This window comes from Thrips palmi, unplaced genomic scaffold (assembly GCF_012932325.1).
Source record: "Thrips palmi isolate BJ-2018 unplaced genomic scaffold, TpBJ-2018v1 HiC_scaffold_11, whole genome shotgun sequence".
Classification (NCBI taxonomy): Eukaryota; Metazoa; Arthropoda; class Insecta; order Thysanoptera; family Thripidae; genus Thrips; species Thrips palmi.
In genome coordinates, this window is record NW_023144622.1 from 9,491,793 (window position 1) to 9,548,690 (window position 56,898).

At 46.3% G+C, this 56,898-nt stretch overlaps 4 protein-coding genes and 1 pseudogene across 6 annotated transcripts; 3 read left to right on the forward strand and 2 right to left on the reverse strand.

Moving 5' to 3' along the window:
- Positions 1 to 601: 601 nt before the first annotated feature.
- LOC117639623 (juvenile hormone esterase-like) lies at positions 602 to 11,319 on the forward strand. Its single transcript, XM_034375475.1, has 11 exons — positions 602 to 757; positions 2,303 to 2,601; positions 3,266 to 3,400; positions 4,232 to 4,379; positions 5,037 to 5,222; positions 6,237 to 6,445; positions 8,036 to 8,213; positions 8,819 to 9,027; positions 9,241 to 9,388; positions 9,696 to 9,819; positions 10,097 to 11,319. Exons 1-11 carry the CDS (start codon positions 739 to 741, stop codon positions 10,320 to 10,322), a joined length of 1,881 nt encoding a protein of 626 aa, XP_034231366.1. The 5' UTR covers positions 602 to 738; the 3' UTR covers positions 10,323 to 11,319.
- Positions 11,320 to 11,952: 633 nt separating this feature from the next.
- On the forward strand, positions 11,953 to 21,139 carry LOC117639640 (farnesol dehydrogenase-like). 2 transcript variants are annotated; one of them, XR_004587378.1, is made up of 7 exons: positions 11,953 to 12,125; positions 14,376 to 14,550; positions 15,413 to 15,542; positions 16,546 to 16,681; positions 19,551 to 19,691; positions 19,774 to 19,869; positions 21,030 to 21,135. XR_004587378.1 is itself a non-coding variant. In XM_034375507.1 (7 exons), exons 1-6 carry the CDS (start codon positions 11,994 to 11,996, stop codon positions 19,813 to 19,815), a joined length of 756 nt encoding a protein of 251 aa, XP_034231398.1. In that variant the 5' UTR covers positions 11,953 to 11,993; the 3' UTR covers positions 19,816 to 19,864; positions 21,030 to 21,139. The 2 variants fall into 2 exon arrangements, 1 of the variants encoding a protein (XP_034231398.1); XM_034375507.1 differs by having other exon boundaries at positions 19,774 to 19,864; positions 21,030 to 21,139.
- A 393-nt stretch (positions 21,140 to 21,532) lies between these two features.
- On the reverse strand, positions 21,533 to 31,449 carry LOC117639633. Of its 2 annotated transcripts, XM_034375487.1 has the most exons (8): positions 31,325 to 31,439; positions 31,036 to 31,241; positions 27,878 to 27,953; positions 26,436 to 26,593; positions 23,675 to 23,976; positions 22,693 to 22,862; positions 21,932 to 22,150; positions 21,533 to 21,851 (listed from the first exon to the last, which is right to left on the reverse strand). In XM_034375487.1, exons 2-8 carry the CDS (start codon positions 31,122 to 31,124, stop codon positions 21,552 to 21,554), a joined length of 1,314 nt encoding a protein of 437 aa, XP_034231378.1. In that variant the 5' UTR covers positions 31,125 to 31,241; positions 31,325 to 31,439; the 3' UTR covers positions 21,533 to 21,551. The 2 variants fall into 2 exon arrangements, with proteins under 2 accessions (XP_034231378.1, XP_034231379.1); XM_034375488.1 differs by lacking the exons at positions 21,533 to 21,851; positions 21,932 to 22,150 and adding an exon at positions 22,187 to 22,587 and having other exon boundaries at positions 31,325 to 31,449.
- A 2,099-nt stretch (positions 31,450 to 33,548) lies between these two features.
- Positions 33,549 to 40,196, reverse strand: LOC117639625 (serine/threonine-protein phosphatase 6 regulatory ankyrin repeat subunit B-like). Its single transcript, XM_034375477.1, has 2 exons — positions 40,074 to 40,196; positions 33,549 to 36,775 (listed from the first exon to the last, which is right to left on the reverse strand). The coding sequence occupies exons 1-2, from the start codon at positions 40,117 to 40,119 to the stop codon at positions 33,573 to 33,575; spliced, it is 3,249 nt and encodes a 1,082-aa protein (XP_034231368.1). The 5' UTR covers positions 40,120 to 40,196; the 3' UTR covers positions 33,549 to 33,572.
- Positions 40,197 to 41,247: 1,051 nt separating this feature from the next.
- LOC117639626 lies at positions 41,248 to 46,758 on the forward strand (annotated as a pseudogene).
- The last annotated feature ends 10,140 nt before the right edge of the window (positions 46,759 to 56,898 follow it).

Below are 56,898 nucleotides of genomic sequence, written 5' to 3' on the forward strand. Positions count from 1 at the left end.
ACACGGAACATGTCTGGTCAATTTTTTTACGTGGACCGTCCGTACCTTTCCAACCACGGAGGTTCTGTACATGATTTCTGTACCCGTTTACGTGAGATCCTCATGGGGACCAGAGAGAACCAGTACAGAAGGTCCGTACCTTTTCCGTACCCGTCTGTACCCTATTTTTCCGTACATTTTCCGTGCCAAACCACGGAATTTTTTGCAGGTACCTGTGTAGGACTTTGTCCCGCGGCAAACTACAACCAGTTTCCTGCTGTGGCACCACACTTCGAGCCGTCGGGCATGCTGTGGTCGACACTTTCAGGCGTCGTACATTGCGCGGTTGACGTCAAAGCGTTCGACACAACAGGTCGACACTCGAAAGGGTGGGCCAAAGTGGTCTACGCCAACAAGCGTCGAATTGTCCTACACTTGGCTTTGCAGTGTGAGGCGCGCCTTGAGCCCTTCAGCGTCGGGTTTCAGGATCCTTCCCACCCGCCCACAGATCTTTACCCACTTTCTCAGTTTGTTCGGAACAGTCCTGGTAAGGCTTTGTGTACCAGTGCATCTCTGTGGCCTTGATGTTCAGGCTGAACCAAAAAAAAATTGCAAGTAAGGTCGACCAGGCAGAAAATCGATTGGGACATCTCTTATCGCTTCGAGTGTCCCAGGCCGGGCAATGTTTGCTTCTTATAAGTGCGTGCCACAGTGACGAGAGAAGGTTGGCGCTGCTCAGTCGAACACCACGCCTCCGCCATGAGCGCACGAAGCAAAGGTGAGGAAGTCTTTTCTCAGGAAGTCGAATTGCCTGGAGGGTAGGCAATTTGAGATACGCGCCCCTGCAAGTTAGGCAATAGCCCCCCCCCCCGTAAAACGTTCTGCACACGCCCCTGATCGACGCCCAGAAAAAAAACTAACTTGATAATTTTGTTTCCCAAAACACAACTTTGTGCATTTTCGCGCATCTGTGAAGGAAGTGTATGCATTGAGACCCCCAAGATATTTGAAGACACTGTTAAAAGAAATTCTGAAATTTCGGACAAAATTAGGCATAAGTTAATCTGTAATTTCAGACCGTTTCGGTGGTATGAAACTTAAGAATCGGGTGGGTTGAAAATTTAGAACGGGGTGGTCTGAATTATCAGTGTGGAACACCGTGCTTAGCGAGGTGGCTATCACGCTTTATATTTCGGTATGCAAGATACCTCAAAGGACGATATTTCGTCGGATTCTACCGAATTCTATGGCCGAGTTTTGCACGTGTTTTGCTTTTTGGGGGGGAAGATTTCCGACTTCAATGGATGTAAGACGCTCCAGTGGACCCAGGATTTTGCGAGTGACTGTCCCCTCGGTGTTTGGCCAAGTGTACATTGTCCTCAGCGTATTGAGCACTCTGTGACTCAGCATAGCGATAAACTTTTTGACCAGGATCACTCTTTTTTGCAGTGTGCCCAGGTAAAACTTGGGCGTAGTATTCCCCTATGTTTTAAAGAGTACTCGCGTACACCTGAAAGCCTCTTCCACCAAGATTCTCGCTATCTAAATGCGATGGGTTTGAATTTCTACACTCTCGTTCCTGGAACGTGACATCACGTTGAAACGAATGTGACAAAATGTTACATTCGTTTGATCATTGTGTCACATTCGTTTCGATGCACTCTAAGTCTCGTATTGACTTTTTATCTCTTGCCAAAAAGATTTTCGTGCAAACCCAATATACACTATTTTCTCTTTGGCTTTGCACTATTTTGTTCACTGTATCACGTATTTAGTCCATTGAACCTGACTTTTTGTCATTTGCAATGTACTTTTCAATTTCTACATGCACTGTTAAAAATCCACTGTAATATTACAACACAATATCCTTCACGGATGTTGTTATATTACTTTGTCTTTTTGATGTCTGAACAGGATATCCATACAAAAGACAATTATTTTGTTTTATTACAACTATCTTGTCTGAAAACAATAATATAATCGTGGTTAAAATCAGTTTGTTGTCAATTAACAGATTTTCTGTTTATAAACACGACCCAATCCAAAAACAAACATTGATATCATATAACATGGATCTTGTTAAATTACAAAACGATTAGGCAAACACAAATGTGGCCAAGTCAAAATGTAAGACTCGATGGATGTGTTGTTTTACAACAATCGATTCATCAGAAAACAGCACAGTGCTACAACATGTTTGTAATATAACTAGACGTGTTAGAAAAAATTGGCAGAAAAAATGTTGTTAATTTACAACATTTTTTCCAACAGTGTGATCAATTGACAATTTTATCTTGATATTTTCCTCACCCTTCGTTCACAGTTTTTGGAGGCCTGGGAGTGGTTGTCGCGTTGGTAGCCGTGGGACTTATTGTCTACTACACGACGAGGGGAACGAACTGCCCGAGCAATGGCCCCGGCCCTGCAACTGCTTCCCCCCCTCCCGTGCCGGTACCAACGAGCCCCGCCCCTACACCCGAAGGGCCCGTGGTGCGCGTGCAGCAGGGGCTTCTCGAAGGGGTCAACAAGTGGACTCGAGGAAAAGGCGCCAATCGTGTGGAATACGCCGCTTTCTGGGGCGTGCCCTTCGCCCAGCCCCCCGTGGGTCCGCTCAGGTTCAAGGTTAGTAGACGCACCTTTCGACTATTATCTCCAGGGTCAGTTTGGGTGGTTTTAGAGTAACAAATGTAATTTTTTTAAATGAGGAAAGTCGCTTTACGACAAATGTAGCGAAGATTAATTCGTTGTTTTACGAGAAACTTGAATAGCTTGAAAGCTGTTTGGCTGTTTTTAACCATTTTCAAAGAATGTCAGGAACACGCTACAAACCTAACTGTCTACTAAGTACACATGCATGCTCGCAAGTATACACTTACAAATGCATGCTTGTTAGTGCACACTTACAAACGTATGCTTGACGCATGCAGTTATACGGCGTCAAGCATGCGTTTGTAAGTGTGTACTTTAGTTAGGTTTGCAGTGCAATTAGCATTTAGTGTTTTACGAGAAGTTCGTATTTTGACTCTTCAGAGGTATTACAAAGATTGAAGAAGTATTCTTTGCGAACTTTGTCGTAAAGTTCTGAAGACTTTTTTCAGTGTGTGGCTGTAAATGCGAGTAAATGTGATGGTCACTTTCAAAAATCACATTTTGCACGGCACGAGTTTTGAAATGTAAAACCTTGTTCAGAGACAGGGACCATTTTAACCCCGTGTCTCAAAATTGCCCCAAATGACGCTTCATTAACTTGCTGAAGGACATCCACTTGATAATGACTCTTGTGCAGGCTCCGAGGCCGCACCCGGGCTGGACAGGCGTGCGATCGGCCAAGGAGGCAGGATCCTGGTGCGCACAGGGCCAGGACGGCGACCTGCGGGGAAGCGAGGACTGTCTCTTCTTGAACGTGTTCACCACTAACCTGGTAAGCACTCAAGGCGTGACCGCACAGTGACTCAAAGGCGGGGGGTCGCGGCTCGGATAATCCGGATGACAGCAAATTGGTAATCCGTAAACCGGATGACCAAAAATTTCGAGGCGGAATCCGGCGGTAAACCAGGTTGATCCAAGTGTAATCTTGAAAAAAAAAAATCGGACGTAATCCGAGGGTAACCGAGTAGTCCTCATATTAGGACAACCGTATTCATAACCCAGCTGACAACAAAGTTTTGCGATGTTTCATTTTCCTCGTAGTTACGACACTGTGGCAAAAAGGTACGAAAATTCTGTAAACAGCTTGTGGTAATTCTCCGAAGCCCCCTTGCCAATATCCTCCGTAGAATCTTACAGTATTCCCCGTTGGACCTCACAGTGTTCTTCGTAAGACGATACAGTCTTCCAGGTCCTACGGAGAGTAATGTAAGATCCTACGGAGGATATTGACAAGAGGGCTACGGAGAATCCTGGCAAAAAATTCACAGAATTTTCCGTACCTTTTTGCCAGTGAATACGAAGCCCAGACGTTTTTGAGTATATAGTTGGAACACACACTGAGATTCCAAACGCTATGAGTATAGCACGTATGGTGCAATGCAGTTGACATATCGCACCATACGTGCAATGCCACAGCCATATTGCACCTTACGTGCAATGCATCCCGAAACCGCCCTATGCTAATGCATGGGAATGGGGAGGCATTGCACTTCATGTGCAATGCTTTTGCATTGCACCAATTGACGCTATATTCATAGCGTTTGGATTCTCAGTGCACACTATGCGATCGGGTTGTCGTACTAATAGTTTATGGCTCTGTCAGGACAAGTCGGAGAAGCAGCCCGTGTACGTGTTCGTCCACGGAGGCGGCTTCCAGTTCGGGGCTCCGTCCGTCACGCGCTACGGGCCGGACTATCTGCTGCCACACGGCGTCGTCGTGGTGACCGTCCAGTACAGGCTCGGCGCTCTCGGTACGACACTGCACAGTGGACGGAAGTTGAGCTCCAGAGTCGCTACATGGGACTAGAACCGAACCTGTGACCCCACCAGTGGATTGATATCCGAACGAGGAATCCACTAGTGGGGTCAACTTTATCGGTTCAAGTCCTGCACCCAACAAAGGGACTTCTTGAATTTAAAAAAAACTAACACCATTGCCTTGCAATTAGAAGAATATTCTGCAAACAAAGTGAGCTATTTTCTCTTCGTAATATGACTATTCTCGATAAAAGGTCAAAAACAATTCAAAACATAAAATAATTGTTTGTATTATGTTTGCACAAATTTCTTCGCACGCTACTGCCAAGCTCACAAAAATTTGAGTGTACACTGGTAAAACTAAAGCGTAACTCTATGCTTGAGTCAAGCATAATGTTACGCTTGAAGACGTTACGCTTGAAATGAAGCATAGACTAGAAATTTCCCCATGCATTTAGATAGGGAGAATATTGGTGGATGAGCCTGTTACGCTTGATTTCAAGCGTAAACTGACTATGCTTGAAAACAGAGGGTAACACTACGCTTTAGTTTTACCAGTGTAGACTTGGACGCCCTGTGTGAAGCGCACTTAGCATTTCCAACAGAATTGGTTGGAAGCAGACCCGCTAAAACCGCCTCCTTTCTCTCAGGTTTCCTCAGTCTTGACACGGAAGAAATCCCTGGCAACTGCGCGCTCAAGGACAACGTGGCGGCCCTACAGTGGATCCACAACAACATTGCCGCCTTCGGCGGCGATCCCAACAGGGTGACGATAGGCGGGCAGTCTGCCGGCGGCGCGATGGCGGGCTGGCTTACCAGACTGCCGGAGATGAAAGGTGCGTGAGTGCATACGCGGAGTACAGAAACAATTCAGTAGAGAAACAACAGACAATGATTTGAGCCGACATAACCTCAATTCCGGAACAGGTTTTGTTTCTGTTGAAATAATTGTTTTAGCCGGCGTTCGAGCTTTGCAATTGTGAAAATACCAAGGGAAAAGTGCGATCTTACGATTGCAAGTGACCTTTTCCTTCTAGCTGCTGTAGTTTGTTTACATTAACATTGCAAATATGAGACGAGCTGATACGGGCGAGCCGACGCCGCAATTTGAACATAATCCGTGATTATTTCCACAATTCTCAGTCTTGTTGCAAATGTAAGGACAGAATCGTAATCTACGTGAAATTTTACGATGCCCTGATGTACTCGTTAAGTGGCAATCAAATAGCTTCTATTAGCTTAATTCATTTAGAAGTTAGAAAACGGAGCCGCTCCACTTCCGAGCCTGGTTTCGCAGCCCGGAAAGGGGAGTTGCCAGCGGCTGCTGCAACATTTGGAGTGGAGGCACAAAACTGATAGTCACGCCCATGAGACAGTTTTGAATCTCAGCGAAGACCAACTGAGCGTTTCTTCTGATAGCAAGGCTATCGAGGACCCTAAACACGGCAGGAGGCACACACGCACTTGCGTCGCTCATGTACAGGAGAAAAGAAACCAGGCTACTTGACGGTCTATCATTCATCAAGAAGACAAGCGTGACACAATTCATAAACTATCCATGACCGTGGCATTTTATCACATTATTTTGAACGAGATCACCGGTAAAACTGAAGCGTAGTTGTATGCTTGATTCAAGCATACAACTACGCTTGAAGACTTTACGCTTGGCGTCAAGCGTAGAGAAGAAATTCTCCCATGCATTTAGATAGACGGGAGAGGGGCAAAATGGAGGACTATGCTTGAAGCCGAGCGTTGTTCTACTACGCTTGAAGGCGTAAAACTACGCTTGAGTTCTACCAGTGATGCAACGTTCCTATGGAATGTGCCATAACATCGCGCGAACCTCGCAGGTCGCATCCACGGGGCCACCCTCATGAGCGGCACCCCGTACCACAACTGGGCCTACACCGAGACGCACATACCCACGGCCCTCCAGGTGGCGTCCAACATCGCCCACAAGACGGTCACGGACTTCAACGAGGCGGAGCAGTACCTGATGAACGCCACCATCGAGGAGCTGCACGTCAACGCCATGCTGGCCATCAACAGCGCCATGCAGGTGAGACAAATGCTATTACAAACTGAAATCTTAATGTTTTTGTACAAATTTTGTACGAGACGTCACAGTTTGTTGTGCAGATGAACTTTACATAATTTGTACGCGATTGTTTACAACTCTGAGGAGATATGTGCAGTTTTTTGTGTGGAAGACTTGTCCGAAAAGTTCACCAGAACAAAAAAACTGCAATCACTGAAACTGGAAGGGTGAGACATCTGACCGATTTTCGGTGATACAAAAAGTATGACCGAAAAACGGTCATACTTTAATGTAAGACCAATAAAAGGTCAGACATCAGCGAGACTGGCTATTGTTTAGCTTGGGGATATATCAGCCTTTAACCGTAATACACTATAAAGTATGACCTATTTTCGGTCTTACATTTCAGTATGACCCTTTTTCGGTCGTACATTTCAGTAAGACCGCTAAAGGGGCAAAAGTCAGACCTTTCTATTTTCAGTGATGTCTTATACAAAATTGTACATAACATTTAGTGTGGAGCCCGCCTGTGCCCTCTTCAATGAGCTTGGATGCGCTGTCATTCCAAGTGTAATCATAAACTCACTTCAGAATCTTTAACATTTTTATTGCAGTGTTAGTGCTATCAAAACGCTATCGCATTCAAATTGCACTCTGCTATCACACAATCACACCTAAAATGTGAGAATTGGGTCAAAAGCGGCCCAAACGTAGAAATTTTATTGCATTTGTTCTTCATTGCTGCCACAGGTGCGGTAATTTGAAGGAGTAATATCCATCTTTTTATCACTGCATGAAAATTATCACTTCAGAAATACCAATGTACATGCGCACTGTTCCTAAGCGAAGCGTGTGCCTGAATGCACACTATTACTCCTGCGAGGTACCAGTGGGCTGACTTGAAACCATCCATCTTAAGTGGCACTGTGTGAGCTCGATACAATTTTAGTTGGAATCATGACAAAACGACGACACATCTAGGAACCTATTAGTGCGACGAAGCTCGTGAGATAGTGCTGTGATTCCGCAGTTTGCGCCAATCTTTCTCAAGTGCTATCTTTCCCAATACCGCCCTGCCTTCCACGACCTTGAAGTCTAGTGCCTATGGATGCGAGTTATACGCTGAAAGGTGTTTTTAGGGTGAAACTTATTTCATCCTCTAGTATTAACAAACATTGCATTGCCAATCCAAGTGTGAGACAGTCTCACACTTGTAAGTGTGGGACAGTTTGTCTCACGGTTACCAGTGTGAGCCACGTCTCACACTTGCAAGTGTGAGACACGGTTTGTCCCACACTTGCTGCCTATGCTAGCTCTGTGGTTAAATGCCACGGGTCCCACGTTGTCTCACACTTGCAAGCGTGAGACAAGCGTGGCTCACATGTAAGCGTGAGACAAATTGTCCCACACCTACCTACAAGTGTGAGATTGTCTCACACTTGGATTGGCAGTGTGCCTAAAATAAAAGTTCTAGGCCTTTAAAAGGTGTTATTTAATGACCGTATTAAAAAGAATTTTAATAGCATCCAGGCTAGTTCGACCCTAAATAGGGCTACACGCTTAGAATTAGACTCAAAAGAACGCAGTTTTCAATACGCTTGCCTGTTACAGTCACAGCCAGAAGTCCCGGTCGTCCCCACCCCCGAGAGGCGCAAGCCAGTGCCCGGAGGCGAGCCACTGCTCGTTACCAAGGACAAAGAGAGCTACTTCTTGGATCCAGAGATGCCTGCCATTCCGATGCTGATTGGCAACACCAACGCGGAGTGGCTCCCCTACTACTACCAAAACAGTGAGTAAAGTGCATCCGCAGTACTCAGCCAATTTGCTTGTAGTTTGGACCTGTAAAACAAAATCATTAGCCCCTGTAGCTCAGGTGTCACTAGCAACAATATGCTGGGTAAAGTATATACCTTAACCTGACCCCTTTATGGTCCAAATTTCACAGTAAAATGGATATATCCGAAGTCCACATGACTTCGTTGAAAAAATATGATATAGCTCAACCTGCATTTTTATTTATCATATGTAAAAGAGTCAACTGAACACCTCCGTTTTAAACTCTAGTTGGAAAAAAGAGGTAACTCCCAAAAAAATCTACTAGATCAATATAAATGCAGACCTCAGCTCCTCTTGAATTGTCCTCTCCTTAGAGAACTAAGTGAACATGCTTCCGCAGTCTAATCTTACGTAAAGATTTAAATCATAGAAACCATATGAGTGACCTCCAACCTTCCACTTTTGAAAATGTAGACGTTATTTCTTTGAAATTGAAGTCCAATTTCCATCTGCATCATTCATTTGTTCCGAATATGGACTTCATTGATTATGTTCTGTGTTTCTGGAGTCTGTCACTGGGAAGATCCGCAGTGTTAACAAAGATTTTTTCTTCTTTAGACCCGCGGTCAGAAGCAACCATAGACGAGGAGTTGGTCGAGAACATAGCCCGTCACGTCCCTAAAGACCTCCTGCCTAACCAAGACACACGGAAAATTCTGGGCCTGCCGGAGTCAACAGTTGACTACAATACGATTCTGGAGGAAGTGAAGAAGGGTGTACGCGACCACGTGACCGCAAGCTGTGATCTGGGATGCACTCTGAAGACGGTAAGTGCTCAAAATGAAACACTGGTAACACAGAGAATGGAAGAGTCATAATAAGAACTAAAATTTTGGATGAGGAATTCCTTATTGCTCAAATTAGGGTGAGGATCATTTCATCACCCAAATTTGGGTGAGGATTTCTTCCATTCTCCTATTCGTTATGAACTTTGATCGAGTCCTATTTTATTGACCTTTAAATTGGTCTTCAATTCACAGTACTTTGACAACATCTGGCAAACTACGGATACGCATCGTCTGGCGATGTTCAGGGCCAAAGAAAACAAAGCGGATACTTACCTCTTCAAATTCAGTGTCAGAACGGACGTGAACCAGCCCCTGGCCGGCCCGAGTGACACTAAGGATGGTAAGAACGTCAGAGGCCAGCTTTATTTACACTGTTGCGTCGCGAATGTTACGTTATTTTCGTTAAAATGTTATTATTTTTTCATGTTCGAGTAAGATGTCTCATTCGTTTGAACGTGGCACGACCGATTAATCGGGATGTCACGTTCATTGGTACTTGGATCAACAATCATTGATTGATGTGAGACATCATATTCAAAACGAAAGTCACAAAAATCTTATTTTAACGAATATGACACGTCTCATTCGTAGAATTACAGGGTGTGCCGTTATGTCGAACCACGCAAACACTGACACATTTTTTACAGTGGCGACACACACTGACGACCTCGGATACTACCTAACACGACTTATCGACTTGGATCCCAAACCGGATGCTGACCTTGCATTGCAGAGAGTGGCCGCGCTGTGGACCAACTTCATCAAGTATGGGTGAGTACCAAGCGTCTGCATGGACAGCTTTACATTCTTTTGAACGTAGGTCAACATCTTTTGAACGTAGGCCAACATCTCTTGAACGTAGGTCAACATCTTTTGAACGTAGGTCAACATCTCTTGAACGTTGGTCAACATCTTTTGAACGTAGGTCAACATTGAAAGGAATGGGACATCATGTTCAAACGTCTCAGACTTTCGTCCCTGGAAAAAGCAGACATTTGTGCACCGCAAAGTGAGCCCATCTTAACAGTGTGTGTTTGTATGCCCGCAGCAAGCCCGTCCCGCAAACCGACCCGGTCGTCCTGACTACGGACTGGCCTCCCAACACCTCCTTCGAGAACGAGGTCACGTTCCTCGAAATGAAGACGGATGCGTTCTTCCTTCGCAAGGAGAGCTTCAGCGGTCCGATGATTCAGTTCTGGCGGGATCTGTACCACAAATACAGAATGACAACTCCAGCGCCCGTGCGAGCCCCGGGCCGAGTTCGCGGCCTGTGAGCCACCACAGCCGTTTCCAGGACATTACTACATAATGATATCACTCCAAAAACCTTGCAAAGTATTCTCCAGCATTGTATTGCAAACTCTCTTACGAACTATCCATAGGGGCTGGCCCTTCCATGGGGACCGTCCCTATACCAAGGGGCCGCGAAATATCCCTTTAGTTAGGGACGTTAGGGATTTTTTCCCTTGGGATCTTCTTTGCATTGCGAAGTATTTCTTTGCAACTTGCAAAGAAAATGCTTTGCAACGTTAAAAAACCAATGCTTCGCAACGTTGCAAACTTTTTTCTTCGCAACTTGCGAACTATTTCTTTGCAATGCAAAGAAAAAAGTTCGCAATGGAGTTTGTAATACAATGGCGGCGAATACTTTGTACTGCAAAGTACTTTTCTTTGCAAGCTTTTCTGAGTGATTACCTCGTTCTGGAAAGTCAAGATTTTCGGCATACAAAGTTACCATGGCTCGCCTACTTACAGTGCACGCTTAAAACCCGTACGAAGCACTTTGAAACTATTTATGAAGTGATACGAAAATTGTTCGTTTGTCAACCTACACGGTTAAATGGTATACCGGAAAACCAGGTACCTGGTTTTCCCGGGAAGCCTGTGGTAGAGACATAGGCGACTTCCAGGGAGTTCCTGGCAAAACCAGGTTCCGTTTTTATCGTGTACAGAGAGTAATGTTGTTAAAGTGAATGGCCAGGACGAAGGTGCAGGTGCATTGTTAAACAATGCGCTAAAATTGTTGCAATACGAACAATTAACCTTGCACTTGTGAAGAATTTCACTGCACTCTAAATGTCGCAATGAAATTTGACCTATAAGTATGTTGCAGTGAATTCGGCGCAAGCATAATACGAAGCAATATTTCTTCGAAACGCGAATCTTTTTAGCTTTTTCATTGTAAGATGCAAAGAAAGATGAAAGACCTTCGTAATACGGAGAAGAGCCACCTACGTTATGCTTGCGCCGTTTCCTTCGTAAAATGCAAAATTCCTTCCTAAGACAATGAGAACGAAGTTCATCATCATTCACATTTTAAATGTATGTGGTAATTTCTTTTTAAGTTCTGTAGTATGTGAATGTGTATGTGTGTATTTTATCAGTATTCTTTATTTAATTTAAATTTTGATTCATAAATCTTGACGTGTATATTTAATGTGTACATGTTAAGCATATGCATCTATTAAAATTTTTCACAACTGTGACCAGTTACGCTGCACATGCCTAAACACTTATCCTTTCTGCATCAACGAAGAAATAGAAAGCTGAATATTGGTGTCAGGCGAGCCAAGGACATACCTAATGACCCTGCAAAATCTCAGCCAGAAGCCAGATCAGCCGAGCCGTTCAGGAGGGATAGTGTACACACACGGACAGACGGACACAGACAGAAAAAGTTTTTCAACCCCACTGCGCTACCGCTCAGTCAACAAAGCAATTCCACAGCGCCTGCATTTTTTTCTGTCGTTACCAGACGTTTTTAAAGTTAGCGGGACAATCTTGCCCCCACGGCCACGGCCGTCCCCAGTGCGAAGAGACCTTGAAACGAGTCTCGGCCGTGAAGATAGCGGCACCGCCGTGACGTAAGTCCGCCCCCCTCAGACGTGACACGACTCGAGCGTTGGCAGTCGTGGTACAGGCACGCAGTCAGTCTCCCGATCGCCATGGACCGGTTCGTGGGTCGCGTCGCCGTCGTTACCGGCGCCAGCTCCGGCATCGGCGCCAACGTTGCCAAGGACCTGGTCAACGCGGGCATGGTCGTCGTGGGCGTCGCAAGGAGGAAGGACCGACTCGAGGTGAGCAGGACGTCGCAGTCCCTGCGAGCGTCGATGCCAATCTAGACGGCAAAACAGTACCCCCAAACACTAAATGTCTTATTGTCTTGCGGTGAAAGGCTTCACCACCATATTATGGAGAAGATTTTCTCCATAATACAATCGACATGCTTCCAAATATCCATAAGGTAGTGCTCAAAGCTATGATTTTCACCGTATCATACAGAATTTTCACCGTCATACAGAATTTTCACCGTAGTATTGAGAATTTTTATCACAATATACAGAATTTTCACCAGAATATAGAGAATTTTTACTTTACGAGATTTTTTGAGTACTGGGATAGTTTTGCATCTGTAAGTGTGTACACAGCTGAGTATGCATAAGTACACTTCTACAGATGCATGTCGACACAGCTGCATGTATGCTTGAATTGGCACGCAGACGCGTGCACCGCAAAGCCGGTGGCAAGTGCTTGCCACAAACCTAGCAAGCCGTTTTAAAAAAATGTCGAAAATTGGCAAGCCTGGCCCTGAAATGATCCAGGAAGGGACTTACCACACATTGTGTTGGGGGTCGGGACTATCTCACCATTATGTCTTCTGGTGTACAACAATACCGTTTTCTTAAGGGGTCAGAATTCGCCACAGAAGAGTTTAAGTGTGCAACCCATTTAGGACCACAGTCTTGCCAGCCTGACAAAATTTAGCATTGCAGGTGGCCGAAGCGCCATAAAGTGACAGCTAATGAAGATTTCAGGCGAAGGCTTGGTAGTATTCAGCATTCAAAGCGGATTGACGCATGTATGCACTGAAGGCTGCCTTTGCACGTCCCATTCGTTAAAAAAACAAAACAAGGTAGCGTTTAAGTTTTCCGCAGTGGGTGCAAGGTCTAGGTTTCAACAGCGCACCGCGGCGTACGGAAGTAAACACAACTCGACCTACTGAGGTGAGGGGTCTCAGGAGATACTGATCTGAGATAAGGCATCCGCCATTGTCTGCCGACGCCACTGGTGCTGTAACCGAGGACTACTCACCGTCAAATCGGCCAGGCCATCTTAGTATCTTTCAGCCAGCACCCGAAGAAGCTGCGATACACTGCCACACTGTTATCCAAGTTGCGATACTTTCAACACAAAAACGTGCGATGATATCCAACATGCGATTCCCACGAATCATTGCTCCTGAGATGCAATGACTTCTGTATCGCACAAAATTCTGCAATGAACATCGCAACTTTCTGCAATGAAAGTCGAAATTATAGGAAAAAACTGCGATGATGACAACACAAAATCTGCAATCATTACAGTTTTTTGCAATGATCATGGCGAAATTCTGCGATACTATAGCTCATCACACTTTTTAGCAATGATCATCACAGAAAAGTGCGATAAAATTTGTACTACGCAGAAAGTGCGGTCTGTATCGCAAGTGGAATAACAGTGCACCTGCGCTCCCAAGATCCTATTTGAGCTTGAACATGCCTGACTTGAGCCATACGGCTCCGAGACCCATACCCAACAAGAAGTATCTCTCTCTCTCTCTCTCTCTCTCTCTCTCTCTCTCTCTCTCTCTCTCTCTCTCTCTCTCTCTCTCTCTCTCTGAGCTTTTCTTCGTAATACAACAAAAACCTTAGTATTATAACAGCGAAGGGTTCTCAGTAACTCAGGATCAGTATCATCATATTACGATCTCAGTAATCGCTCCGATAGCTGAGGTGGCACTCCGACTACTGTACAGTGATAGCCCTTGCCATCTCCCCTTCACTGCCCGGTGCTTATGCACTTTCAACGTCCTACAGAAATCTCTGGCTTTCAAACAACGGATAATCACGGCAAATCCTGCGTCTCAAATTATGGAAAGTTCCGGCAATAATAATTTAGCGGTAAAAATGTCCCTTTTTTCTACAGTGAACGTGAAACACATTTTGTGACCTCGCACGGGCGCAGTTTTTGTGCCTTTGCTTTACTTGTGTGTTAAAGCTTTCTGAAGCGTTACCATCACTTTCTTATAGAAATATCTAGGCTAATTTTGATATTTTTGGCAAAGAAAATGTTCGTCAACACACCCTTAAAACCTACGAAGTATTTTGAGCATACATACGTAAAAACTAACTTACTTTGTTATACGAAGAAATAGTTCGTAAATTACGAAGTATTTTCTTTGTGAGCTTATGTATGCTCAAAATACTTTGTTCTAACAAACTTCTTTGCTCTGTAACGCCTGAAATAGTTAGTAAGGTTTTCTCAGTGTATCTTTTTAAAATCGTCAGGGCTTGGCGGCGTCGCTGCGCGCGTCTGGGGCCAAGGGCCGCCTGGAGGTGGTGCAGGCCGACCTGTCCAGCGTGGAGGAGGTCGGGCGGGTCTTCCAGTGGGTGGAGGACAACCTGGGTGGCGTGTCTGTCGTTGTCAACAACGCCGCCATCCTCGCGCACCACCCGATTCAAGGTAAAGTTTTCCTCTGCACTCTAAATTGGCATGCCCTGAAACTGGGCGCCTTTGTCGCCCACCCCACTTCTTAGGGTGCCAAGCCAAATGTCGCTCAGTTCCTGAGCACTTTGTCGACCAGTCTCGGGGTGTACCAATCATACAGCAACTGGCCCTCTCCCTTGGTAGAGCATGCATAGGTGCCTAGTTCCTGGGCGACCATAAGGCGCCCAGATTCTAGGCACCTTAGGCGCTAGCTGCTGCTGCAGAGCTATAGGTTCCTCAATGTTTTGTCCACCCCGAGACTAGGCGACATTGGTGCCCAGAAACTGGGCGACATTTGGCTCCGTAAATAGTGGAGTGGGCAACAAAGGCGCCCAGTTTCAGGGCATATCAACTTTAGAGTGTATGTTACTTTTGGTGATGATTGCAAGATTTCTTCACACAAAGGCTTGTCCTACGAGCGACTTTTGAAGACTTTCTTTTGTGTCACAAGGAAGCAGGTTAAAGTTATAGTTGAAAGCAGTTGTATAAGAAAACTATTCTCAAGTAAATGGAATTTCTGTGTTCATAAAAAATAAACTTTTATTCGCATTACAAAAGAGATTGCTTTTTAGTAATTTCTTGTGTCTTTTGCACATCTTAAGCACACTGTACAGTGTCTTTACACGTTTCATATTAGAAATTAAGAAATTTTGCGAATTACTTCAAAATACTTTTGTAAGAGAACTTCACCGTGTTTTCTGATAACTCAAGGAGAGTTTCGTAAAACAAGACTTGTATTGTAAAAAAAAGAACTTATAATGCAAAGAAACATGACACAATGAAAAATTTCTCAGTACATACTTTTGAGTGTTGGGATTGAAAGTACATTTCTTCGTAGATTTGGATTTGCTTCAGATCCAGGCCATCATCGCCACCAACGTGACTGCGGTCATGGCTGGCTGCAAGCTGGCGATCAGCAGCATGAAGAAGCATAACATCAGGGACGGGCACGTCATCAACGTCAACAGGTTGGTGGGCAGACGGTCGGCCTCGTAAAGGACTGCTCTCGTCACTGCTATGAGCAGTTGTCAAAATTAAGATATCTTTTGTGTCTGTGCTCTAAAAACGATATTGTTCAACATTTTGTGATGCGGTTTGGTGCGATGTGTTGGGCTCGACGTCGCCGACTCTTACCTATCTCAAGTTACCACTTTTTCTATTCAATGGATGTTGATAAAGTGCTCTAAAGGGTTATTTTATAACGTTCCAGCATGTCCCCCGCCCCAAAATTAAGATGCTTATATTTCAGCTAATATGTAATGTAGAACGATTCTGAGGAGATATTGGGAAACTTCATTGTTTTGTCTATCATATTCTTGTTCCTGAACTCGGTTTTACGAGCTCGATTCAGGTGCAATCTGTAAACGTCCTCCGTGGTCGAATTTTGCGGAACGTTACATATCGCGGTTTCTCGCGTTGCACTTTACTGACGATTCTCGGCCTTGTCGTCAGATTCATCTGAGACATAGCCGCAGTCGAACGACGCACACGGGCACGGGGACTCTGAAAAATTTAGTAGAGAGCTCAGAATTTTGTTTTGTAGGTTGTCTGACCATGGTTTTTAAATGCTATTCTTTTCCCCGGGCAAGTTGTAGACCAAAAATGATCAAGAATCTTAAAACACGTGCTCACACCGGAAGGCGCGATTCAATTCACAGCATGAGAATACTAGTGCTGTTTGAACGGAAAATGTAACGCTCCGTGTCTTTCCTCTTTACTTTTGATAGGGGCCTTTCAGGAATATTGCACCGGTAGCGACCACGTTCAGACATAAGTCGTGGGACATCACTAAATATGATGGCAAAATAAAAAACGATTTTCCACCACTTTTTCCTGCAGTTTTATGGCCTTCAAAAGTGTTCCGAATTTTGGCAACTACTCCTATTTGACGAATGTGACGTCAGATTCGTTGAGTGCTCTGCCCTGCCTCTGTTTGCCAAACAATATCCCTGCAATCAAGTTTGTTTACAGTGTGACCGGGCACATGGTGCTGGGCCACCCAACGCCGGTCTCCGCCTACACGTCGACGAAGCATGCCATCACAGCCATGAGCAAGGCGCTTCGGTTTGACGTACAACTGATCCCTGGTTTCAAAATTCGCGTGACGGTAAAGCGTCATATTTGTTATGTTTTTGTATTTATTTTTGAGTATATCGAGGGGTCCTTTTCAAAAGATCTTATCTGGGCGTTCTCCCCAAGAGAATCTTATCTTAAACACACGCAAATTTCACTCAGTTTGATCATTTGATACAGCTACAAAACCATATCATTTGTGATTGAATTCACTGAAACTTGAACATGATAGATCAAAGAAACTAATACTGCCTATAGAAATATATTCCACTCACTCTCGTAACCGTCCCAAATGATCAAACTGAGTGGAATTCGCCTGCGTTTAAGATAAGATTGTCTTGGGAGAACGCCCAGATAAGATCATTTGAATAGGACCCCTCGATATTAGAGCGTGTTAACAACGAGTGACACTGGAACCATGTCCCATTCCCTATCCTATCCGTAAAAAGGTTATTTTCCAACCGATTAGGCCTCTGCATTCCTACGTCATTGCGCTGTCAGGATGGGTACTGACGATCTGTTCCAAGGCATTGCTGTAAAGCTGTATAATGCTTTCAAATTTTTTGAAAATTTCTTTGCGGATTGAGGATATTAAAAATGAAAGAGCTATTTGAACCGCACTGCAGATTGCGTTCGCAGCTCAAAAATTCCCGAGTGCATTCCGGGGACCCCTTTCCCAGATTAGTGCCATTCTTACTATTGCACCGGTCCGCCTGGGCCAAATCGAGCCGACTTTTGCTTTGCAATGACAACAAAAGTTTCCCTCAATGAATGGTATACAAAGTTATTCCAATGAACGGGAGGCATTGAACGCAAAAACCTTCACAAATTTACAATGCAGATGACTTTAAACTTGAAGTAAATAGAAAAAGCAGCCAGACGTCTTTTAAAGAAAAAAAATAAAGCGTAGTACGTCTCCCTGATGAACCCTGCACTGGTAAAAGAAACCTACGGGAAGAGTACGGAACACGTCTGGTCAATAAGTTGCCTGCGCTCTAAATGTCTTACGAAGAAATTTCCCATATTACGAAGGAAATGGCGCAAGCATAATGCGAAGGTGGTTTTTCTTCGTATTACGAAGGTTTTTTTTGTATCTTACAACGAAAAAGCTAAAAAGATTCGTATTACGAAGGAATGTTGCTTCGTATTATGCTTGCGCCGAATTCACTGTAACATACGAATTATATAGGTCAAATTTCATTGTAAGACATTTAGAGTGTACGGTGGTCGGTTTCGTGCATGATTTCTGTGCTCATTTACATAAGATACTTGGGTATGCATGCTTAGATGCATCGGAGAAGCAGTACGGAAGGTCCGTAATATGTCCGTACCCCATTTTTCGTACCGGCAGTCTTATTGCAACGCACACAACGGCAAAAAGAACAAGCTAGGGCCCGCCCTTCCGTCGAACCGAGTTGCCAGCTCCGCTTCGCTGCGCCGGCAACTCGGTTCGACAGGGGGCCGGCCCAGCTTGGCCTGCCGGCGGCCTTTTCTCGGGCCTTCGGCCCTCGCATCAGACCCAACTTGGCCAGTCGAAGGCCCGGGCCTTCGGCCCGCTCGCATCACACACACCGTGAGCGGGTAAAGCAAAGTTATCGATGTACCATCGTGACTTAGGCCCGCCCTTCTATTCACAATATGCAATAGTCCTTACACTTTTTACTCCAACTGTCCTTAGAATATGCCCATTTCATTTGTCTCTTCACCCTCATTTCGAAAATACCCATATTTGCCATGCTACTGCAACTCCTTGCAATAGAGGCTCAGCAGGAGCGCAAAACGAGTCCGTCGCACTTTTTCCCATAACTCTTGAAGGCGGGCTCCTGGACCCCCCTTCCGACCCCTCGTTGAAGAGGTCTTGCTGAGACCAATCGAAATCTGCAATAAATTTTTTTAGTCGGTCGACCCCCTTTTTTGAAGATCCTGATGTGACTAATAGACGAAGTCGGGCTCCTGCACCCCCTTTCCGACCCCTCGTTGAAAAGGTCTTGCTGAGACCAATCGAAATCTGCAATAAATTTTTTTAGTCGGTCGACCCCCTTTTTTGAAGATCCTGATGTGACTAATAGACGAAGTCGGGCTCCTGGACCCCCTTTCCGACCCCTCGTTGAAAAGGTCTTGCTGAGACCAATCGAAATCTGCAATAAATTTTTTTAGTCGGTCGACCCCCTTTTTTTGAAGATCCTGATGTGACTAATGGACGAAGTCGGGCTCCTGGACCCCCTTTCCGACCCCTCGTTGAAAAGGTCTTGCTGAGACCAATCGAAATCTGCAATAAATTTTTTTAGTCGGTCGACCCCCTTTTTGAAGATCCTGATGTGACTAATGGACGAAGTCGGGCTCCTGGACCCCCTTTCCGACCCCTCGTTGAAAAGGTCTTGCTGAGACCAATCGAAATCTGCAATAAATTTTTTTAGTCGGTCGACCCCCTTTTTTGAAGATCCTGATCTGGCCAACTTGTAAAAGCGGCCGATGGGGTCGGGACCAGGTCCATTCATCTTGCCTCGTCGCCCCGATTCCAAAAATACCCCTATGTGCCCTGCTAGCACCAATAATGGCGGAAATCCCCCTCCCGCTCATGTAAACCATGATGCACCTGCAGCAGCCCTTGTGCGACCCGGACGGGATTTGCACCACCGGATTATTTGTTTGGACGGTACTCCTGAAGTACCCTCCAAATCTGGTTACTCTAGCTCAACTCCTTCCTTGTACACAGACGCCAACAACAACAACAACAACAACAACACACAGACACAAAGGCAAATGCATAGGCCCTCCCCCTATTTTTTGAATAGAAGGGCGGGCCAAAAAAGGGGCATTTAATTGGGATTGGAATTACTGATTACAGTGACAAAATTTAATAATGTGGAACGTACCAATGGACATTGTCTTTTCTTTTTCAGAGTCTCAGCCCTGGAACCGTCCTGACTGACATGGTGCCGGAGCAACACGCAAAGAGCATGATGGCAGCGGACTGCATACTCGACACGAAAGACGTGTCTAACGCCGTCATGTACGCTCTGTCCTGCCCCCCTTCAGTTGAGGTGACGTATCTTCTTCTTCGTTACAATAAGTTGTTATTGTCTTTGATTTCGTTCAGTGAATTAAATTCCTATTGTGTTGCAGATCACCGAGCTCACAATCCAGCCAACTGGAGAAAAACTCTGAACGCAGACGTCTTTCTTAGGGAACAAGGAGACCGTGAACGTCCAGTAAGGTGAGGTGAGAAAAAAATGCAGCTTTCATAGTATCAACACGCTAAATGCTAATGCGCAAACCTGAAAAAGTCAATTAGTTAAACAAATTTAAAATATAACCTTACAAAATAACCTTAATTTAAGATCCAATTTAAGGTTACTGTAAGGTGAAAAAACTATCTTCCAAAGTATAGGTGGCAGTGCTTTGGTTTTTGGTGATTTAGTTGCTTACTATAAAAAACTTTTACAGCCACAGACTGGACTCCCAACTCCCATTAGTTCCAAAGTTATGAGGGTTTTAGTGTTATTTTAGTCGTTTACTAAAAATTCTCCTTGCGATGAACCAAAAAGTTTACGGAGGTGTGACTTTTTATTTTAAGGCTTAATGGACATGCAAACAGACTAGCAAAGCCGGATTTGACAATATATGCATAGATAAGCTGTAATTACTGTTTGGAAAATGCGTTTTGAATTTTTTACTTAAATTTGGTAAAATTTTGGTATTTTTTTGAGTTTTTTGATAAAAATTCCTGTTTCATGTTGGAATTTTGGAAATCCGGCTTTGCTACGAGATAGGCAAATCAATAAAGAACTTGTAAAACAAAAATCAAGTCTCGACAACTTTTGGTTCATCGCAAGGAGAATTTTTAGTAAACGACTAAATTTGTTACGTAAACTGCAATAACTCAGAAAATAATGGGAGTTGAGTGCCTCAACTTTGGGTTTAAGTTCATCTTATAGTAAGCAGCCTGAAACCTAAATACAAACATGATGCCACAATTATTTTGGAAAATGATATTTCACATTTTTTCACTTTACAGTAACCTTAAAACGTACAGGCACTGTTGATTTTACGCTAAATCCAGATGCACTTTTTAGAGCGTAAGGCATGCATTATTTTGCACATGCGTTGTTATGAATCATGCGTCATGCAGAAACTCACGTAGGTGCAAACCAGTGCATGACTTACGTTAAAGAAGCTTTGGCGTGAAATCAACGGTGCCAGACTATTTTAAATTGTTTAGAACTAGTTTTAGTTTTAGTTAGTTATCTAAAACGAAGTGACTTTCAGAGGCTTGCGCATTTGCATGTCTAAAAATATATCCCAAATTAGTGATCTTTGTAAATACAAAATAAATTTCTACTGGCTACGCCTTCTAAATCAGTGATTCGTGTCTATTTCAGGTCCACCGGATGCTCAAATTGACAAGGCGCTATTACCTCGGACCCAAGCTGCAAAAAACCTCGTTTTTATCAATAAATATTTAGTTTTTTACAGTTTTTATTTGATTGAATGTTGTTCTTTTCTTTTCTGATACAAGAAGGTACCTCCTAAATAGCCGTAAGCCCAGCACAGCGTCACGTTGATGGCCATCCAAGCGGACAAAAAAAAATCCCTACTTTAAGATCCAACACTGTGACATATGCCTTTCGTTTTAGTTTTGAGACGATTCAAAGCCACACTTCCGGACAAGTGAAAAGCTTCCAAAAAACGGTATCTAACCGCCCCGTTCTCTCACACAATGCCGTCTTTCTTAAGCCCTGTGGCAACCATGGCTCATCCATGATTTCTTCACCAGTGGTAGGAACTTCGGATGTAAGGACCATTTTTAGGAACGAAAAAATTACAGGTCCAGGTACAGGTGGCATATGACCTGCGTATTTCGTGCGTGTTGAGAAAACAGAAATCATCCTGAGCCGGAAAATTTATTGCTTTTGCGATTGCCTTTTTCGAAACTGGGCACAGCGGTTCGCTGCCGCCTCCACATCAGCCACGGACGGCATCAAGCCATAGGACACCAGGTCCTCGATGAGGTCGCCCAGGCGCTGCAGCCCGGCTGCCGAGAGAGAGATGGAGACCTCTGGCACCTCCTTGTCCGTCTTGTTCATGTCTTCGATCGCCTCTTTAACTCGGTCCAGATGCTCGTCCCGCTTGTCACCGTAGAATATGCTGAGCGAGATCGTGGCGCAGACCAGGGAGTAGGGGGCTGCGCTGCGGAGATTGGCCTGAAAATGGAAATGAGTCATGTCATCTCGTTACAACACTAGAAGATCTGGTGTGTACTTGACAAGTACGTGCACAGTACCTGGAAAAGTTGCCACGAATAAACATCGTCCGGTTCCTTCACACCCGCCGCCCTGAGCGTGTCCTGGAGCTGCTGGTGGTACCCCTGCATAAGGTCGGTCCAGTGCTTCTCGCGCGTGGCCCTCTCGGTGGTGGCTACGATCATGGTGCTGAGGTCCAGTGCCGGGCAGCCGTAGCGCGCCGTCTGGAAGTCTATCAGGCGGCAACCCGTCACGGAGTCCTGCACAGCCACAAAACGCGCTGCGAGTTCACTGTTAAACTTTGCCTTTACTTCACACTGCAAGTCCAGGAGTGAGACAGGCTAACACTTTGTGGCGTGAATCAAAATGTCTGACGTACAAGTGCAAGTGCGAACTGGGTTAGACCGGGTTAGACACTGGCAAGTGTCAGTACAAACCGCGTATCCCATTTGCAAGCGTGGGACGATCGAGGCTTACACTTGTTAGCGTGAGACATTTTGGCTAAGCCAAATAGTGTGAGACATTTGTGCTCACGAAAAATAGTATGAGATATTCCGCCTCACGGCAGTGTGAGACTCTGACACTTGGATTCGTAGCGAGTTATTTGAAAATGATGATTAGGTCATCTCACGTTATGATATTTTCATCAGAGCCCTTATGCTCATAGCACGCCCATGGCAACATGTCAGCGACTGGTCTGAACACACACCGAGTATTTCCATAAGAAAACAAGCTTCGCAGTCGTTTAAGTTTCAGACAAAACTTCCAGTGTATCACGAGGACGTTTTGCAAAGGGTCTCACCCCACTATATTGAAACAGGACGTTCATGGTGTGGCAGTCACTGTGGATGATGGTGCTTCCTTCCTCTGCACCGGGGCACATCACAGATAACAGATCCTCCGCGTACATGGAGAAGATCTTGTCGAGAGCCGCCAGGGTGTCTCCACTAGGAAATCGCTCGGCAAGTTGTTCTGTTAAAAACAAAAGTTTTACCGATTTAAGATCTATTTTCAGATGACGAAAACCCGTGGTATAAACTTAAATTGTGAACGGGCAGAATCAAGGTAGAATCCTGAGCGCAGTGACACATGTTCGCGGCAAAAATGGTTCCTGGTTTTGCCACGAACTCCCTGGAAATTGCCTATGTCTTTTCCATAGGCTACCGGGGAGAACCAGGAAACGGCATGCTAAAAATGTCATGCCAAAAATCAGCGTGGCTCAGAAATTCGCGCAGTTTTGGCGCGAGTTTCCCGTCCTGCCGGTTTTTGGCATGACTCTTCTCAGAAAACTTAATCCACATGGTACATTCACGCCAGATGCCGGCGTGACGCACACACGTCATGCCGTTTTTCGGCGTGAATTTCCTGTCACCCCAACTTTTTGGCATGACTTTTTATCACGCCATAATTTAACCATGTGTCCGACCATTCAATTTTCAGTGGATCCCCGTACAAATTCGCACGAAGAATTCCGCAGGTTTCAAATTGTGTCAGAGCAAGTACCAAATTGAGGAAATACATTTCGATTGTGCTCTCACGCCTGAGATGAAGTGAGAAAAGCACTGAGAATGAAAAAGTCTTGATCGATGCCCAATTTTGTTGAGCGAGGAAACTTTCCTCGCCCAAATTTGGGTGAGGAAGGGTGTACCACCTACCTATATGGCCCCAAAGTATTATGACCCAAATTGGGTCAGGACCATGGTGATAAAGAATAATTCCTCACCCAATACTTTAGTCATGATTATGACTCTTTCATTCTCAGTGAAGGGGATCCAGACGGTCACCTGAGATCTTGCACTTGGCAATTGCGGCCTGAAAGGGGGCCATCAGGGTCCTCATCTCGGGCGTGTCGTAGGTGTTGCCCGCGATGTGGCGCCACTGCCGCATGCTCTGGAACGCCTCGGGGCGCAGGTGCTTGAGGGCGAGGCCGGCGCCGTGGAAGCGGCCAATCTGCCTCAGCACCTGCTTGCACTGTGCCGCGTCCAGCGCGTCGCGCCGCGGGCACGTGGCGAATCCGTCGGGACGCAGGTCGCCCAGGACCATGCAGTAGGGCGGCTTGTCTCCGTCAGAGAAGGCGTGGTAGCACCTGCAAGACAGCGTTTCAAGTTCCAAGTTAGGGGTTCCAACTAGCAGCCTTGGGGTGGCTTCACATCCATAACTTGGACGGGTTACAGCGCGCACACTCTAAATGTATTGAGAGTTCGTAGTGCGAACTGGCACTCGTTCAAATCTTGTCAGAACGTCAGACACCTGCCTGAAAACCTGATCAAAAGTCGCGCACCTCTGAAAGCTGAAAACTTTTTCTGACCTTCCGCACAACTCAGGCCATCAGTTTGAGCATAACGTTTCAGAATTTCACTTTTCAGAGGTGCGAGAATTTTGAATAGGGTTTCAAACATGTTTCAGACATTCTGACAAAATTTACACGAGGGGCGACCACGTGCGAAATTGAGTTCAGTTTATCCGGCACTGGCTAGGATCTCTTGAAAATGACCCCTCGCAACCCTGTGTCTCTTCAAGCGCCTGAAATTCATGAAATTCCAAATCTTTTCCCATACAGACCAAAACCAGGCAAATGTGAGCGTTAAAAAAGGCTACGAAAAGCGACGAAATTGGTTTCTCTTCAGAAATCTTGTGTATCATAACACCAAAAAGAAAGTTGCCCCTCGATTAAAATCCAAGGTGATACTAAATTTACCGCTTGCGGGTTCTCTCTCTAACTCCGTTTTCATCTTTTAATTAATTTTCGCAATTAAAGTACGCGGGTAGGCTAATTTAGACAAACATAAAATTATTGGTCCTTTCGCTACTATGAACTTTTCAGTCTGTGAAATCCAGTAATACAAGGTAGGTTTACGCCAGACCGTGTCTTGTCGTAACAGGCTTCGCGATGTCTCGCTGCCTGTTCCTCCAATCCACGCCTGGCGTACCTACCTTGGCCTGCGGCGCTAGCCTGCCTGCGGCAGGCAATGGCTTGTCCGTTGTCGGTTATTTTTTAACTGTTGAATGCTGGGGGCTCCGCCCCCCAGACCCCCCTACATTGTAAATAGAGTTGTTTTATCTACAGATACACGATCTTGACCCTTGTCACTTTTTAACTTGTCGAGGTGGGCTCCGAACCCCCTTTCTCCAAGACAGAAGTGGTCTATCTGCAGAAATCTCTATTTTTCGCCGTTTTTTTGGGTGTTTTTCGCCTATAAAAACTGAACCAGTTGAGCTAGGATGGTGAAATTTCGCGTGTGCCGAGCCAAGGACATACCCAAGAGGTGTGCAAAATCTCACCGAGATCGGCCGAGCCGTTCAGGAGGAGTAGTGCGGACACACAGACAGACAGACGGACAGACAGACAGACAGACAGACAGGAAAAACTTTTCAACCCCACTGGAGTAACAGGCTTCGCTATCGCTCAGCCAATAAAGCGTTGCAGCGCGTTGCTTACCATGATGGCAGCAAAAGTCAGCTCTGCGGGGCGCTCTCGCTGAGAGCTTGTGAGAAGGGCATGCAGCCTCAGCGCAGGGAGCGCCCGGCGGTTAGGCAACCATTCGACGCCCAAAGTCTGAAGTGTTGCCTCATCGGGCACTGTGGCAGACGTCGCCACAGTTACAAGTAGTTACCTTTTCTTGTTTTTCTGTCACTCGCTTGGGAAAGTGTACGGTAGGGTACGTATACTCTACATGTCTTACGGAGAAGGTGCCCCGGCTGCACCCGGCTGGCAGCCAAATATGGTGAAGATTTTCTCCAAAATACTAACGCAGCAGGCCATGCGCAGGAAAGCCCTGTTCCGGTTGACCAAGGACCAAGTTTTTAATTAGTGTCATACCAGATTCAGCATTCAACATCCAGCTCCTTCCCACCTCGAGGACTTCCACGCCCATCTCAAAAGTAAACAAAAGCACTTGCCGCGGCAATATTGGAATCTGCATTTTTCGCCGTAATGCGTGTTTGCTACAGGAATGAAATCCTACTTACTTGGGCCATGGCAACGGTTCTCCGGGCAAGCATCCCAAAGTGGCAAAGATCTGAATGAGTCGCCGGTCGTTCAGAGGCAGTAGTGCGGACACACGACACAAGACACACAGACACACAGACAGACCGACAGACAGACAGACAAAACTTTTCAACCCATGGAGTACCAGGCTTCGCTATCGCTAGCCAAAAATATGCTCCTTTTCTTGTTTTTCTTGTCACTCCTTGGGGAAAAGTGTACAGGGTAGGGTACGTATACTCTACATGTCTTACGGTGAGAAGGCTGCACCCGGCTGCACCCGGCTGCACCACCAAATTATGGTGAAGATTTTCTCCAAAATACTAACGCAGCAGGCCATGCAGCAGGAAAGCCCTGTTCCGGTTGACCAAGGACCAAGTCTTTTCAATTAGTGTCATCGCACAGATTCAGCATTCAACATCCAGCTCCTTCCCACCTCGAGGACTTCCACGCCCATCTCAAAAGTAAACAAAAATGCACTTGCCGCGGCAATAATGGAGCTCGGTGCATGATTTTAAAAGCGCGTCGCTTTGGTGTACAGGAGTGAAAGTCCTACTTACTTGGGCCATGGCAACGGTTCCTCCAGGGTGGCAACATCCTCCAAGGCTGGCAGGACGGTGCTGTACATGTAGCACTCGGTCGTGAAGAGCCAAGACATAAGGCCTCCGAATGCATCCAGGGAAGTCTTGCATATCAGGCTCAGTTCCTTGCTACCGTCCTGGAATACGAAACAGAGCTTGTCACTGGAAAAGACCCTCATGGCAGTCAGTGAGGGAAGGGATTCCTTTTCGAGGAAATGGACAAAACGGCGCATGTATTGAGACACGCTTCTGAATACTTCATCGAATATGCTATGATGTGTAAATTATTACGCCAGAGCACTGTGCCCACAATGACACATAGCGCAAAACTCACAGCTTACGAACGTAACATGTGCGTGCATGCACAGAAATGCATAAAAAATACGCAAGATTTCAGTGTGCCTGCGTTAAGTCAAATTAAGTGCTGTCATTACAGCCATTACGTTCTGATGGGTGCAGACTTCAAACCATCCTGTTTGAACACACTAAATTACTATATGGCTTTTTGGTGCATAAGCTACGCACGAAACTGTGCATGCGTTTCAAAATGCACGAATTTCATGCGCGACTACGCATTTTTTTGGTGCGTAGATGCGCACAAATTCGTGCATTTTGGAACGCGTGCACAGTTTCGTGCATAGCTTATGCACAAAAAAAACTGCTTAGTACACTGGGAGAAATATGAAGATGGGGCTGTTAAACCTAATGCCACTCTCCATTGTTTCCAAAAAGGTGTTCGGACCCTGGGAACGGTGCACTTGCGAAGGAATCGGCGTTCAAGACGCCAAGACATAAGGCCTCCGAATGCATCCAGGGAAGTCTTGCATATCAGGCTTCAGTTACATTGCTACCGTCCTGGAATACGAACAGACTTGTCACTGGAAAAGACCCTCATGGCAGTCAGTGAGGGAAGGGATTCCTTTTCGAGGAAATGGACAAAACGGCGCATGTATTGACACGCTTCTGAATACTTCATCGAATATGCTATAAGTAGATTTTACCGAATGCACTGTGCCCACAATGACACATAGCGCAAAACTCTTTTAACTTCGATCAGTGCGTGCATGCACAGAAATGCATAAAAAATACGCAAGATTTCAGTGTGCCTGCGTTAAGTCAAATTAAGTGCTGTCATTACAGCCATTACGTTCTGATGGGTGCAGACTTCAAACCATCCTGTTTGAACACACTAAATTACTATATGGCTTTTTGGTGCATAAGCTACGCACGAAACTGTGCATGCGTTTCAAAATGCACGAATTTCATGCGCGACTACGCATTTTTTTGGTGCGTAGATGCGCACAAATTCGTGCATTTTGGAACGCGTGCACAGTTTAACAGCCATAGCTACATAAAACTCCTGTATTTGTGAATGTTAAGGTTTGTTGCGTCTGTTCAGAATGTGTTGGCATTCCCGGTACCTTTTCTCGCACGATGATCCTGGAGAGCGTACTGGTGAAGCCATCCCTCGCTCCAGACCCAGACTCCACCTCAAATCTGGAATTTATAAAAACATAAAATGACACCGATGAACAAATTTGTGGATCTAACGACACGAATATGCCGTTACGAAAGGTACAATCGTTTGCAACACTTGCTATGAGTTGTCGGTTAAAAGTGGAAAGATTCGTACCAAGTTCCCACTATTTTCATCATTTTTACTATAGATTAAATAATGACGGCTACTTTAAATTGGTGCCACTTGAGACAGCACACTCTCATTCCAGGAACGTATCATCACGTTAAAACAATATGACAAAATGTCACGTTTCCTTGAGCATTGCATCACTTCCGTTTCAACGTGAATAAGCTAAATTTATGGCTGATTAACGTCCGAACGAATGTGACTGAATGCTCAAAGAAACGTGACATTTCGTCACATTCATTTCAACGCAATAGTCAAATCGTAACAAAAAAATATTTAAAAAGTTTGATTTTTTAAAACCAGCAAGTACACTGAGTAGGCCTATCAGTCAATTTGTATTCCACCTTAGTACACCAGTTACTATCCCCTCGTTTTCACTCTCATCCTTCAATTGGCATCTTATTAGTATTCATTGACGATTGTGCACATTAATAGGATTTCGTTAAGACGCTGAACAGATTTGTCAAGACAAAACAAATAAAAATGTTAATGTGCGTATTAATGAGCACAATCGTCTACACGTTATTATAGAAAAGTGAGTACGAGTCTGAGAGTGTTTGTGATATCCTTCACTGAGAATCCAAACGCTATGAGTATGGCGTCAATGGATACAAAACGTTAGAACCGGTTTCCCACCCCCTTCGGCCCGTCGCCTTGCCTGGCCACAACCACCCCTTGGCCAAGGCCAGGCTCCGCCGGCGAGGCAATCACCAGGGCGACGACGATCGATGCGTGCCCCTGGCATGACGTCCAGCCTAACGCATTCTCGGTAGTCCTATAAATTTTGACCCTTGGTTCAGAAAAATTCAAGTTTCATAGCTTTTCCTCGAGCTCGATGTGATTCATGTGGAATACGGCGAAAGGTCGGTTCTTTCTGAGAGAAGAATCTATCTGCTTTAGAGGGTGATCGTAAAGCAACACTCTCAGACCTATATGGACTTTTTTCTCCTCTTGCTTACACTGCCAATCCAAGTGTAAGACAGTCTCACACTAGTAAGTGCGAACAACGATGTCTCACGCCGTCTCACGCTTACAAGTGTGAGACATCATTTGTCTCACACTTACAAGTGTGAGACACGGTTTGTCCCACTCTTACTGCCTATGGTTCCCTGTGGTTTAATGCCAAAGGATCCACGCTGGTAAGTGTGAGACAAACCGTGTCTCACGCTTGCAAGTGTGAGACATACCGTGTCTCACACTTGCAAGCGTGGGACACACGTGGCTCACACTTGTAAGCGTGAGACATCGAGGTTCGGACTTAATGGTGTGAGACTGTCTCACACTTGGATTGGCAGTGTATAACGTTTTTGGATCAAACGTAAAATGTACTATTTTCTCCTTAAATATGCACATTTTTGAACGTTAAAATGATAAAATTGTCAATATAGATCATGTAGAAATTGAAAAGTACATATATGTACATATAGCAAATGACAAAAAGTAAGGTTCAATGGACTAAATACACTATACAATTAACAAAATAGTGCACAGCTAAAGAGAACATAGTACTATTTGTACTTACACATTACGTTTGCACAAAACACTTTATGGCAAGAGATAAAAAGTCAATACGAGACTGAGCGTGAAACCAAGCCCAACCAACTGCACACTACGCGTTGAATGTGTCCATTTTTACTGACCATTTTACGAAAACCTCCCATTTGGAGTGACGTTCTCCATTCTTCGCAAGATTTGCACTGAATGGTTCGTGATGCGTACAATGTAGAGTGACGGTCCGGCACTCGTCGCTTCAACAGACGAAGCGTGCTCATCATTGCTCCAACTGCTAGCCGGAAACGCACCGGCTAGGTGGAGGGGACAACTCTCTGAGAGCGGGCTTGCAAACACCGTGAAATAATGAATCAACAACGATGTTTGCTGAAGCAAAAATTCACTTGTACTCCGAATCTATTTTCTGCTCAACCTGCACTGCAAACCTAACTGCCTACCAAGTACACACTTACAAACGCATGCTTGCAAGTACACACTTACAAACGCATGCTTGGCCAAGTACACACTTACATGCGTGCTCGCAAGTACACACTTACAAACGCATGCTTGACGCCGTATAACTATGTGTCAAGCATGCGTTTGTAAGTGTGTACTTGCAAGCATGCATTTGTAAGTGTGTACTTAGTGGACAGTTAGGTTTGTAGTGTGGACGATTGGACATTGCCGTTATTGGTAATTGCCGAAGATTTTCGGTCCAACTATCGTGAATTTATAAAGAAACCTGTGGCAATATTTTGGCCTCAGGCACCTTCGTCAATTTACAATTTGTTTCTTACAGGGCAGAACAAACATCTATTTGTAAATGAATTCACTCTCAGCCTTTTACTGACTTATTCTCATTAGCAGACGCATTTCTGTAAGCAACCATAATACATAGTAATTTTTGTCCGCACTACTTAGCAATTGCTTATTACTGAACTGATATTGCCGTTTTCTTACAAATAAATTTTTAAACCATGATACTTACAGAAATGCGTCTGCTACTGAGAAATAGTCAGTAAAAGGCTGAGACTATTTTCCTATTTCACCTTAAACTGAGGATTGAAAAGAGACGGATGTCCCCTGTCCCCTAGGGCAGAAAAGCTGCTGAAAAAATGGCCTGGCGTAACTTTTATTATTTTCCAAATTTGAACAGGGGCGAAATTTTACGCACGCTCGACACGGATAACTTATTACTCTTCAACGCCTTTGACGTTGGGACCAGGAAAAGCCCACTGGTTTTGTACGAATGTCACGTTCGTTTGAGTGTCAATAGTGACACGTTCATTGGAGTACGATGTCACATAAGTTTGAACGTAGCACGACCTCTCTTGGATGTCAACTCGTCGGAACGTAGCATGGAAACAAATTTGACATTGTATTCCAAGGAACAAGACACAACGTCACTTTTGAAATTCAGGGCAAACAGTAAATCCGACTCACTGTGGGTCGTTGAATCCCTCGTCGGCGGCCACACGCACGAGGGCCTGCTGGGCCACGTCGAGCAGCGCGGATAGACCGTCCGCCGGCATGGTCGCTGGTCTACTGAGTACTGAGCGGTCCGCTCCGCGCCGGGCGGCAAGCGTGCGCTAGGCCGGTGCCGGCACGCCGAGTCAGCCGCCGCTGAGGGAGTGCTGAGTCCGCGCCACCTAGTGTCGATGAACCAAGCGCACTCCATGAAACACTAGGCTGGATGACCCGAAAGCGTGCACGGAGCTATGTCACTACTTACTTCACTTCCGAAGGGGCACTTGGTTCGCACGGTGCGTCTCCATATGTTTTGGCCGGCGTAGCAACACCACGGTAATGCCCACGCTGAGTATCTCCCTCTCCCCCTTCCCTTCGCCCCCTCGGCCCCCTGCCCACCAAGGTCGCGCGGACGAAGCGAGTGGTGGGGCGACCAGGCGCGTCCGAGTTGATGCGCGTTGCCACTCGGAGCCATTGTGGCCCGAGAGCGAAGGAGTGAGGTGTTTCTCCGAAAATTGCCCTCCAATCCAAGGCAGCAGGAGCAGGACAGCTACAGCTATGCGAGCGCTGGGCCCTCAGAATCGGGAAATCAGATGGAGAGTGAGAAACAGAAGGAAGACGGCTCCGCCACACTCGATTAATGCCTTTTAAGGCCTTGCTCTGCACGCCGTGGGTGGTGGATGTTGCTTGTCTTATCAGTGAATTTTTTTTTTTTTGCTACCTTCTAAGTGGAATAGCACATGTCACCTATGTCTGGGTGATGTCACGCACGCCTATGGCGTTGAACTACACACCAAATTAAAATGGCAGACTCCGTCCCAAAGCAAAAGAAATCGAGGGGGCATTCACTCACTCATAAAAGCCTACAAAGGATTTGCTTCATAACTACGATGAAAATGAAGGGATTGTAGAATGCTTCGTTTTACGAAGGATTTTGCTTTATAATACGAGCAATTTCTTCGTATTACGAAGTGATTCTTCGTAGAGTCTTTACTGTGCTCGAGAAATCCTGTGTCTTACTTGAGTGCCCGAAATATCGGGAAATCCGAAATCTGCCCCCAAAAAACGAAAAAAAAAAACAAACAAATTTTGGTCGGAAAATCAGTTGAAATCTTCCAAAACCCTATGAAATATCTTCGCTTAAATCTCGTGTACGTAACATAACGACACATTTGTGTGCGATCTTACACTCCACAAAAAATGTCCTGTCAACGCCGTTAATTTATTATCAATGTTTGCTGTTATGCAATTCACGGCGTGCTCGCAGGCGCTTGCTCCATCTCGCCATGGTCTCCCCATTCGTTCACACTCGTAGCAATGGTGTCCCCGCAAAATCGTCGCGTTTAGCTCCTCTCGTGGCGAATTCGGTTAATTCTAAAATTCTACCGATAAAAAGGCATCGTTTTCATCGGTCCAGGTCATTCCCTCCCACTGTTAAAGCCTTACGAAGTATATTTTGAGCATACATCACACAAACTTATTTCCTTTGTTACACTGTAAAAAATATATTGTGAATTTACGACGGAATATATTCCGAAGGGTTTTTGGGAATGTCCAAAAGTGCACTGTAAATGTTTCTTTCCTACAGGAACTTTTGTAAATCAACGAAGGTTCGTCGTTAATTTATGAAGGTTCTTTGTAAATTTACGAAGAAAAATCGTAAATTTACAAAATCCGTTGTAAATTTACGAAGGGCTTCGTAAATTTACGACGGGCTTCGTTAATCTACGACGGGTCTTCGTAAATCTACGGCGGACCTTCGTAAATAAACGAAGGAAGTGTTGGCAATTTTTTTGCCGAAGGATCCGTCGTTAATTCCAGACGTATAATTACGAAGAATCTCTGATTATTAACGAAGTTTCTTTGTTTATAAACGAAGGTTCCCTGTAAATTTACGAAGGATCTTTGTAGATGTACGAAGGTGCTTCGTAAATTTCCATTGTGATTGGAAAATCAGCAGAGATCTTTCAAAAAAATAACGAAGGTTTTTGTAAATATACGAAGAGCTTCGTAAATTAACGAAGGAACTGTTGGCAATTTTTTTGCCGAAGGATCCGTCGTTTATTCCGGATGTTAATTTTTACAGTGTATACGAAGAAATAGTTCGTAAATTACGAAATATATTCTTTGTAAGCGTCTGCTCAAAATACTTTGTTACAAGGTGCTTTTCTAAGCCCTAAAGTAGTTTGTAAGGTTTTCTTAGTGCAGAGTTCGGCTAGCCGGGATTTGTTCGTCATGATTAAGGAAACGTTTGCTTTTCCATGCTGTGGCGAATCTTTTCATGTATGCATACAGAAATTTCGGTCAAACTAAAGAATCTTTGCGCGCTTGCCATAGTCAATTGTGCATGCCAATCAAGGCCATAAGGAACAAACTAAGTATTCGGAAGAAATGACTACTGAGACGGATTCCTCGCGAGACTACCAAAAAAAGATAATTTCACCCTGGCTTCGCATAATTCAAGTGCATTTCAAAATCACAGAACAAGAAACGAATAGAAATCTGCTTTATTTCTAGCTTGCTTCAGCAGACAAATCACATTTATTTCCTGTGAGTAGACTAATTATCGCTAGATTGCCATTCTCAGAGGCAAAGCTGAGTGCAGTGTCACCGCCTCTCGTCTTGGCCCCCACGTCGCACCCCTGTTCCATGAGCAGCTTCACCACTCCGAGGTGGCCTTTCTGCGCGGCGAAGTGCACAGCCGTCCGGCCGTCGGCCGTCGCCGCGTTGACGTCGCAGCGCCTCTTCAAGACGCGCCTGACGATGGCAGGCCTGCCATTCGCACAGGCCCAGTGCAGAGCGGTCTCGCCGTCTGCAGTGGCCGCGTCCACGTCGCAGCCCCGCCTCAGGACCAGCTTGACCGCGTCCAGCCTGCCGCTCGCACAGGCCCAGTGCAGGGCGGTCTCGCCGCGCGCGGCCACCGCCCTGGAGTCGCACCCTCTGTCCAGCAGCACTTTGAGGACGCCGAGGTCGCCCTTGCAGGCGGCCAGCAGGAAGGCAGTCCGGCCGTCTTCAGTCTTCGACTCCACACCGCACCCCGCTTGCACGAGCAGCTTCGCCACCGCCGAGTGCCCGTTCAAGATGGCCATGTTGAGAGCAGTGCGGCCGTCTTTGGTTTGCGCATTGACGTCGCACCCACTGTCAATGAGTAGTTTGACAACGCCTCGGCAGTTGTTGAGTGCGGCCACATGGAGAGGGGTCTGTCCGTCCTCCGCGGCCGCGTCGACGTCGCACCCCTTCCTGACGAGGACCTTGGCCACGTCAAGGAGGCCCCGCTCGGCGGCAACGTGGAGGGCGGTCCTGCCGTCCGTGGCGGCAGCGTCGACGTCGAGACCCTTTTCCAGGAGCAGGTTGACCGCAGCAACCCTGCGATTCCTGGAGGCCGCGTGCAGAGCAGTCTGCCCGTCCTTTGCGGACGCACGCGCGTCGCAGCCCCTCTCCATGAGCAGCTTGAGCATCTCCAGGTGGCCTTTGCCGGCAGCAAGGTGCAGAGCCGTGCGACCGTCTTCCGTCGCCGCGTCCACGTCGCACCCTCTCCCCGCGAGCAGCTTGGCCACATCGAGGTGGCCCTCGGCGGCAGCGCGGTGGAGGGCAGTGCGACCCTGCTCGTCGGCGGCCCCCAGGTCGCAGCCCTGGTCCGCGAGCAGAGTGGCGGTGTCGAGGTGGCCCTTGGCGGCCGCCAGGTGGAGGGCCGTCTGGCCGTCCCTGGAGGCCGCGTCCGCGCGGCAGCCTGCCTGCGTGAGCACGCGGACCACGGACAGCCTGCGGTGCTCCGCGGCGCAGTGGAGGGCAGTCCGGCCGTCGCCTGCCGCCGCGTCCACGTCGCACCCTCTCTCCACGAGCAGTTCGGCCAAGTCGAGGTGGCCCTGGTCTGCGGCAAAGTGGAGCGGAGTCTCGCCGTCTTCCGATGCAACCTTCACGTCGCTGCCCTTCTCCACGAGAAGTTTGGCCACGTTCAGGTGGCCGCCAGTTAACGCCAAGAGGAGAGCAGTGGAGCCTTCCGCGGTCGCCTCCAGTTCGCTGCCCCTTTCAAGGAGCATGTTCACTTCCTCCTTCCAGCCATCCGTGGCAGCGCAGTGAAGCGCAGTCTGGCCGGCCTTCGTCCTCGCTCTCACGTCGCAGCCCTTTTCTATGAGCAACTTGGCTGCCTCTCGACTGTGGTGGAGAATAGCAACGTGGAGTGCTGTCTGGCCGTCTGCTGTTGCCGCTGACACGTCGCACCCCTTCTCCAAAAGCAGCTTCAGCACTTCAACGTGGCCACTGCGAGCGGCACAGTGCAGGGCAGTCTTTCCGTCTAAAGCCGTCGCAGAAACGTCACACTTCCTTTCGATGAGCAGGCTGACGAGGTCTAGCTCGCCAAACTCGGACGCAAAGTGAAGAGGAGTCCAGCCTTTCGCTGAAACTACATTATCGGCGCTGCCTTTTTCAAGGAGCAGCCGCACCAGTTGCCTTTTCTCATCATCGACGTAGCACCAACGAAGCGGAAGGTGGAGCGCGGTGAAACCCTCTTCGGACACCACGGCCGCATCGCAGCCTTGATCTAAGAGTAGTCGGACGACCTCTATGCTGCACTCGTCTGTTGCAAAGTGCAGAGCTGTCCGGCCGTCTTTCGTGGTTGCATTCACGTCGCACCCTTTTTCTAGGAGCAGTTTGACTACGTCAAGGTGATCCCCTCCGGCAGCACGATGAACTGCAGTCTCGCCGTCTTTTGTCACAGCGTTCAAGTCGCACCCCTTTTCGATGAGCAGCTTGGCCACGTCGAGAGCGCCCCCTTGAGCAGCGAGGTAGATCGCTGTCTCTCCGTGTTTCGAAGTGGCTTCCACATCGACTCCCTTTTCGATCAGCAGTTCAGCGACATCCAGAAGGCCTCTTTGAGCGGCGACGTGAAGTGCATTTTGGCCGTCCCGTGTCGTCGCATGGACGTTGCATCCACTTTCCACCAGCAGCTTGGCCACATCCGTCCGGCGGTATCGAACGGCCATGTGAAAAGCGGTTTCACCATCCCCTTCCGCCGCCATGATATCACACCCCTTATCTATCAGCAATTTCACCAACTTGATATCACCATCGCGACTCGCATAGTGAAATGCCTCCTTGCCGCATTTGTCCGAAACGCCGCAACCCTTCTCCACTAGAAGTATGGCCAAATCGTCGTCACCACAGTCAACAGCCAAGTGAAGTGCGGCCTGGCTGTCCCTCGCCCCCGCCCGCACCACGCAGCCACTTTCCACCAGCAGTCTGACCGCCTCAACGTGCTCGTGGCGCACGGCCAGGCCCAGGGCAGTCTGCCGTCTCTTCGTCGCAGCCTGCAAGTTGCACCCTTTTTCCACGAGCAGTCTCATTACACCAAGATGGCCCTTTTCAGCGGCGAAGTGGAGGCAAGTCCACCCGGCTTTCGTCGGCGCGTCGACCTCGCCCCCTTTCTCCAGAAGCAGCTGGACCACGCCGAGATTCCCTTTCTCAGAGGCCAAGTGAAGTGCAGTCCGACCGTCCCTCGAAGCAGCCCGCATGTCGCACCCCTTTTCGACGAGGAGTCGGACGACGTCAAGATGTCCCCCTCGCGCGGCGAAGTGAAGCGCAGTCTGGCCGTCTACTGCAGCGGCCTCCACGCTGCAGCCCTTCGCTATGAGCTGCTTGACTGCGTCTGCCTGGCCAGCTTCAGCGGCGAAGTGCAGGTCTGTCCCGTCGGTTGCTCCCATCTTGGTGACGGTGGGGCCTGCAACATTAAAACAAGAACATTTGGCTCAGTACACCGTATTAAAACTCAAAGAACCACAGTCTAAATTTTGCCATAAATAAAACTTTTCAAAATATTTTGCAATAATAAATACAATAAAATGTCAGAAAAACTAAAGCAAATTTTGCGATAAAAGTATCACATTTTTGCAATAAGAAAATGCATTAAAAAGTACAGGAATGGCAAAAAATTGTGACGAAAGTACTCTAAAAGGCTCAGTTATTGCAAAGATTAAGAGTTGGTTATTGCAAAATAATGCGACGACCTAATTATCGTACTCCAGGGTAAGATAGGTGAGAATCGTAAACTCCGTTTTATCGCATTCATTGGTAGTAAAAGTATCGCACATTGGATGACAGTGTACACACTAAATTCTTATGGACTTTTAAAATGCATAAGGACGCATTTTTTATGCATAGTTATGCATGCGCAGAAACGTCCATAAAGTATGTAAAAAATTATGCATCACTGTGTACATTTTATGCGTCTTCCTGCATAAAATGTACACAGTGATGCAAAATATTATACATAACATATGGACGTTTCTGAGCATGCATAACTATGCATAAAAAAGTCCATAAGAATTTAGTGTGTATGACAGTGTCATAGGAAACAAAATGCGATAGGCTACACAGAGTTTTCTTACGGCCTCGCGTGAGCACAGTGTGTGTTCGTGCTTGTCTCGGAGGAAACAGGACAGGGGAGCCCAATGAAAAGAAACCATAGTCAGGGTCGGAAAAGTGGCAAAACTCGCGGAGTACTGTGGGTGGCCGACCTCCCAGGCGGTTGACCCGAGAGGCAAAGCCAGCGCCTGGGTGCTACCTAGCTTTGGCGTCTGCCGTCGAGCAGCCCGAGAATGGACCAAAATAACCTCCAGTAAGGAACTGGGAATCGATTATAAATCGATAATTTTGTTAAATGAACGTTTTGATTTGTAATTAAAATAACAGACGTGGTGATATGGTTATAATTTTTGCACCTTCACTCTCATCCGAGGAACGTGACATCACGTTAAGGGGGGACCCTGGTGAAAAAATGGCCAAAACTGCCAAAAATAGTATTTTTAAAGTTCATAGATAAAAATGTGCATAGAGGGTTTCAAATTCAACAGGTTGAACACCTTTAAACTATGTGGGTAGTTCCTTCATCATTTGGAAAGAAATAACATTGAGATCAGTTGTCGTTGGCTTATACGCTCCACTTCACATCTTTGCTCAGTCGACAAAAAATTTTGTCGTAGAAAGACTTCCTGCGTTCCTGGTCGACACCTACATGAGTCGTCTTGCATGGACTCTATTCATTGATGACTTGTCGACAAATTTTAGTGACGGAATCTTGATATCAGCCCTACTTTTTTTAACACACACCTAAAAGTTTCAAAAAAAGGCAAAAAATTCACTTTTTTTAAATGTTAAAATTTGAAAATTGATATCTCAGGACAGAAGTTGAAATTGAAAATTCCGTCACTAAAATCTCTTCTATACATCTTAAGGATGACCCAAAAAAATTTTCAAGACTTTCCGTTCCAATGAAAGACGCAGGAAGATTTTTCCCCAACGCTCTAAAAAACATTAACAAGCCACTTTTCTCAGAGACCGTTTAACATTTTGGATTGAATTTTGTTTTATGAACTCACCATAATGAACCTAACAATCAAGCAAAGTTTCAACTTTCTGGGATTATTTTAAAGCCTACTTGAAAGTTTCACCAGGGTCCCCCCTTAAAACGAACGTGACAAAATATCACGTTCGTTTGAGCATTGTGTCACATTCACACATTGTGAATCGGACAAAAATTACCTTTTTCATAGTCAAACGAATGTGAAACAATGCTCAAACGAACGTGACAGTTTGTCACGTTCGTTTCAACGTGATGTCCGGTTCCTGGAATGAGAGTGTTGATTGCACTACAGTTGGCAGCTCATGTCCCATGTCGTATCATATCAACGTAAGCGTGTACTCATTTAATGGCGGGGTGATTTTTGGCACATCCGACGATGGTATAATTTTGTTTCAATCCAGGGTATCTATTGGGAGATAGTGCAAATTCATATCGACCTGGAACAACACTGTCGCAATCCATGGAAAAAATTGCCTTAGTCGGACAAACTGAAAAATCGTACCATTCTGGGGAGCCAAAATGCGCATAAAGTGTTGGGCAAGCTGGTTAGAGATCACACTCAAAACATTTAACAAGAATACCCACTTTTCTTTGCTCGGCCTCATGAGAGATCATGAGGAAACAAGTGTGCGGGTGTAGAATCAATACTGAAACGACTGATAAGACAAGCGCACCGTCTGTCAACTTCGGCAGAGTTGCCAGAAAGGTAGGCAAAAGTAGCCCAAAGACACCGGTCTCCTTTCGCCTACTATAGGCACCATTCTCAACAGCTGTGGTGAGAAGTTGCCTTGGAGCTGAGAAGAGACAGACTGTCGCCCACGTGTGTTTGCGCGCCATTTTTTGTCTGCCTTTCTGCACTGAGATTCCAAACGTTATGAACATAGCACGTATGGTGCAATGCATTGAGATATTGCAGGACGTGCAATGCCTTAGCCATATTGCACCTTACGTGCAATGCGTACCGAAAATGCCCTATGCTCCACTGTTAAAAATAATCGTAAATTTACGACATTTTGTAAAACAATTAGGTCGTTTTTAAACGACATGTTTTGTTACGACTCAAGTCGTAAATATACGACTTGAGTCGTAAATTTACGACATATTTGTCGCTAATTTTGATAGCGAGACGTTCCGTTTTGAAACGAATTAAGTCGTAAATTTACAACTTAATCGTTAGTTTACGAACGATCGTAATTTATCTATTGAGTATGTCGTGCAGTTATGACTTCAGTCGTACATTTACGAATCTTGTCGTAAATTTGTGTAAAGAATCGTGAATGAACGACACAAATCGCAAATAAGCGAGCAAAATTGCAACTTTTCATCAACTTTTCGGGGATTTCAGATTTCAAAATATGTAATCGCGATTACGACATTGTCGTAGAGAAATGATTATTTTGTCGTTCAGTTACGACCAAGTAGTTTCAGAACGATTTCTGTCGCTATCAAAATTAGCGACGTTTTTGTCGCTAATTTACGACAAAATTTCTGACAGTGTAATACATGAGAAGGCATTGCACTTCACGTGCAATGCAAAAGCATTGCAGCAATTGGGGCAATGAAAACGTCTTCAAATGCATTGCAGCAATTGGCGCTATACTCATAGCGTTTGGATTCTCAGTGTAACGACACTGCCTTTTGGCTTGCTGCGAGTTACCTGAAGTCGTGCGTCTGCCCGGCTGAGCTGTCTTCCTGTGACGCATCGTGTCCGCCCGCTGCCGCCCCTACCAGCGTACTGGTGAGGTGAGTGTCGAGCGTCCCAGAGCTTGCGATTGCTCAGCTGAGCTGTGCCGGCCGGCCGGCTGCTTGCGTGGGCTAGGGTTCGAGAGAGAAATTCCGCCGTCTCTCTCCCTCGCGGTAAGGAGGGTTCGATAATTGCGCAGACGTTTCGGACGTGCCCCTGGCCCCCACCACTCGCTCTGGCTATCCTCATGGCCTTGGTGGGTGGGAAGGGAGACGGGGTGCATTTTGGTCGGCCCGCGAGGACGGGCAAATAGTATGATGCGAGTTGTTCTTCGTTCTTTAGCCGAGAACTTCCTTTGATCTGGCAGGCACGGATACATGGAAGGGGGAAAAGGGTTTTTGATAAAGCACCCAGAAAGGAAGGAAATATGTGTAGAGCTAGGTACCTAGGTATCGTCAGCTAAAACAAGCCGCTCCTGTCAGTGGGCAAAAAGTGCTACTTGCTCTACAAACTGAAGTGTGCACTCAGAATGCATCTACAGATGCTTATAAGTACACACCTACAGATGCATACCTAGCTGAGTACACATATACAGATGCATACTTGACAGGTATGCATCTGTAGATGTGTACTTGATACTGGGCATTTATATGGTGACAAGTACACACCTACCTATGCATACTTGCCAAGTATGCACTTACAGATGCATACTTAACAGGTATGCATGTGTAGATGTGTATTCAGCTAGGTATGCATCTGTAGGTGTGTACTTATACATCTGTAGATGCATACTGAGTACACACTTCAGTTTGTAGATCCCCCCCCCCTTTCAGTTTGGCTTTAAATTCGCAAATGCGTGCGACCCTTTAGTACGATTTTGTAGTGTGCGGTGGGCGTCGCGTCGCTCGGCCGACTGGCGCCGGCAGCTAGGCCACCCCTCGTACGCGCAATATGGCAGGTCGCGGTGCGAGTGAGTCACCGCGGCCCGATGACGCACAGTGGCCCAGGCTCAAAGCAAAGCCTCCTCACGGATAGCCAGAGCTAGTATGGTGGGGACCCGGGACACGTCCGAAACAACGGACATCAAAACTCCACGCCGGGTGAGAGAGAAACAGGCGATTTTCTCTCTCAGCGTGGCAGCGGCCCAGCCGGCTCTCTGGGACGCCAGTGCCAGTACGCCGGCTGGGCCGGCAGTGTGCGGACACGAAGCGTCAATAGCAGCACAGCGCCGCCGGGCTGACTTACTTGAGGTATTTCGGGGCAAGCCGAAGGTGACGAATGGTGCGATTGTCTTATCAGTCCTTTCCGTTTGCTTTCCCACACGTGTCTCAATTTAATCTCTCACAGGCCGCACAAAAAAAGTATGCACACTGAGATTCCAAACGCTATGAGTATAGCACGTATGGTGCAATGCAGCTGAGACATCGCACCATACGTGCAATGCGCTAGCCACATTGCACCTAACGTGCAATGCGTCCCGAAAAGGCCCTATGCTAATGCATGGGAATGGGGAGGCATTGCACTTCATGTGCAATGCTTTTGCATTGCACCAATTGACGCTTTACTCATAGCGTTTGGATTCTCAGTGCATACGTTAAAAATCCTTTGGGCGTGGTCGACAAGGGGCTGTCAGGGTTTCAAACTACACTTAAAAGGCTTTCTTTTGGCGCTTTGAGATCCTGAGAATCCTGGCAAAAAAATTAAAAGATTTGCCGCATCTTTTTGCTACAGTGAACGTGCCCCGGTTACTCACTGAGATTCCGAACGCTATGACTATAGCACGTATGGTGCAATGCACTGAAAGATCGCACCATACGTGAAATGCCAAAGCCATATTGCACCTTAGGTGCAATGCTTCTCGAAAATGCCCTGTGCTGATGCATGGGCATGGGAAGGCATTGCACTTCATGTGCAATGCGAAGGCCGTCCAGGTCCAAAGGCTCCGAAGACTAAAATTAGAACACTAGAATCACCGTTCAGAGCTCTAATACTCAGCAAAATCTTCTTAAAATCGGTAGAATCTTAAAATGAACCAAATTCACCACGAAAGGAGCTAAACGTGACACCATGGCTAAACATTGTTACGAGTGTGAACTGAATGGGGAGACCATGTCGAGATAGAGCGAGCGCCTACGAGCGCGGCGGGTAGGCAGCCAGCCACGCAGCGGCGTATGGCGGGCGTGCCTACCTTCCAGTTCGCAGGCGTTACGGAGACAGGTCCGTGTTTTGCTGCCTGTGCGTTGGCACTGGGCTGAGGTGCGCTGCTCCCACATGAGGGTTAGCGCCTCAGAAGGCTTACCCCACACTGGAGCACGCCGCTTTTCCACCGCAGTCCGGTGGAACAAAAAGGGGCAGTTTTCTGCCCAAAACATTATCACATTTTCACGCTTAGATGTAGCTACTGCTCTTGGCCAACACACAAACTTCTTATGACGGAATTTGGTAGTTTGATCCTTTATCTTCAAATTCTACCCCCGGGATCAGTCAAAATCGATGTCCATCACCAAAACCCAGGATACAAGAAATGACTGCAAAAATAGGAAAACAGCCATGGTCAAAATTTGAGCAGTTCAACCGAGAAACCGACGCCGGATTCTTGTTCCTCGTCGGACTTTACATGAGAGAGGCAATATTCAGCCAGCTGGAGCCGACAGGGACGGGGCAAATATCGATTTTTACATTTTGACCAAATTCACCTAGTGTCAGCAGAGAAAACGATAATCGTCAATAAAATCCAAACCATGCGTTTTTCGCTCCCAATATTATGGGTCTTTTCTTAGACCCACAAGGTGTACCTTTGACCCAAAGGGCGACGAAATCGAGACCACTCCACCTGAACGGCTCGGCCGATCTGGCTGTGATTTTGCAGGGTCATTCCTTGGCTTGCCAAACAACTTAATTGCTCAAGAACCGACCTAAACACCCTCCACCCACCCAATATGCTTAAAATGGCTCCATCCTTTCTTCAATCAAAACTTTTCGCAAAACCTCCTGCAAAGGAAGCAACTTATGTAGAAATATTTTCAAAGTAACTTCCTCTTTACTTTAATTTGAAATAACTAAAATAGGAGACGGTAAAACACATGTAGTTTTTATGGTCCTTTTGCGTTTGACTCTATGTCAAAAGTTACTCTTTTTCTGTTGCAGGCCCCACCGTCACCAAGATGGGAGCAACCGACGGGACAGACCTGCACTTCGCTGCTGAAGCTGGCCAGGCAGACGCAGTCAAGCAGCTCATAGCGAAGGGCTGCAGCGTGGAGGCCGCTGCAGTAGACGGCCAGACTGCGCTTCACTTCGCCGCGCGAGGGGGACATCTTGACGTCGTCCGACTCCTCGTCGGAAAGGGTTGCGACATGCGGGCTGCTTCGAGGGACGGTCGGACTGCACTTCACTTGGCCTCTGAGAAAGGGAATCTCGGCGTGGTCCAGCTGCTTCTGGAGAAAGGGGGCGAGGTCGACGCGCCGACGAAAGCCGGGTGGACTTGCCTCCACTTCGCCGCTGAAAAGGGCCATCTTGGTGTAATGAGACTGCTCGTGGAAAAAGGGTGCAACTTGCAGGCTGCGACGAAGAGACGGCAGACTGCCCTGGGCCTGGCCGTGCGCCACGAGCACGTTGAGGCGGTCAGACTGCTGGTGGAAAGTGGCTGCGTGGTGCGGGCGGGGGCGAGGGACAGCCAGGCCGCACTTCACTTGGCTGTTGGGATTCAAGACACCGGCTTGGCCACACTTCTCGTAGAAAAGGGGTGTCCCGTTGCGGGAAAATACGGGAAAGAAGCATTGGGCTATGCCAGTCGAGTGGGTGACCTCAAGTTAGTCCAACTGCTGATAGATAAGAGGTGCCATATTAATGCCGCCGTAGAGAAGGGCGAGACCGCGCTGCACCTAGCCGCTTTTCATAACCAACCGGATGTGGTCACACTTTTGTTGGAAAACGGATGTGACGTCAACGCGCAGGCACGAAAACGGGAGACTCCGCTTCACTTCGCCGTTCATGGGGACAACCTGGACATCGCCAGACTGCTGATCGAGAAGGGGGCCGACGTGAACGCAGCTTCAAAGCACGGAGCGACTGCGCTGCACGTTGCCGCTGGATGGGACCACCTCCAGCTGGCCAAGCTGCTCCTAGACGAAGGGTGCGACGTGAATGCGGCCTCGAGAGACGGCCGAACTGCTTTGCACTACGCATGTCAGCGGTGCGCTGTAGACTTTGTCCAACTGCTTTTAGAACGCGATTGCCACGTTGACGCTGTGTCAGAAGACGGTCTTACTGCGCTTCACATCGCTATTCGTTTGAGCTTCAGCAGTGACGCGATGCATGTGGTCCGACTCCTGCTCCAAAACGGGGCTGCCGTGAACACGGTGTCAGCCAAAGGTTGGACTGCACTGCACTTCGCGGCAGAGCTTGGCATGCTAGATGTGGTCACCTTGCTCATAGAGGAGAAATTCGAAGTTTCTGCAACAACATTGGATGGCTGGACTGCCCTGCACTGTGCCGCTCGCAGTGGCCACGTTGAAGTGCTGAAGCTGCTTTGGAGAAGGGATGCGACGTGTCAGCGGCAACAGCAGACGGCCAGACAGCACTCCACGTTGCTATTCTCCACCACAGTCGAGAGGCAGCCAAGTTGCTCATAGAAAAGGGCTGCGACGTGAGAGCGAGGACGAAGGCCGGCCAGACTGCGCTTCACTGCGCTGCCACGCATGGCTGGAAGGAGGAAGTGAACATGCTCCTTGAAAGGGGCAGCGAACTGGAGGCGACCGCGGAAGGCTCCACTGCTCTCCTCTTGGCGTTAACTGGCGGCCACCTGAACGTGGCCAAACTTCTCGTGGAGAAGGGCAGCGACGTGAAGGTTGCATCGGAAGACGGCGAGACTCCGCTCCACTTTGCCGCAGACCAGGGCCACCTCGACTTGGCCGAACTGCTCGTGGAGAGAGGGTGCGACGTGGACGCGGCGGCAGGCGACGGCCGCACTGCCCTCCACTGCGCCGCGGAGCACCGCAGGCTGTCCGTGGTCCGCGTGCTCACGCAGGCAGGCTGCCGCGCGGACGCGGCCTCCAGGGACGGCCAGACGGCCCTCCACCTGGCGGCCGCCAAGGGCCACCTCGACACCGCCACTCTGCTCGCGGACCAGGGCTGCGACCTGGGGGCCGCCGACGAGCAGGGTCGCACTGCCCTCCACCGCGCTGCCGCCGAGGGCCACCTCGATGTGGCCAAGCTGCTCGCGGGGAGAGGGTGCGACGTGGACGCGGCGACGGAAGACGGTCGCACGGCTCTGCACCTTGCTGCCGGCAAAGGCCACCTGGAGATGCTCAAGCTGCTCATGGAGAGGGGCTGCGACGCGCGTGCGTCCGCAAAGGACGGACAGACTGCTCTACACGCGGCCTCCAGGAATCGCAGGGTTGCTGCGGTCAATCTGCTCCTGGAAAAGGGTCTTGACGTCGACGCTGCCGCCAAGGACGGCAGGACCGCCCTCCACGTCGCCGCCGAGCGGGGCCACCTTGACGTGGCCAAGGTCCTCGTCAGGAAGGGGTGCGACGTCGACGCGGCCGCGGAGGACGGACAGACCCCTCTCCATGTGGCCGCACTCAACAACTGCCGAGGCGTTGTCAAACTACTCATTGACAGTGGGTGCGACGTCAACGCGCAAACCAAAGACGGTCGCACTGCCCTCAACATCGCCATCTTGAACGGGCACTCGGCGGTGGCGAAGCTGCTCGTGCAAGCGGGGTGCGGTGTGGAGTCGAAGACTGAAGACGGCCGGACTGCCTTCCTGCTGGCCGCCTGCAAGGGCGACCTCGGCGTCTCAAAGTGCTGCTGGACAGAGGGTGCGACTCCAGGGCGGTGGCCGCGCGCGGCGAGACCGCCCTGCACTGGGCCTGTGCGAGCGGCAGGCTGGACGCGGTCAAGCTGGTCCTGAGGCGGGGCTGCGACGTGGACGCGGCCACTGCAGACGGCGAGACTGCGCTGCACTGGGCCTGTGCGAATGGCAGGCCTGCCATCGTCAGGCGCGTCTTGAAGAGGCGCTGCGACGTCAACGCGGCGACGGCGGACGGCCGGACGGCTGTGCACTTCGCCGCGCAGAAAGGCCACCTCGGAGTGGTGAAGCTGCTCATGGAAAGGGGGTGTGACGTGGGGGCCAGGACAAGAGGCGGTGACACCGCACTCAGCTTTGCCTCTGAGAATGGTTATCACGAGTTGGTTAGTCTGCTCACAGGAAATGAATGCAATTTGTCCACTGGAGCAAGCTAGTAATAAAGAAAAGTTGTATTCTTTCTGAGTTTTTTTTCTCTGAAATATTATATTATCTTTGGTATTCTCGAAAGGACTTTCGTCGCAGTTATCATTTTTTCGAACACCTGCCGGTCTTTCCTGTTGGTCTGTACAATTTTGGACGTGGTATCACTCAATTTTAAGGATGCAAACTTTTTTGCACAATATTGTTTGAGTCTACGTTCAAGATTTGTAAAAAGGAGATCAGTGTGTAGCATTCTTGCGGCGGTGTGAAAAAATATTTTCTACAAATTCAAGGCCCTTGACAAATCAAAAACCTTAAGTTGTCCGTTGGCACAGGGCCTTGAAATGGGTTAAGTTTTTTTAAGGGTTTAGACATTTTTCACTCAAGTACACTGAAAATGAATCGGCGTGACTTAGTGAGGCAATTTTTTGGCGAGCGATAGCGAGCCCTTGCCGTGTTTGGGCGCTCCGAAAAGTGACTGGTCGTGCGTCTGTCTGTCTGTCTGTAGCGTACACGCTCACGTTTCTCAGCAACTACAACACTAATAGTTACCAAATTTTGCACCGAACATCCCCTAAAGGTCCCACAGGGGGAGTTTATTTTATATTCACGATTACTACCGTTTGAAATATTCAAAACATCTTTTTGAATTAGGTTCTTAGCGTGGTTAGGTTGGCAGCATATATAGCAATTTTTCATACTTGCGGCCGCGGCTCTCAAATACGGGACTGGCAAAACATTGGCAAATAAAACAAAATAGAGAGGAGAAGGGCTTAGAAGTGAGTTCGGTCTTAGTTTTTCGATATTCTAGAATGATTGAAACCCCTCCGGAGTGTCAACACAGTGAAATACGGAAAATGAAAGTGACAATTGATCCACGAAGCGGAAGAAGGGGTTAAGTCGAGTTGAATCCATGCACTTTTGAAAGGCCTGAACCTTGCAGGTGGGAGAACAGGTGGGGAATGTCATCTAAAAATAGATGCAAGAGGTTGGGACTTGTCTCACCGCACTTTTTTTTGGACCAAATTTTCGCTCACGTTTACTTGACAGACTGATAAGAGGTCACTGAATCAACTCGACTTAACCCCTTCTTCCGCTTCGTGGATCAATTATTACGCGTTTCGTCCGTCCGTCCGCCCCCTCCCCTCCCCCGCCACAGGGGAAATGTTTTAGTCAGTGGAGTGTGTTTGATCGTTTGATAATTGCAAGAATGATTTGGTCTTTTTAAGTTTTGAGAGTGTATTTCCATTTTTATTCTCAGACATTATACTTTTTAGTTGTTTGCTTTGCTCAATAACAGTTAGAAAATAGATTAATGCAATCTAAAAGTACAAACCAGACACTAATCTTGCCAAAATAAATAGTCTTTGCTGACTCTTGGCACTGACTCTGGGGAAAGGCTTCATTGCAATGCTGTAAGTTTACTATAGTACTAACCTTAAAGATAACTATATGGTGAGTGAGAGTAGCGCATTCAAGGTTTGACATTGACATCTGATTCAATGAGACGATTCAGTGACTTGGCTTTATGATTTCATGAGACGATTCTTTTAACTTTATCATACATTGCCTGCGACAACTGGTAATTTGTGTCAGTCATGGTTTGAGTTGGCTGTCTTTTTAATTGGCTGAGCGACAGCGAAGCCTGTTACTCCAGTGCGGTTGAAAAGTTTTGTCTGTCTGTCTGTGTGTGTGTCTGTGTGTGTGTGTGTGTGTGTACACTACTCCTCCTTAACGGCTCGGCCGATCTGGCTGAGATTTTGCAGGCTTATTAGGTATGTTCTTGGCTCGGCACACGCGAAATTTCACCATCCTAGCTCAACTGGTTCAGTTTTTATAGCCGAAAAACACCTAAAAAACGGCGAAAAATCGAGTTTTCTGCAGGTAGATCACCTCTGTCTTGAAGAAAGGGGGGTCTGGGGGGCGGAGCCCCCCAGCATGCAACACGTAAGAAGTAACCGACGATGGACAAGCCAATGCCTGCCGAAGGCAGGCTAGCGCCGCAGGCCAAGGTAGGTACGCCAGGCGCGGATTGGAGGAACAGGCCGCGAGACATCGCGAAGCCTGTTACGACAAGACGCGGTCTGGCGTAAACCTACCTTGTTTATTCAGAATGTTAGGTAAATACTTATGCTATACTGTTTTAAAGATTAAATATCACATCATGACTATCATTATGAATAAGATTAACTTGCGTTTAGCAATAAGTGGGCTCGACATTGAATTCAATGGAACGATTCATTGGATCTGACAGAAGGTCTTCTCCGTAAAGTAGTTGCAATCAGCCTGCCTGTAAATGTGTCTCTTTTTAATGAATTGAGATAAATCAATGAAGTTTCATCAACTAGTTTAAAATAAAAGGGAGATAAAAGGCTTTTTAGGTATTACTTATAACATTGTGTATTCATAAGTTCAATAACAAGGAGATATCGAATGGTAATTGAAGCATTTGTGAATCGTATTAAGTAATTCAATGCTGGCTGTTGAATGTTACTCGACTGAGTAACAGTGTTAGGGTTCATGTTACGACACAATGAACAGGAAACACACTTAGAAATTGCGAAAATAACTTCCAATTTCATCCCAGACCATTACTTTTCCCAAAATTTACCAATTTCTGAACAAAATTTTGAAGTTGCGTTCTACATAGTTTCCTGCAGTTTTGGGTGTGCTGATCACGAAAATGACTTCCAATTTCATCCCAGACCTTTACTTTTCCAAATATTTACCAATATTGGACCAAAATTTTTGAGTCGAGTTATACATAGTTTCCTGCAGTTTTTGGTGTGCTGATCACGAAAATGACTTCCAATTTCATCTCAGACCTTTACTTTTCCAAATATTTGCCAATTTTGGACCAAAATTTTTGAGTCGAGTTATACATAGTTTCCTACAGTTTTTGCTGTGCTGATCACGAAAATGACTTCCAATTTCATCTCAGACCTTTACTTTTCCAAATATTTGCCAATTTTGGACCAAAATTTTTGAGTCGAGTTTTACATAGTTTCCTGCAGTTTTTGGTGTGCTGATCACGAAAATGACTTCCAATTTCATCTCAGACCTTTACTTTTCCAAATATTTACCAAAATTTTTGAGTCGAGTTTTACATAGTTTCCTGCAGTTTTTGGTGTGCTGATCACGAAAATGACTTCCAATTTCATCTCAGACCTTTACTTTTCCTAAAATTTACCAATTTGTGACCAAAATTACAAAGTTGAGTTTCCTATTGTTTCCTGCAGTTTTCAGTAAGATAATCACGAAAATGACATGAATTCCGGCCTTTTCGTGACGGAAGACACTGTATTGGCCTTATTCTCCACATATTCTTCGCCATCTCCTATAAGAATGTGTTCAGACGCATCGCTCGCCTACTACGCGCCCAAACTAAACGGCGCGTACCCCTAGTTTAAGTAAGGGAGGGTGGGGCACCATGACCACTGGGGCACCATGACCACCCCCCTCGCTCTCGGGAACTACTTTGCCGACGGCAACCGCTCGACCGGACTTTCGAGAGAATAGAATTCTAACTATTTTCAGCCAGAGCCCTACCTTCTAGCTTCAAGGGTACGACCATAGCACCTCGCCAAAATTTTTGTTACAGCGTTTTGGCTAAATTGGGCGTTTTTCAAATCTGGGATATTTTTTCTCACTCTCACATTTGAGAAGATAGGTTCGATGTCTTAGGTTTTTCTCAAAATGTCGGCTCTTCGGCAAAATATCCAACATCACATTTAATTTTAAGTAGTTGTTTGCTTGCTCGGGGAGCCTTAGAGTCGTAAACTGCACTGTGGGGCACCATGACCACTTTTTAGTGGGGCACCATGACCACACATATTTGAGTGTTTTTTCTCATATTTTGGCCTGATAATGATTTATTTTCGTCGAAAATTTGCTTTTTGCTTCTGAAAATGTATAAAGGTTGAATAATTGCTGCAGAATAGATAGTTTTATCACAAATTTGTGATAATTTGTGAATCACCAAGATGATTAAGAATGGTTCTGAAACTGAGACTTGAAATGGTGGTTTCTCTTGCACTAAATGAGCTCCAAACCGAAAAGTTGGCCGCGAAGGAGATCCGTGGCTACTTTGCACCAAGATGGCTCTGGCATTATGAGAAACAGCATTTAATTCACTTGTTTGCAGTGTAGTTACCGCGATAATTTTCTTAAAATTTACCAAATTGAAATCTGCATACGAATTTGGACTCGTCTTAGCAAGACAAACATAAAATGTTAACACATGTCATAGCTTTGGATGTGAAATTTGAAAGCCTTAGAGCGTTAACTGTTTTAAACCGTCCATTTCAAGGCATCTTAGAACGTTTGATACTTCGAAGGTTTTTACAGTGTTTTTTAGTTTAGTTGACTGGCCTGATGGTAATGACAGCGATATAAACAATTTCAATGAGAATACTGGTAGAAAGTACACTTTTTTGGGCCAAAAAATTACTATGGTCATGGTGCCCCACGGGGTGGTCATGGTGCCCCATAGGTGGGGCACCATGACCACTTTGCGTTTTATTTTCCAAAGTGTTCTGTGAGCCTGCCGTGCATTGCAGACAAGTTCCAATGGGTGGAAGAGGTCCTTGGAGGTCCAAAGAATCCCCTCATGCTAGAAACTTAACTCTTCGAACCACACGGTGGAGTAGAGGGAGGCACAAAAAAAAAGTGGTCATGGTGCCCCACCCTCCCTTACGCTCGAGCAACATGACCATCGCCGATTTCGTCGCCCTTTGGGTCAAAGGATTAGCTTATGGGTCTAAGAAAAGCTCCAGTATATTGGGGGCGGAAAACGTATGGTTTGGATTTTATTGACGATTTTCGTTTTCTTTGACACAATTTCGCTAAATTTGGTCAAAATGTAAAAATCTATATTGCTCCGTCCCTGTCGGCTCCTGTTGTCTAAACATTAACTTTCTGTGGTAAAATCGGACGAGGAACAAGAATCTGGCGTCGGTTTCCCGATTGGATTGCTCAAATTTTGGCCATGGCTGTTTTCCCATTTTTTCAAGTCATGAATCCCTGGGCTTTCGGTGATGTACATCGAATTTGACCGATCACAGGTGTGAAATTTGAAGATAAGGGATCAAACATATTCCCCCATTAAAAGTTTGTGTCTAGGCCAACCCTAGGGGTAGCTACAAAAATCGTGAAAATGTAAATTTTGGGCAGAAAACTGCCCCCTTTTGTTCTTTTTTCAGGACTGCGGTGAAAAACAGCGGGCCCCAGTGTTGGGTACACAGTAAATGTCTTACGGTGAAAGGCTGCACCAACATATTATGGTGGAGATTTTCTCCATAATACCAACGAAATTCATCAAAATATCTATAAGGTACAGTGAATTCTCAATGGTATGTTACGAAGTCAGCCGCACCACCGTAATATGCACTGTGGCAAAAAGGTACGGAAAATCCTGTTAATTTTTTTGCCAGTATTCTCCGTAGCCCTCTTATCAATATTCTCCGTAGGCTCTTACAGTATTCTCCGTAGGGCCGCACAGTATTCTCTGTAAATCCGCACAGTCTTCTCCGTAGGACCTCGAAGACTGTATAGTCCTACGGAGATCACTGTGCGGTCCTACGGAGAATACTGTGCGGTCCTACAGAAAATACTGTAAGAGCCTACGGAGAATATTGATAAGGGGCCGAGGGGCAAACAACTTGAATTTAGGTGTACATTTTCCGTGAAATAACGTGAAATAACGGTGAAATAACGGTGAAATAACGTTGAAATAACGCCAAAAGAAGCGTGAAATAGCGTGAAATAACGGTGAAATAGCGCGAAATAACGTGAAATAACACGAAATAACGCGAAATGTCGTTGAAATACCCTTGAAATAACGTTGAAATAACAATGAAATAACGTGAAATAACGTGAATTTGAAATAACGGTGTACCAATTTTGACGAAGTTGTTTGCCCCTCGTAAGGGGCCTACGGAGAATTACCACAAGCTGTTTACAGAATTTTCCGTAGCTTTTTGCCACAGTGTGGAACATTTTCACCATAATATGGAGAATCTTCACTGTAGAACATTTAGAGTGTAAGCCTTCTAAGGCACTGGCCACTACAAATCCAGAGGTCAGACTTCTCACCACACCAGAGGCAAGACATAAAAGTCTCGCCAAGTTTTGGTCAGACCTGAAAGTCTCGCCAAAATTTGGTCAGACAAAAAAGTATCGCCACAAAACGGTCAGACACAAAAGTCTCGCCATTTTGGGGTATCTGACCGTTTTGTGGCGAGACTTTTTTGTCTGACCAAATTTTGGCGAGACTTTCAGGTCTGACCAAAACTTGGAGAGACTTTCATGTCTCGCCATATTTTGGCGCGAAGTCTTTCCATCCAATTTGCAGTGGCACTTATGTGGAAGCAGCGCACCGCAGCCCAGCGCCAACACAGAGGCAGCGAAACACGGACCTGCCTCCGTAACGCCTGCGAACTGGAAGGTAGGCACGTCCGCCATACGCCGCTGCGTGGCTCGCTGCCTACCCGCCGTGCTCGCAGGCGCTCGCCATGGTCTCCCCATTCAGTTCACACTTGTAGCAATGTTGAGCCATGGTGTCCCCGCAAAATCCCATTGATCAAAAAGTGCTTTAATCTTTCCTCCAAGCACCAAATAGCAAGCAGAAGAACACTTCGCTTCGTGCTCTCACAATCTCGATTTACCACAGCCTCTGCAAAGGACTGCAACGGCGAAACATGCACATCCGCTGGACCGCACCTGATACACACTAATACAACAAAGTGACGTAAGTCAAAAACATCAGTATTGCAGGAGACGTAAAAAACACTTTTCAAAATCAAGCAACAGGCTAAAACCTTCACCGATGAAGGAAAATTGCTTATGGCACTTAAAAAATAATCTTATGTTAAGATAAAGTTAAAATAATGATTGGTTTTCCACTTTGCTGGACTTACGTCACATGATTTGAGAGTTTTAATCCAACAAAGTGACGTAAGTGCACTTACGTCACTTTTAGAGTTATATTTTGCTCCGGTGTGACCCCTTCTATATATTAAAGTTTAGACAGTGCAAATCATTGTTTATATGACATAATCGTACTCGAGGTCCCTGCCCAGTGCCCAGCTGTGAAAACAATCTGTGACGCAAGTGTACTTACGACACATTTTTTACGACATGATTTCAAAAAATATGTCGTAAGTGCACTTACGACATTTTGGCAAATTGACTTCTGAATGAAATTGACCTACGTCAGATTTCACTTGTCATTATCTCCTAGACCAAACGAGAAAAATGTAATTGTGAATATTGGAAAAGGTCCGCATCAATGAGAGGATTCCAACAGTGCTACTAACTCGTTTTTGTCGTAAGTGCACTTACGTCACTTTGTTGTAATGCCACAGAAATGTCATGGGACTTATTTTGTCCCACGATTTATGCAATTTTAGGCAAATCTGACGCTGATACAATTTTGTTCCCGTCTGGCGACACATTTTGTCCGACGCCTGCTGCAAATTGTACTTTCACTAGACAATTTGTCCCGCCTGGCGGACACAAAATTGCATCACCACCGGATGTGCTTAAAATTGCATCATTCATGGGACAAAAAAACCCCCATACATTTAGTGTGTACCTACTTTTTGTAGGTTGTTCATGATTGGATCGAATGAAGCCCATAGAGACAGAAACGTCTACGCGAAGTACTATGCCGACTCTCGCAGTGACCCAGGTAGTTCCAGAGGAATGGGAGTTCCTAATTTTACATCATCAGATAAAGATGAAAATATGACGCACTACAGCTCCCCGAGGTTCAAGTCTATTCTGTTTATTTGAAGGGGATCGTTTTGAATTTTGGGGGCCCCCCCCTTTTTCCCCCCCCCCCCCCCCCCCCCAAATTTTTTCCCCCCCCCCCGCTTTTTCCCCCCCTTTCCCTTTTTGGGGGGGGGAAGGGGGGGCCCCCCCCGGGGTTTTCCCCCCGGGGGGGGGCCCCAAAAAAAATTTTTTTTTCTTTTTTTTTGGGGGGTTTTTGGGGGGTTTTTTAAAAAAAAAAAACCCCCCCCGGGTTTCCCCAAAAAAAAAGGTTTTTTTTTGGGGGAAAAAAAAAATTTTTTTTTTTTTTTCCCCCCCAAAAACCCCCCCCCAAAAAAAAGGGGAAAGGGCCAAAAAAAAAAAGGAAAATTTTTAAAATTTAAAAATTTGGGGGTTTTTCCCCCGGCCCCAACCCGGGGGCGGGGAAAAAAAAATTTTAAAAAAAAACCAAAAAACCCAAACCAAAACCCCGGGGGGCCAAAAATTTTTTTTTAAAAAAATTTTTTTTTAAAAAAATTTTTTTAAAAAAAAAATTTTTTTAAAAAAAAAAAAAAAAAATTCCCAAAAAAAATTTTTTAAAAAATTTTTTCCCAAAAAAAAGGGGGGGGGGGAAAAAAAAAAAAATTTTTTAAAAAAAAATTTTTTGGGGGAAAAAAAAAAAAAGGGGGGGTTTTAAAACCCCCCGGGGCCCTTTTTGGGGGTTTCCCAAAAAAAAAAACCCCCCTTTTTTTTTCCCAAAATTTAAATTTTTAAAAAAAAAAAAAAAAAAAATTTTTTTTTTTAAAAATTTTTAAATTTAAAAAAAAAAAAATTTAAAATTTTTTTTTTAAAAAAAAAAAAATTTTTAAAAATTTTGGGGGTTTTTTTTGCCCTTTTTTGGGGGGGGGTTTTTTCCCCTGTTTTTTCCCCCCAAAAAAAAAATTTTCAAAAAAGGAAAAAAGGGGCCCTTTGGGGAAAAAAATTTTTTTTTTCCCCCAAAAAAAAATTTTTTTTTTAAAAAAAATTTTTTTGGGGGGGGGGGGGGCCCCCAAAAAAAAAAAAACCCCGGGCCCCGGGGGGGAAAAAAAAGGGGGGGAAAAAACCGGGCCCCCCCGGGGGGGGGGCCCTTCCCCCTTTTTTTACCCCCAAAACCCCCCAAAAAAAAAATTTTCCCCCCCCCCTTTTTTTAAAACGGGGAAAAAAAGGGCCCCGGGGGAAAAAATTTTGGGGGAAAAAAAAAAAGGGGGGGGGAAAAAAAGGGGTTTGGGGTTTTTGGGGGGGGGAAAAAAACCCCCCAAAAAAAATTTTTGGGGTTTTTTTTCCCCCAAGGAAATTTGGAAACCTTTGGGGGAAAAAAAAATTTTTTAAGGGAAGGGTTTTTCCCAACCCGGGGGGGGAAAATTTTTAAAAACCCCCCCCCAAAAAAAATTTCCCTTTTTTTTTTTTTTTTTTAAAAAAAAAACCCCAAAAAAAATTTAAAAAAAATTTTTTCCCCCCCGGGGGTTCGACGCACCAGCAGCGTCACAGCGGCGCGGCGGCTGCGGGCATCGCTCTGGCTGGCGGCCCTCCTCTACTCCCTCTACCTTTCCTCTCACTGAGAATAAAAGTCACCACCATCGCCCATTCATTGGGTGACGCACGCATCGTAGCTCAATTTCGGGTGACGAGCCAGCGGCAACTAAATTTTGGGCAGTCAAAAAAATCAACGCCCAAATTTGGGTAACGTCGTCGACCACGACGTGAGGTCCCCGATGACGTCCTTCCGGGGCCACCAGGATGGCCGCCCTATAGCCGCCATGTGGCGTTTAGGTGGTCGGGTCTAGATTCGTTCTACGCCCAGCACTGTCTGAGATACGAGAACGACGAGGTCGCCGTTCAGGCAGAGGACAAAGTGGTGATTTTTCCGAGGCCGAAGGAGCTCTTGCCACAAACCTACTTGGTGTCCGGGACTTCAGGGTTGGGTTGAGGGGATCCCGGCCCACCTGGAAACCCAAATTGGTCAAGTTCTAGCCAGCTGTTTGACCAGGATGGCGATGAACATCATCCAATCGGCAGAAAAAGTCAAAACATCCAGCTGTTCGACGCCATCCTGGACGAACGGCTGGCCGGAACTTGACCAATTTTGGTTTCCACACTGCAAATGCAAAGGCGATACTAAAGTACATTTTTTGGCGATGCAATTGAGTATCGCCAATAAACGGTCTTACGGAAAAGTAATGCCTTCAGAACGGCGATACACAGAAGTGTCGCCAAAATTTGGCGATACTTTTGGGCAATGCCAAAACTACGGCATTAAACCAAGGTCTTGGGCCCTTGATTTGTTCGACGTTTATTGCCAAATCGTGGCAATACTCCAAAGTATCGGCAAATTTTGGCGATACTTTTGTGTATCGCCGTTTTGAAGGCAATACTTTTCCGTAATGCCGTTTATAGGCGATACTCAATTGTATCGCCAAAAAAGGTACTAAGAGTATTGCCTTTGGATTTTCAGAGCAGGGGCCGGAACCTCCTCAACACTGTTATTCAAACTGCAATAATCACTCTCTATATTTTGCAATAAAAAGCTTATCACATTTATTTTTTTTTGCTATGATGACAACTAAAAATCTGCAATAAAAAATTTATAGCTAAATTTTGCAATGAAGTATCACTTTTTTGCGATAATGACTACAAAGAAAATGCAAAAACGTCATCGCAGAAAAAAAATGTGATAAAAGTTACTACAAAACGCTCTTTTATCGCAGAAATTATAGGGTGGTTATTGCAAAAAAATGCAATGACAAAATTATCGCACTCCAGGGTGCGATAAATCGTGCG

Coding starts and splice junctions, on each gene's coding strand:
- LOC117639623 (XM_034375475.1), top strand. Junction 8,214..8,818: donor CCCCTACTACTACCAAAACA/GTGAGTAAAGTG, acceptor TTTCTTCTTTAG/ACCCGCGGTCAGAAGCAACC. Junction 9,028..9,240: donor TGGGATGCACTCTGAAGACG/GTAAGTGCTCAA, acceptor TTCAATTCACAG/TACTTTGACAACATCTGGCA.
- LOC117639640 (XM_034375507.1), top strand. CDS start 11,994: ATGGACCGGTTCGTGGGTCGCGTCGCCGTCGTTACCGGCGCCAGCTCC. Junction 15,543..16,545: donor CACGTCATCAACGTCAACAG/GTTGGTGGGCAG, acceptor GTTTGTTTACAG/TGTGACCGGGCACATGGTGC. Junction 16,682..19,550: donor GTTTCAAAATTCGCGTGACG/GTAAAGCGTCAT, acceptor TTTCTTTTTCAG/AGTCTCAGCCCTGGAACCGT.
- LOC117639633 (XM_034375487.1), bottom strand. CDS start 31,124: ATGCCGGCGGACGGTCTATCCGCGCTGCTCGACGTGGCCCAGCAGGCC. Junction 23,977..26,435: donor GAACCGTTGCCATGGCCCAA/GTAAGTAGGACT, acceptor GCTGTCTTGCAG/GTGCTACCACGCCTTCTCTG. Junction 22,151..22,692: donor TCCTGTTTCAATATAGTGGG/GTGAGACCCTTT, acceptor GTGGCTGTGCAG/GACTCCGTGACGGGTTGCCG.
- LOC117639625 (XM_034375477.1), bottom strand. CDS start 40,119: ATGCGTCACAGGAAGACAGCTCAGCCGGGCAGACGCACGACTTCAG. Junction 36,776..40,073: donor GGGCAGACGCACGACTTCAG/GTAACTCGCAGC, acceptor TTAATGTTGCAG/GCCCCACCGTCACCAAGATG.